This window comes from Pocillopora verrucosa, chromosome 4 (assembly GCF_036669915.1).
Source record: "Pocillopora verrucosa isolate sample1 chromosome 4, ASM3666991v2, whole genome shotgun sequence".
In the NCBI taxonomy this organism is placed as follows: domain Eukaryota; kingdom Metazoa; phylum Cnidaria; class Anthozoa; order Scleractinia; family Pocilloporidae; genus Pocillopora; species Pocillopora verrucosa.
Window position 1 is genome coordinate 3,793,421 of NC_089315.1, and position 72,089 is coordinate 3,865,509.

At 39.5% G+C, this 72,089-nt stretch overlaps 2 protein-coding genes across 2 annotated transcripts; one reads left to right on the forward strand and one right to left on the reverse strand.

Moving 5' to 3' along the window:
* Nucleotides 1-8,555: 8,555 nt before the first annotated feature.
* LOC131775909 (uncharacterized) lies at nucleotides 8,556-28,997 on the forward strand. Its single transcript, XM_066165471.1, is given in 17 exon segments — nucleotides 8,556-8,694; nucleotides 10,028-10,153; nucleotides 10,513-10,656; nucleotides 11,380-11,499; nucleotides 12,028-12,150; nucleotides 16,290-16,409; nucleotides 16,643-16,795; nucleotides 17,429-17,551; nucleotides 18,170-18,343; nucleotides 18,841-19,032; nucleotides 19,393-20,741; nucleotides 20,875-21,016; nucleotides 21,689-25,573; nucleotides 25,965-26,129; nucleotides 26,390-26,575; nucleotides 26,962-27,128; nucleotides 27,687-28,997. Coding segments are annotated over 16 exon segments (7,380 nt in total). The 5' UTR covers nucleotides 8,556-8,694; nucleotides 10,028-10,095; the 3' UTR covers nucleotides 27,966-28,997.
* Nucleotides 28,998-31,632: 2,635 nt separating this feature from the next.
* On the reverse strand, nucleotides 31,633-59,853 carry LOC131775924 (uncharacterized). The gene is made up of 21 exons (XM_059092043.2): nucleotides 59,744-59,853; nucleotides 51,351-51,476; nucleotides 50,842-50,945; nucleotides 49,780-49,875; nucleotides 49,459-49,587; nucleotides 47,684-47,827; nucleotides 47,290-47,409; nucleotides 47,034-47,156; nucleotides 46,228-46,347; nucleotides 45,569-45,721; nucleotides 45,287-45,409; nucleotides 44,672-44,845; nucleotides 43,570-43,761; nucleotides 41,259-42,607; nucleotides 40,890-41,031; nucleotides 37,978-39,527; nucleotides 35,538-37,890; nucleotides 35,079-35,243; nucleotides 33,819-34,004; nucleotides 33,256-33,422; nucleotides 31,633-32,698 (listed from the first exon to the last, which is right to left on the reverse strand). The coding sequence occupies exons 1-21, from the start codon at nucleotides 59,851-59,853 to the stop codon at nucleotides 32,429-32,431; spliced, it is 7,896 nt and encodes a 2,631-aa protein (XP_058948026.2). The 3' UTR covers nucleotides 31,633-32,428.
* Nucleotides 59,854-72,089: the final 12,236 nt, after the last annotated feature.

The following is a 72,089-nucleotide window of genomic DNA, read 5'->3' on the forward strand; positions in this document are numbered from 1 at the left end:
AAATACTGACTTGACCTAATTGCTTCCATTTACGGCCGTCATATTAATAACAGCTGAACTAGTGCCAGGGGACAGTCGAAATTTATCGATCCACATCGGAAGTGAATACACCGCTAGATAGACAACTATCATTTACTACCAAGTATAATCACCACAATTAATAACCACAACCTTTTCTATAATTGTTTCCTCAGGACAGTCATGCATAGAAAAAAAAGAGGACAAACACATCGCATTCATCAAAGGGACGCAGAGGGTTAATCGTAAAATTGCAAAACAGTTTGGCTCTAAGGCGTAAAAACTCGTACAAAAAATTAACCGTAAAAATTATACCATTAAATTATATCATTTTTGTCTTTTCTTGTGGCAAACGAGGCAAAACCGGAAAATTACTTAATATCAATCCAAAGGCGACTCGATCTGGAGAAATTCTTATTGTTTTACTCTTATAGTGAAAGGGTATCCAGTCGTTGCATACCCACGGTAGTTTCGTACCTAGTCGATTCGTATCCAAATTCAGCCGATTCGGTTCGTACCAGAGCCACTGGTCAATTCTTACCCGTTCAAAATATAAGTTCATTCAAAATACCTCACTCGCACTTGTCAGATGTCGTGTATGATAAATTCATAAATTCAAGCGAGTAAGATTCAAGGAAAAATTCCGTTGTGTATACTTGTCACCCTTTTAACACAAACACTAAATCATTGCCTATTTTCGTTTAATCTAAACAAGCGGGCGCCTAACTTTTTCCAAGCGATTGCAATTTTATGTATTATTTGTCAAAAAATTCTGTTAACCCTGACAGAAATAAATTGACTGTTAGCTCTAGAATGGTCAAAATTGTAACCATTGGTCGTAAAAGCCTTCACCCCGATAAGACCCTTACATTAAGTTGAAAATGGATAACATATCTCATTATGCGTTCGCCTTATAGTTTCCGTGAATCAAATTAACGATTTCGTGTTTTTTTCTTTAAATTACGTTGATTTTTGTGTTGCATTTTTTTGGTTAGATTTGATGTTTTTCTTTTATGTTGATTTGTTTATGTGTATGGTTTTTTTTTCAAATGATGCGTCGAGTTTTGGTTCCTCATGGCACTCACCACATTTGCACCCTCACTTAAACCCTGCATTGAGTCATCTGTTCCCGTTAATAGATAGAAGAGAGTGGAACTTGCCGTACTGAACCCATTCTTCCTTAGAGTAGAAAAAAATTGGTCCTTGGTATGATCTGCGTTCAGTTTTAGTGTAATAGATGAACTGCGAAGTGGCAGTTTTTCTTTTCCTCATAGACTTTGTAAAAGCCTGTCCGATCGTAATGCAGCTGAGCCTCTTTTATTCGATGTGCTATGAAGTTTAGGTAATTGTAACTACGGTCAGAAAGGTGATTTTATTTGTATCCAGCTAATTTCCTAACAAATGAACGTTTCGTTTTTTTTAAATTAAGCAAAATAGAAGAAAGCAATTTGGATAAAAGGAACGAAAAGATGACAGTTCCAAATTTATCCAATGTTGTTGAAAAGGATATATACATGTATTTTGAGAATTGATTAAAAACAGTTTTTAATTTTTCTTCTCAAGTTACTTTTTATGTTGTCAGGATAATTAGAAGTAATTACCAGCCAAGAATTATTTACTCTTCAAAGAAAGTTCAGGGCTAAAGGAAATTTTTTCTTCTAATCAGAAGAAACAAACTGCATATAGATATGGAAAGTCACCTGGTCATCGTGATAATTTAACTCAGCCTGGGGCATGAGTCTTTGATAATCCTTTGAAATGCACGCTTTTATGTAAAGTTAAAGCTCTTAAGCATCAAATTAGGTAATTTAATTTTTTTCCTAGAAGCCATTCCATTAAAGACTTTTAAATATGCTTGCTACGATCAAAAACTTAATTTACTATTTTAATTACAATTTTTTTTTCGTTTTGAGAATGGTAGGAATTTTGTCTTCGCGTTTTTCGTTTGTGCTGTAAGTCTCATTGGAAGTGGAGCTGAGGATGAAAACATTCACTTAACTTAAGCAAGCGTTTTGATCAACAGTAAAGCATAGAAGTTTCTTATTAATATTCATCCGAGTTCAATTATAGTACTAAGAAGTGCAGCGTCACTTGGTGATTTTAGAAGAGCACTACTTCCTTTCAGTTTTGATCTAAACATAATTTCACAACATTTTGCCTAAAAATGTTTAGAATGATTTTAATTACTGCAACTTACAGAAAGAGAACATTTTCAAACCCAGAAATACCCTATTATCTTATCAATGAGGAAAAATTATATCATTCGAAATTCATGGGACAATATCGGCTTAGAGAAGACACTTCTTAGAGAAGATTAAATGATCAACTTTAATCCCAAGCTTTTCACCAAGTCCAAAAGAGTTGTGATGAAATCTAGAAAGTTTAACGGTACAAGCCTGTCATTTCGATATTATGTTAAAATGTATGGTTTTAGAATTTACAATGAGATACATAGTGAATAATACATGGGCGCGCGTCGATATGTAATTCCTTTTCGAGTGTTAACTCGATAGCTCACGAGTGAGATGTCGAAGAAAAATTTCGTATCTTCAAGCAACCATGTATTATTTTGTGTATCGCATAAACACAAGAGCCTTTTACTGACAAGAAAAGTCAACTTTATTAAGGAATGGAAATAAAAGGATTGACCATCCCCAAATGAAAATCGTAGAATGCGTTGGCGCTAAGCTTTAAGATGAAAAAACTCGTTGAAACACTGCAAAAACAAATAATGGACGCAATTTTTAATACAAAAAATTCACAGTTATGGCTTTGTCCTTACCGACAGAAGGAATCTTTCAGGTATAAGGCCAAAATCGACCTGCTGCAAATCTACAGGTTGTCTATTTTTGTTCGGAGCCGCGAGAAATGCCATTACCAAAGCCACTGAATACGCAACTTTTGGTTTTTCTTTCCGTATTTTTCTTCCCCTTCTAGGAATTTGAACGTCACTGTCTGTAAGTGATATGGATTTTTCAGTGTTTTAGTGGCTATAATCCGGAAAAATTCCGGCAAACGACCTTGGATTGAGCATGGGGACTCATCAATTTTACCGAGTGGTGCGAAAAGCGAGTGACCTGTCGTCAGCTGAGTGGCGATATCAAACACACGTCAAAAAATATCGTATTTTTTCGAGTGTGTTGTTACGGCTTTTCTCAGGGCTAGAAATCCTTGTATGGCACCATAGTTTACATGATACATTACACTAATTTCATCGTTACACAAAGATCGGCACGGTTTCTAAAATATCTATGATAAACATGACATTTTTAGCTTGAACATTAACAGCAAAAGATGAAATTCAGCTGAAGTTGTTTCAGTGAGTAATAACGTAGATAATAGGACTGACTAGACAAGAATTCTGTCCTTCTAGGGTCTAACAGGTGTGTCTTACCACAGGGTCACTCTATGATATAAGACTACAAAGTCACTATATTATGTAAGTCTATGTAATAAAATTTGAATATAACGCGCGCTCTGATTGGTTGAAAGAGCGGGTTATCAGAGTGCAAATACGTTGCTAAAGTTATCACGCCATCTACCAATTTGTAAAATGTCCGACCATTTCTTGGACTCCGCTCTAATTTTTTAAAAAATTTTTAATTGACTAAAAACGTCTTGCATGACCTATAAAACGAATATGAAAACAAGCACTTGGCTTCAGTTGATACGGAACAACTTGTAGGTAACAGCACAAACTACACTGAGATAGAAAGTAAAATTTCAGAACAAGTTAAACGTGAAAATACGAATCGGCAAGTAGCAACAGGAGAACCAGTTAAAGGTTTTAAACATGTCAAGTGTCAAGATTGACAAAATTTTAACGCGAGCAGAAGAGAAAAGAGAAAACCGGAGAGAAACGAAACGGACTGTCCGAGTTTTTGAAAGTTTTTACCCCTTTAGATTATTATAAGCTTAGGTGTGTTTGCTAGTAAAACTAAAACACAGGTAACACTCGTATAGTGTAAATTAGATAGTTTCGTGTTCAAAAACAATGCAAAACAAAACAGGAATGATGAAAAATGTCATCAAATAGGCATAACTGTGAATAAAACATAAAACAAATCGTGACGTCAGTGTGACTGCGGTCATGCTGAGGTCCACTGCAGCTAGCTCATCATGGCGATCATCACTGTAAAGCAAACCTCGAAAAATTAATTCTTCCACCTGTGGTGTATTAGGACAGCTGTAGTTCGCAAATATATCCGGGAACTTAAAGTGTGTACGAAAGCGAGAAAGTGAGGAGTGATGAACTTCGTGTGCTCGGAATAAAGCGTATGTTTTAAGCCTTTGTGATGTGCCTTTGCAGCTTCACTACCCTACACCACCGTTCGAGGGAAAAAACTATGATGCTTTGAGTGGAAGGCGAAAGCAGTCATAGCAGACGAGTTTTACTGACGCTGTCACCTCGAGCAATCTTCGTGCACTTGTGAACTCGGTTTAGTGTCCCTTCGATCTGAAGCTAGTAACGAAAACGTCACCACCTAGTGTGACGTAGACTGTGTACGGAGCGTAGCTTCCCTATGGGTCAGTTCCGAGAACTCTGCGCTACAAAGCGTTGGAAACGCCATACTGACAATGGAAACTGATTTTCCAAGGGAACGAAAAAGTACTGGATAATTCGTGATTCTTGATATCTTGAGGTATTTTAGGCGGAAAATATTACTGAAACTCTTCAAACCCTAGGATTAGTCGTGCAACTTTCAAAATATAATCCCTTGATCATCAGCAAAGGTCAAGAGTATCTAGGAACTGATGACTTAAGACTAAATTGCGCTGATCTTTTCTGAATACATTCTCAGAATTTCTTTTATGACAATATTTGTTGACCATTTAGAAGTTATGTATTGACCACTGTGCTAAGGTAGGGAAATGTAAAAAGGGAACGAGGGCTCAGTTAGGAATGAAACGGAGACAAAATAGAGCGTTATTTGGAATTCAGTCCGCCCTAGATGACTAGAGCTTCCCGCTCGCTAGAATAAACTATTCGATTCCATTCAAGCCTTTGCCTATCTGTATTTGAAGCCACAATATTTTTGTTAGATTTGTCGTTTTAGCGTGAACTCAATGAGCTAATCCGAATGTTTAAAGTTTGCTGGTTCAGGATACATTTCATGACATACAGTGCATGATATCCTTCCAAAACAGTATTGTGTAACGGCTTCAAATCTTCCATTTACACCCGCCTTTTCTTTACCATAATATCCACTAAATACCCATCCGAATTACGGTCATTTTTTCTTATCTAGCTATAACTTGAACCTTCCCATAAGGGCTCGAGTGATCCAGCTTGCAGGCATCATCGGGAAAGTGAATAAATTTCGAATGATATTTGCCGTTATTAAAGAAATTTTCGAAAGAGTCTCATGAAACAAAAACCGTAGTAATATCAAAGGCCGACACTACTGTTTTTATTTTTTGCATCTGATTGGATGAGAAGGTGGTGCGAGCTTTAAGAACCAATGAATCACAGAGCGAAGAAAACCAAAACCAGTAAAATCCCGGATTACTTTCGTTACTCAACTGAAAATTGCCGCACTAGTTTCAATGGCACAGGCATACTTAGAGCATACATTTATATATACCGGGAGCCCGTACTCGTCACATAATCTTTCCTTGCTCTTATCACCACAAATGCCGACTGTACTACTGAGAATTACCACAGAGCCATGGGAGGAACGAGTCATTTTGGCTATGCCATTACATCCATCACATACTACCCAGCCTTACTACCTAATATCTTAAAGGATCACAGTAGTCCACATTGGGCAGTGATTGGCAACAGTGGTTGCCGCTGCAAGCCTTCGACCAATCTTACTTGTATTTTCTCGTAAATGTATCCTATTGCGGAGCCACGCTCAACTTCTGAATAAAAATGTTATTTAACACTCGTTTAACGCTTGAATCTTTAAGATGAAGTAAGAAAAGGCGTTATTTTCAAGTTTTGTTACTCTCATGGACTTATATCAGTAACTTGGGACAATCTCGTTACTGTTGTCGATTTCCCATTTTTCCACCACGACGTTCGCATGCTGTATAACGCTTCACATAAGACTCTTTGTTTGGGGCAAGGTCCTCAGGGGACAGAAGAATAACAGAAATACCAACAAATACATTAATAATAACACAATCGTGTTCTTACTTAGCTTTCTTGAAAAAATATTCAGTCGTTGCATTCTATTTGAACTATAAGTAACAAAAGTGATCGCACTGCCGTGAATTGTTGAGGACATACTTTCAAAACTGATAAACGCTGTTTCCACAAAGAGGTCAGGAGGCATTACCGTGAAGTTATATTGATGTTACCTGAAAAAAATTTACATCCTATTAAGAAAAAAAGGAGGAAAAAGTCACTGAATACAGTAAGAACAAAAACAAGGGATATGAAAAAGTGCATCTGTTGATTAGATGATGATATGCCAACTACTCTGCGAAAACGAAATACACTCTGATTTTCTCATTTGGAGATGGATTTTGAAACATTTCCTGCTATCAACAAGGATTCCTTAAATCTTGTTTTACGACACCTCGGTATTTGTAGCATATCAATGTTAAGTTCAGTAGTCCACGATCTTGAAGTAATCTTTGATGTGAAATACTCGAGCCTAAGCCCTTTACACGTTTGAACATATTAAGAGCGTATTAAATAGAAGTTTGGATATTGTTCAGATAAGTTTCGAGATCTGCTTTTTTCTCCCTTTCCAGCCTAGAACTCAAAAGCTCTTGAACGGATTATGAGTTCAGAAGTAAATTCCTCGTGCGCAGTTCTTAGCTTCCGTAATGTATTACCACATATAGGAACAAACATCTTGAAGGCGCCAGGATTACGTAAGTGTTTGCTTCACGCTTTTCGTTTTTTGCTTGGTTTAGTTTTCGCGCTCTTGTAGCTTTTGTTAATTAAGCATTTGTCCCTAATTTCTTTCATATGTTAGGTTTCCTTTTGCATTTTGTATATTTTGGTTCGGTTAATTATTTTTGGGAGTTCAGTTAAGTTTTCGTCTGTGTTAAGTCTAGTGTTGTTGCAAAGTATTACAGTCATCACAATCTTTTACCGCTTCACAACGTTTTTCGTTTTGCATAGAGGATACATGAAGTACTGACTTAACCTTTCCGAAGACGAACTTCATACCAGATGCAAAACAAGCATCAATTTTTGGCAATGTTACAGATCTCATTAAGCTAGATGGGCTTTGCTTAGGCTGACAATTCTGAAAACTCAATCGCATTTATATATAGAGCCGGATGTATATGCGATATCCTAGGTCATGTTTTGTAAATTTAGAGAATTGCAGATCATGCAAAATATTTCCGATAATTAAAATTAAATATACTTGAAACTTTCAGATAGATCTATCTGAAAATAAATAATTATTTCGAGTCGCCAAGAAAGTAATGGCGAAGAACCTCATCCGTGAGTGTAAAAGAAAAAAACCAAAAAAAAAAAAAAAACCGAATAACGACCTTTTCATATTAATGTGTTTTGGAGAGCTTTTGTGGTGACGCGAGGGAATTCCACTGTGAGAGGGGCGGGGAAGCTCGTTGGAAAATTAAATTAAACCCTCTACAAGGAGACAAATCTGGGTTGGCTCCAGGTTTTATTGACCCTAAAGGAGACGATTTTTTCGACATATAGCCTATAGCAAGTTGCAATTAGAATTTATCATCAAAGGAACTTAATTATCGAATAAGTTTTAAAATTAGGATTTAAGAGGCAAGTCATGTCTTTTGGTCATCACATTCACTCACTGTATCTCAGTTCGGTTGCGACCCTAAACGAGACATTGACGGCTAACAACAAAAATGTTGTAACATACACTTAAGCGAGATGAAAAACATCTGCTTCCTTCATCTTGGAGCCCCCCTTCCAACCCTCCTACCCCTCTCCCCCTTCCCTTCCTCGTCTGCCTCGGGCTGTGGAGGCGCAAAGTGTATGCAGAAAGCCAGGCAGTTAATTACAAAATTTTGGCGCCGACCCGGAGAAAATTACCAAATCCCTACGACAATTCTCTTCCTCTTTTTATCTGCTACTCCTCAACATCTCCTCCGCTTACTACCCACTAACTATGGACTTTCAGCAGTACTTCTTATCTTTATGGAGTTGGATAAGCCGAAATCTCAAAACCAGCAGCTCACTCTACACAATTAAAAGGCGGTTAAAAGGTGTTTCAAAGGTAAAGTTACACCGCTCTTGTATCCTAGATCCTACGGTTTTTCTACTCTTTGCACCAGTCGCTGAAAGATATTGTCAATGCTCTGAATTATCATTAACTTCTCCCATTCGAGTGGTGATGTATTCGATTACTGTGCCAAGTTGGCAGAGCCTCAAAACCTCCCAATTAACTACTTCTCGCGTTTTATCAACGTTTAGACAAACAAACATTTCAGACGTTTCAGACGTTTCAGCTGACGTTTCAGACGTAATATATGATAGCTCACCCAGGAAGTAAATAGGTCTTAGATAAACCCTCCAACAGTGAGCTACTCTTAGAGACCTTCTCGGTCCTCGTGGCGAGGAAGTGATTTGTTCTGCTGCTTTTCGGGTGTAACTCATGCTTGCTGCACGGACATGACGTACAGCGAGGTGAAAAAGACATGTCTAGGAGTGTTTCTTGTACTTGTGCTCTACCCCATTGTAGCATATGCAGCCCTTTATACTGATGGACTCTCAAGAGTTGGGTATGTCTCCTTTTTCACTTTTTATATTTTTCGGCCCGGATGATACTCACCCATTTACAGGAGTGTAACTAGTTAGCAATAAGATGGCCGTAAGCCTGCCCGTATAATTTACCAGTGTCTGTTTCTCCTAACCTGAAAAAGATGTTAATCCATTGGCAGAAATTCAAGATGAAATACTTTACAAAGAAAATAACGTGCAGACTAAATTGCCAACGAGATGGGGCTACTAAAACATGTAGCGCATGCAGGAAAGGGCATCGAAAAAAATTATTAAAGGTTAAAACACATATATTCAAACTAAAATGTTACATAAAACGTTCGACTGGTGAAAGAGAAAACGAGTAAAGGGAAAGACTTCGACAGAGTTAGCTTAAAAGCGCAAGTTAAATAACAAAAGAAATGAGTAAACTTAGAGTCAAATTTGAAGACAAGCTAGTGAGATAGAATTCCATTAGCTATATTGTTGCAGTCGCTGCGCGCTGGACAAAATCTGTGAAATTTACACTTTCGATCGCTGTCCACACGGGTGATCTAGCCAAAAATCTCTTTTAGCTTGTGGCGACGCACAAAAAAGAGAATTGGAGAACAACTAAACTATTTTTGAAACGTGTCCTAAACCCTTTTCATGAGCAAAAAATAAAAGAAAATTTTTTTCGACGGAAAGTCGAGAGGACCGCTCTTAGCAAGAGCAGCACTTTAATTTCGATTTCCAACTCTCAATTGTTAGTGCGTGTGTTTGCTTTTTTTGAAGTGCTCCAAACCGTGTGTGTTTGCTTTTTTGAATGCTCCAAACTAGGAGGAAAATGTAATTTTAATTCACTGAAATCGTTCTATTTTTCGCGTTCCATCAGTAAACTCTCAAAACAGATTTATATTTCATATTTCGATTAGTGCTTCCATTTTTGCTCCATTTTTTATGAGAAAGTTTTTTTCTTTAAAAAGAGTTTTTTTTGTTATTCTCATCCTCACTTGCCACCATGGAGTTGAATGTAATTGTGTACAAATATTTTTTTGGATAGTTCCTAACAATTAATGGCAAATGATCGACTTCAGTTTGCACAAAGCTCATCAATGGATTGAGATTGTAGAATAATTCTAGAAAACCACAGAGCCAGTTTGGTAATACAAAGAATAGTTTGCACATATTGGCCTAGTGCCAGACGACTTGGTGTCTAGAGCAATCAAACCTATCGACTTGTGGCTGCTTTTCATTTATAAATTGAAGTTAGAAATGAAGAAAATTAAAATTCGTAGCCGTAACCATTGCAATGACAAAAACGGTGAAAACTCATCAGTGATTCTTTCCTTCTGTGATTAACGTATCTTTTTGTAGCTCAAACGTTTGCGAGGAGCAGAAACGTAGGTCTGTTGCGTCATCCATCCGAGTGACGACTGTCAACTATGTGTACTACAAAACACGCTGTGGAGTGTTTGGTTGGAATCGTTGCACAAAGTCCAGGTAAGTTATCTTTAATGAAATATGAAGGGAAGCAAGAAAATTTGTTTGTTTCAGTCCTTTAAAACATCTTTGTTACTGTTTTTATTGTTGCTGTCATGAGTTTTTGTTGCTTTTGTTGTTGTTGCTGTTGCTGTTATTGTGGATATTGGATATTGCTGCTGCTACTGCTGTTGTTGTTTGCCAGTGCCAGTCTCCTCCCCCCCTGCCCCCCACCCCCTCCTCCCCCCATTGGACCTTGGCATATGATAGGATACAGGCAGACCGCCATGGGAACCTGAAAAAAGGTGCGTGTTTTCGTACCTAATATATTCGTTAAGGCTGTAATGTGACCTTAGCACTTGTTTTAATATGTCCGGCAGATGTCGACGAGTGCACATTCAGCTCTGCGTGCACCTGCGCTTCCGGATCAAATTCATGTGGAAAACGATGCATGAATACGGTTGGAAGTTTTAAATGTACTTGTGACAAGGGATACAGACTTCAGAGTGACACAGTATGTACAGGTATGAGTACAATCGGTTGATTTTAAGAATGCAGAATAAAAGTGGAAGAAAAAAATTCAGCAGAAGGGAAAGTTTTTTTTGTTCAATTTACAAGAGAAAAAGTTAACTGAGTTAGTTGATTCATCTTTGATAGAGGACAATGGTGCTGCACTTTGGATCACTAAGTAAGTCAATGTTATATAGCTTTACGGTTTAGGTCATTTAACTCGACCTGAATGTAGGAGAGCTTTAGCTTAATCAAACACCGTCATATTCAAAACAAATCACCAAAACTTACGGAATAGAAATATATATATAGGAATAAAAAAAATTGCATTTTATCAAAAATGGTTATCTCTTTAGAAATGTATTTACCTCCTTCGACTACCGTCCTTTTCCAAAATGCATAGAAACTAAAAATTACAGCCTCGTTGTAAACGGAATTTATCTGGCCGAAAAAACACTTGATTACAGAAGTATTCGAAAGATTATAGATTAAAGGCCGTATATTTTGGGTGCTGGCATAAATTCCTTGTGTGGTGAGATATTCATCGGTTCCCAAATCTTAATAGTCACCATTTTTAAGGCAGAGCCTTAAGAGTTATCAAACACCTCAAATTAACTCCGTTTTCTGCAATACATAATCGTATATAAAGATGTGTTGGTATTATTAAAAAAGAAATCTTATTCAGTGATGCTTTGTGTTTTGATCTGCGGTGAATTGTTCCATGCATATTGTTCCAGATATAGATGAGTGCGCCGTGAATAACGGAGGCTGCAGACGCCAGTGTGTGAACTATCCTGGATGGTACAAATGCAACTGTCCGCGAGGCTTCCGCCTTGTTTCCGGAAAAGCATGTAGAGGTATGTTTAAATCAGAAATATTTTGTAATAAAAGCCGCTTTACCATGTCGGAAAGATTAATTTACATCGTTGTGCCTCTCCATGTCCTTTGGCTGGTTAAATAGAACTCACGCTAACCTCTCGACGATACCTCGCCTCCCGACGGTTCTCCCCCCCTTTAAGGGTTTCCACTTCGTGTTTTCTAGGGCCACTTAGAGCATTTTTCTCGTTTTGATTGGTTATTGGGGATTTCTTGGGTCTAGGGTTTTCCCCATCCAAATCGAATGCATTGTTATCAAAAGACAAGGAAGCTTCAGGTAACCCGGACCACGATAATTATATTTACCGATGTTTCTAAAAAAAATGTATTTAACAATGCATTATGAACAGGCATTACATGCAACCAAGAACAATTTTTGATCAATGGAATAGGTGAAGTAGTCTAAGTATGTCATAACTATTAGACAAACGCAATACTCTATCTCTATTAAACGCTACAATAAATAACAATCTTTTTTTTTTACAATGAACTTTTCTGTTTTCTCATAGATATTAACGAGTGTGTCAGCAACAACGGAAACTGCCACCATACCTGTAGAAATCTGTTCGGCAGCCATCGCTGCAACTGCGATAAGGGATTTAATTTAAACAGCAATGGAAGGACCTGTTCAGGTAACATTAACCACATATAAATTGTAATGGCGAGGCACGCAGCGCGCGCAACAAAACATTGTAATGATATTGTAAATAATGGTGAAAATAGTAATAATAATAAAAAATATCAAAACAAGGAAATTTGCTTTGTCAGGTAACTATAAGTCCGAACGTGCAAGTTTCTCAACTGTATTCCGGAACATCTATCCATTACGTTAGTAGAAGGGTTCAGGAGAAAGTAATGCGCATGCACGATTACATGCTATTCTTGAAACCCGATTCCTATTGCATAGAAAATCAAGATAAAGTGCACAAACTGGAACACAAGCCCCTGGTACAGCGTAGCGCGGGCACATACCTGGGCATCAGACATGGGCTTCACGCGGATTGGTAGATGAAGAGCCGCACAATCAATAACTTTTCAGCCGCATTTTGGGCGAGAAACCATACTTGTTAATACTTCATACTACTATGGTTGTCAGAGCCTCATGCTGTCAGGGTTTCACATTGTCGTGCATTCAGGGTTTAAAAGTATCACAGCTGATAGGGTCTCGTTCTGGCACGGATAAGGGCTTCGTATTGTGATGGTTGTCAGGGCTTCACGCTTTCATGGTTAATAGGGCGTCATAATCTCATGGCTGACAGGGCTACATACTATCACGGCTTTCATGGTATCATAATGCCCCGGCTGTCTAGGCCTCATATTGTCATAGCTGTCAGGGCTTGAAGTTGTCACGGCTGATAGGGTTTCATACCGTCACGGCTATCAGGGCCTTATAATGTCATGGCTGTCAGGGCTTCATACTGTCACGGCTTTCAGGACTGCATACTATCACGGCTCTCGGGGCTTCTCACTGTCATGGCTCTCAGGGCTTCAAACTGTCATGGCTATCAGGGCTTCATACCGTCACGGCTCTCAGGGCTTTACACCATCATGGCTGTCAGGATTTCATGCTGTCACAGGTTTCAGGACTCCACGCTATCATGGCCATCGGCGCTTTATATTGTTATGGCTATCAGGGCTTCATACAGTCATGGCTGTAGGAACTTTATACTGTCATGGCTCTCAGGGCTTTATACTGTCATGGCTGTCACGGCTTTACACGGTCATGGCTATCCCGGCCTCATATTGTCATGGCTATCAAGGCTTCATATTGTCACGGCTGGTAGAGCTTAATGCTGTCATGGCTGTCAGGGCTTTATACTGTCATGGTTTTCAAGGCTTTATACTGTCACGGCTTTCAGGGTTTTATACTGTCACAGTTATAAAGGCGTCGTATTGTGTTGGCTGTCAGGGCTTTATACTGTCTTGGTTGTCAAGGCTTCATACTGTCACGGCTTTCAGGGCTTCATATTGTCACGGCTATAGGGACGTCGTATTGTGATGGCTGTCAGGGCTTTATACTGTCACAGCTAACAAGGCTTCATGCTGTCACGGCTACTAGGGCCTTTTACTGTCACGGCTATCGGGGCCTTTTTCTATCATGGCTGTCAGGACTTCAAACTGTTACGGCTGTCAGGGCTTTACACTGTCATCACTATTAGGGCTTTACATTGCCACTGGTGTCAGGGCTTCATACTGTCACGGCTGTATTGGCTTCATACTGTTATGGCTGTCTTGGCTTCTTACTGTCACCGCTGCCAGGGCTTTATACTGTCATGGCTATCAGGGTTTTATGCTGTGATGGCTGTCTGGGCCTCATACCGTCATGGTTGATAGAGCTTCATACTGTTATGATTGTCACGATTTCCTACTGCTACAGTTTTCAGGGCTTTATACTATCATAGCTATCGGAGCTTCATATCTTCATGGCTATTAGGGCTTCATACTGTCAAAGCTGTAAGAGCTGACTGTGCTTTATACTGTCGTGGCTGTCAGGGCTTCATACATTCACAGCTGACATAGCTTCATAATGTCATGGCCGTCAGGGCTTCACACTGTCATGGCTGTCAGGGCTGCACACTGTCACGGCTGACAGTGATTCATACTGTCACGGCTGACAATGATTCATACTGTCACAGCTGACAGTGCTTCATGCTGTCACGGCTGACAGTACTTTATACTGTCACGGCTGACAGGGCTTTATATTGTCAGGGCTTTATACCATCACAGTCATCGAAGCTTCAGATTGTTATGGCTATCAGGGCTTCACACCGTCATGGCTGAAAGGGCTTCATACTGTTATGGCCAACAGGGCTTTATACTGTCATGGCTGTCAGGATTTCCTACTATATTGTCATGGTCATAAAGGCTTCATACTGTTATGGATGTCAGGGCTTTATAATGTCATGGCTGTCAGGGCTTCATACTGACACGGTAGTCAGGGCTGTATACTGTCATGGCTGTAAGAAATTTATACTGTCATGGCTCTCAGGGCTTTATGCTGTCATGGTTGTTGGGGCTTTACACGGTCATAACTCTCCCAGCCTAATATTGTCACGGCTATCAGGGCTTCATATTGTCATGGCTAACAGGGCTGTATACTGTCATGGCTATTAGGGCTTCATACTGTCATGGCTGACAGGGCTTTATACTGTCACGGCCATCAGGGCTTTATGCTGTCATGGTTGACAGACTTCATACTGCTACGGCCATCACGTCTTCATACTATCACGGCTGACAGGTCCTGTCATGGCTATCAGGGCCATATACTGTCATGACCTCTCAGGGCTTCAAACTTTCACGGCTGTCAGGGCTTTATACTGTCATCCCTATCAGGGCTTTATACTGTCACTGCTGTCAGGGCTTCATACTGTCATGGCTGTCATGGCTTCTTACTGTTACGGCTGTCATGGCTTCATAATGTCATGGCTGACAGGGCTTTATACTGTCACGGCTGACAGAGCTTTATACTGTCACGACTGACAGTGCTTTATACCGTCATGGCTGTCATAGCTTCATACTGTCACGGCCGACAGGGCTTTACACTGTCATGGCTCTCAGGGCTTCAGACCGTTATGGTTGTCAGGATTTCCTACTGTTACAGCTTTCAGGGTGTTATACTATCATGGCTATCGGAGCTTTATATTGTCATGGTTATTAGGGCTTCATACTGTCATGGCTGTCAGAGCTTTATACTGTCACGTCCGGCAGGGCTTTGCACTGCCATGGCTATCTGTGCCTCATACTGTCACGGCTTACACGGCTGTCAGGGCCGTATACTGTCATGGCTGTCAGAAATTATACTTTCATGGCTCTCAGGGCTTTATGCTGTCATGGCTGTTGGGGCTTTACACGGTCATGGCTCTCCCAGCCTAATATTGTCATGGCTAACAGGGCTGTATACTGTCATGGCTCTTAGGGCTTCATACCGTCATGGCTGTCAGGGCTTCATATTGTCACGGCCATTAGGGCTTTATACTGTAATGGTTGACAGGGCTTCATACTGCCACGGCCATCACGTCTTCATGGCTTCATACTGTCATGGCTAACAGGGCTTTTTACTGTCATGGCGATTAGGGCCTCATATTGTTATGGCTGACAGAGCTTCATATTGTCACGGCCATCAGGGCTTTATACTGTAATGGTTGACAGGGATTCATACTGCCACGGCCATCACGTCTTCATACTGTCATGGTTGACAGGGCTTCATATTGTCATGGCCATTAGGGCTTTATACTGTAATGGTTAACAGGGCTTCATACTGCCACGGCCATCACGTCTTTATACTGTCATGGCTGACAGGGCTTCATACTGCCACGGCCCTCAGGTCTTTATACTGTCATGGCTATCAGGTATTTATGTTGTCATGGCTGTCAGTGCTTCATACTGTCCTGGCTGTCAGTGCTGTATACTGTCATGGCTGTCAGGGCTTTATGCTGTCACGGCTATCAGGGCTTCATACTGTTATGGCTATCAGGGCTTAATACTCTCATGGCTACTAGGGCTTTATACTGCTATGACTATCAGTGAATGAGTGAGTCTGGTGGTTGTTCATGTTACTCGACCACCATCTTGTTAAGTTGACCACTTTAATATAAAGGAAGTTGGTTTTGGAAAGTTAATGGTCTCATTACTTGTCAGAAAGTTTATAAGAACCACCGTTTTCAGGTTTGACGTCGTGTCTACTCACGTTTGAAAATACTTTCTGCATGTATGTAGCTAATTAGAATTAGGGTTGTGATGGTGATGTCGAACAGTAGCCTTTTTTTTTCAGACTTTGATGAATGCAAGTTAGGTCACGACTGTCAAGGCATTTGTAGTAATACTCTTGGTGGATACAAGTGCTCCTGTAACAAAGGATATCAACTAACGACTGATAACAGGACATGCACAGGTAATTTTTGGAACCAAACTCGAAAATTGGAACGCAGGATTTCATGTACGGTAAGTTCTGCGTTTTAGATTTGAACCATGATATTAAGCGCTTTTCAACAATAAATGGTACTTCTCAGAGGTCTGTTGCTTTCGAAGCGTTGCCACTGCGAGGATTTCTTAAAATGTGGATTTGTACCGTTCCTTTAAATGGAATTAACGTAGCATAAAAACTCATCAGATAGTTTTTCATAGATGTCGATGAGTGTGACCAAAAAACCATCGCTGGAAGTAAAGAGACAGCCACTCTTTCTGGTTGTCATCACATCTGCACGAACGTTGAGGGGAGCTTTCAGTGTTCTTGTAGGAAAGGATATGCGCTGATGTACGACAAGAGGCAGTGTAAAGGTTAGTGTGCTACCTTATTTTTCCGGATTGCATTGTTGAGCAAGCAAACGGATAAAAAATAAAGCCGCATAAAAATGGCAAATAATTTCTTTGTGAACTTCTGGGAAAAATCAACTTAAAGAAAAGGAAACTCGGAAAAAAAATCGATGTTCCAAAGATCAAAAAGCTTATTTCCCTAAAATTTTAAGGTAGTGTGGCCAAGTGGCTGCGCACTGAGGGGAAAGATAGTCTGAGGTTAAAAGCCTTCGCACACGGAAATTATTCATGAGCTGGATTTGTTTTTAATAGTTCTAAATTCATCTCTTAAGCTGCACTATGTAAAAAGCCAACTGGTCCTCCTCCTACTAGTTGGGATTTTTAGGCAATTGCTGTTTATTCGGACTCTGTTTCAAGACTAACCTAAAATGGCGCTTAAAAAACCACTAACGCACAACATGTACTTCATTTCCATGCAGCTTAACATCTTGTTTCTGAATTACGAGTTGTCTGGACACGTTCACTGATTGCGACTGCCTCATCTGTGCGTAGAAGCAATTGCACTTATTTAAAGCTTCTATTTTTCTTTGAATATCATTTCAACCGGTTTCCTCGAAATAAATCATATCCCTATACTCTCTTCTGTCTTGTCCTTAGATGTTGACGAATGCCACACTGGAAGCCATTCCTGTGAACATTACTGCCATAACACGGACGGTCACTACTTTTGCTCATGTAGACCAGGCTACACATTGTCATCAGACGGGAAAAAGTGCAAAGGTTCGTCTTCAAGAGCGATTTGTCTTTTTGTATTCGATGCTGACTCATTGATTTAACTTTTTCAGAATAATCAGAAAGGTTCTCGAGAAGCTCTTTTGTGCACATTGTCTATACGTCACTTCCTTACTCCTTCGAAGCATGAGAGTTAAAAGTTTCGAAATATCAGTTTGAAGTTAAAGTGGTTTAATTCACGAACCTTTAATTCATTCTTGTGCAAGGCGAATAAGTGTTCAAATAACAATCATCAATGCTAACTTTTAAGGTGGCAGGCAACCACAATAACATCAAAACTCAGATATAATCAAAGGAGTTTAGTGTTTCTACTAACGCCTTTTTGTTTGTTATCACTGGTGCGCTTCAGCTTTCTGCCCTTTCTTTTACCTTCCACAAATGAGGCAGTTCGAGGTCAAAACCTTGAACACAACCGCTGAACTAAGGATTGAGCTTAAAAACGAAATGAACGTTCGAGTTTGTTTACAACAGTCACAGGTATTCACCAGTTGCGGCCAAAATGGACTGAAAAAGAGTAAGGGAATTTAGGAGATGAGTAATAAATACGTCTGAATTGCCCTTGAATGAACGAGCTCATCGCTGAAAACTCTTGTAACAATCTTCTAGCTCAGCCTTGTGAGAAGATTTTTTCACCACCTCATGGCGGAATGAATTGTTCAGGACTTGTAACTGATGCCACTTGTTCATTTTCTTGCGAACCTGGATATGATTTGGTTGGATCACAGTCGAGAACATGTCTTGCTTCTTCAAGGTGGAGCGGAAAACTTCCTTTCTGTCAAGGTAACTGCCGTCCTTCTTTCTCAAGAGAGTAAAATTGCGGGCACAGCTCATTTCTTTCTCAAAGAGTCCCGATGTATTTACAAGAACGGATAATCCTTTTTATTACACGACAATCTGGTATACAGTATTGATATGTCGGGTCAAATCGCTGTCAGTAGTGCCTGTCTATAAGTCACATGCGTCTCTCTCTATCTAATAAACTCGATTACTGGATATTGAAGTACTTCTAGAGTTCAAATTTGCTCAGCCCCTGAATGGTGTATGAACGTTATCCCACGCCTAAGCCATACATGTTTGGTGGCTGAAATTCAGAAAGTGCTCAGATTTTTGAGGTGTTGGAGCTGTGAGTGATTCAATTAGCTACTTACGTCCGAATTTGGACTTAATTTTGGGTAATTGAACCGTGTACCGATGTATGTCATACTATGATAATCCCATCTAAAAGCAAACTAATCCTGCAGTTCCAAGAATTAACCCTTATTTTTCCTCTCCCTTAGCAAAACACTGCAAGACGCTGACCGCCCGTGGGAATAAAACTATTTCAATGCCTTGTTTTACCTCCCTTGGCTCAACTTGCCATTTTGGATGTCGTCGTGGATTTTTCTTGGTGGGAGACGGACAAGCCAATTGTAGCCTTAATTCCAAGGGTGACGACGTTTCTTGGAACTTTGGGAGGTTTTCTTGTAAAAGTAAGTTTCAAGGTAGAACAAAAAAAAAAAAAAAAAAATGAGAATCAGCTGTGGCATGTTAATGAGATGACTTGAACACCCACACGCTTTTAGAGAGCTGACATCGAATTCTTTTGATTTATGGCTCTCTTGGGGAAATGCATAAAGTTTTTGTTATGTACAGATTTATGTAAATTTCGTGCGTCATACAAATTCTGTATTCACTAAAAAACTGATTATCTAAAATATCTAAAGCAGAAAAAAAAGAAAAACAAATAGCTACAGACAGACAAACGTAACTTACAAAATTCAAAATCCGCAAAACTTGTCGAACCAATTCGAATGAATCATTCACTATTTATTATTGTTTTGTTGCCACAGGGATCAAAACTTGCCAGCCAAATCCATGCAGAAAAGGAGGAAAATGTTCAACGTTGAACGAAAAGGACTACACCTGCGATTGTGAAGGCACTGGATATAAAGGAAGTCATTGTGAAACTGGGCATGTCGTGACACCGATCTTTCCTAAACTACTTACCAAAAAGAAATCCAGGAGGCTTTTCCTTCTAGCACGACCATCGGGACGCCTCAGAGTAGTATTAACATCCGAGAAAGAAGTTACATTTCAGCCACAATCAGCGGTCTTTGACCCTTCAAATACAATGGACGGATTTACAGTATTAGCGGAAAAACCAGGAATCCGAAGGATCACATACGATCTTGAGGGTGAAAGTAAGAACGATTTTGAAGCTCCAACACCAGGCGTGTTATTCAGTGCCCCTAAAATGTCCCTTAATGACAGCCTCAGCACAAAAGTGTTCCTTCGCAAAGGTGAGCTACCCATTGGCTGCGAGGAACATCAGACAAAACTTTCATGTGAAGTACGCCTATTATCTACCACACCGTGGACTAGGAATCCTTTCTCTACCAGTGGCATTGTGCACATCACCGCTTCCAACAACCAAAATATTCCTCTCTCGTTAATCGGTTTAAATCCAAGGGATGGCGTCTCGCGGGATAAGATGATCGAGGCTGGTATTTCCATGACTTCGTCTTCCAAAAAATACGCACTTTTGCTTTCACGAAATGGAACATGCCAAGCGAGAGTTACAGACTCGAACAGTCTACTTGAACTCATACAGAATGACGCATTCCTGTCTTCGTTTATGGAGGCTCTTTCATTGATGGCACCAGAATGGCTTTCATTCTCTGTCGACGAGAACAACAACGCTTTTGACATTCAGAACATTGCTGCTAGTCTAACGTCTGGTTTGGAACACTGCTTAGGATTTCCCTTAAATCGAGCATCAAGTCTCGTCTATTACCGTCCTGTTGTGAGTTTTAAAATTCGAGTTGCACAAACTGATGTTTCTTTATTCGCAGATGGAACCACCTGCTTTGCAATTAACATTTGCAACCCTGGTTTGTTTGTTAGCCTTTCCGAGGGGCCTGACTATCTTTTAAAGAGTTCTCTGAATATTTTCCGAGACATGCAGGATAATGGGCTCAGTCTCCAGGTGGATTCTATTGGCCTTCATAGAGACAAGGAAACTATTCGTTTTGTAAATGGAATTATTTGGAATGGCAAGAAGTTACAAAAATTGTCCCCGCTCCCCTTCAATATGTGGCTAAAAGGAAACCTGAACTGGAAATTTGGGGTTCCGAAGCTCCTTCTCTTGTCGTTTAGGATGAGGGGGGAAGCCATCATCAGAACCGAACATATGGACAGTGTAAGTATATAAAAAATATATTTTTGTTTTGTTAATTTCATTACTGAAGTGAATTCTGACTTGATTTTTGGCTAAACCACTGTTATGTTAAGAGCTAAACAAACCTTTGATTTTTTTATACATAACTAAACAGCTATTTACCATTCTCATGTCACAACGGATGGACATGCAATTAAGAGGAGAAGCATCTCTGAATGTTTCTGGAAGAGCACTCAGGAAAGACTTTATCTTGAAACTTGGTTCAATCAAAGCAAGTGGAAAAGCTCTCCTGGGAGGTAGGAAATTTCATAGTCTGCAAAGATGATTTTAATTTTTTTAAAGAAACACGAGATAAAGCGAAGAACAGTAATGCAAAATGTAACTTATGTCTGAGCCATCAATTCAGCAAAATGTCGATCGATGCGATCGAGAGCTGTTATCTTTGAAAGAGTGAGCTTTTTCCTATTGCTTGATAAGGGGTTTCTATAGAAGCCGGTTAAGGGTGGTATAAGACTTCTTACTGCAGTTTGTCTTGCGTACCCCCAGCTTCCCTCAGGAGAGAAGCTGTCTATCGCATCATCAGCAGCTGCATATCGAAAAAGTTATTGAAACCCGTGCTTGTATTTGTCCAAATTTCTACGGGTATCAGAAAGAAACTACAGAACTCGTGAAATATCCGCACGCGTCACATTTAAATCATCGAAATCGGCGAATTTATTACCTTGCTAGGCAATTGCTGTTATTTTTCGAACATTCATTTCCTGTCATGCCACATATGCTATTGATAGCAGAAGGCATTTCTATTCAGCTGTGTATCCAACGAGGTCTTGATAGAACAAATGAAGCTAGATTATCTAACACATTTCTTTTGGGCACTCCAAACGTTCCGCGTGGTTCATATTTCGATGACTAAATGCTGATACATAAACCGATAATTAAGCATGAGTCTTTTTTTTCGGTTTTCTAAGGAAAAGGTGAATGCAGCAAGAATGTTCGAGGCATCTTCTTAGAACTAGAGAAATCTGCCAGCAACTTTTTGAATGAAAGCCCTTTTGCAACTCACATTCGGCCAATAGAGAATCAACCTGTTCGTTTGGCAATGCTCATGTCAGTGAGCGGAGGAATGCAAAACACAATTGTCAACATGGGTGAAGTTAAAAGCTTTCTTTCCAGCATTATTTCCCTAATACCTGATCTGGAAGATGTTGTCATGAAAGCCAAAGAAGTTATGCCACATGGTGAAATTGCTCTGCAAAAATCTTTAGATATTGTTTCGGAAACGAACGTTTCCGTAAACGAACTGGAAAAGATGATAACTGGAGACACAATGGAAGTTACACGAGGTCTGACTCTCCTTAACCGCATAGAAAATAATTTAAAATACTTGATAAGCATCACAGATGTCATCATTGACCATATTCCCTCCTCAAGCAACAAAGGAAAATATGCAGAGCTTTCCACCAGAATTGATGGGATTCAGGCAAGATTTCCTCAACAATTACGTCCCAATCTTGACGGAGAACCAATTGAACAAACCTTTAACGGAATAAGCTTCTATTTCAGAGGTAATATTTGCATGAAACATCTGTGTCTTAAGGATTTAGGCACAACAGTTGACTACCTTACAGAGAGAAACTGCGTATCTAACACACCACATACATCAGTGTTCAGAGGCAGAGGGGAAGCCTTAATGCAGATGGCTCTAAGTAAAGACAACATATTGATACTCCCTATGGGAAACTTCATTGATTTCATCTTTCCGAGAGACTCTGAGACTGTGTCAGCTCATTTCGTAGGAAGAAGTAGTGTTTTGGCCGTTATTCAGCACGTTGAAGTTTCATTAAATGAGAATCAGCTGTCGTTTGAAATGCAAGGGAAGATATTTGATAGATATATGGCGAATATGGATGTGGTGGCAAAGATTGGTCATGCTACAGATTGGAGCTCCTTAATCTTTGCAGTTAACGGACGGATGTCAAATTCTTCACAACTTTCAAATCTTCTCCAAAGTCAAGTGACGACCTTCGCCAGTTTCTTAGCAGAAAGAGCTGCCAAACGAATTGAAAGGTGTGAGAGATCGATTTTGAGTGCTGAAGAAAGGCTGAAGAATGCAAAGGAGTTGGTGAAGAAGAAAAAGGCAATTTTCGATGAAGCGTTATTAGAAAAGCAACGAAGGCTTTCCAGATTCCAAAGATTAAGCGCGGCATATGGGAAAGCATCAATAGAGCTTGAGTCTTCCTTGGATCAGTTTTTGAAAGTAAAGAACAGAAAAACATGTCAATTTTTGTCCTGTGACTTTATCGATGCCAACACTTATATACCAGCGGTTTGTCAAAAGCCAGTGTTTGTGAATTACACCGTCCCCGTTTGCCGTAAAGTAAAGGAAACGCTGAAAGAAGAAGTCATTGTTTCAAAAGTGGTGAAGGAAATCGAAATGGTCCAAACTTCTATAGTCACAGAAGGTGGTAACTGTGGGAAATCTGGGAATATTTTTGCACTGGTAAAAAAGTTTTTATTTGGCTGAGATAGTTATCAAATGAAAGTACCTGGCCCTAAAATTCCATTCGTACATCATGTAACAAAGAACTTCCGCGAATACAAAACGAAGGAAATCGAAAGGTTTATTTGCGATGCAGTAAAGACGGAAACTGTAGTTTCTGGTTATCTCATGTATGAGTGTCCTAAAAATGGAAGTATAAAAGTTCTAGATCCAGCGTGCGTCTCGCACAACACAAATTGCTCATTTGAACTGGACAACCTCGCCGCTGAAATTGAGTTTGAAAATGATACCATGTTCGTGGATTTTCAAGATATGCTCACGAAAGGAAAACAGTCCACCCTTGCTCAGTTGGATCTGAATAAGGCAGAAATAAAGTTTGACAGTGCTGTATGGCAGTTAGAGCTGGCTCGTGCGCGGCTTCAGCAGCGTGAGTTTACTCGAAAAGCCATTAATCTCAACACGGTGAAACAGAGGGAAAAACTGGGACTAAAACTTGGTAAAAACATGAAAAAGCGTAAAGGAAAACCATTGATCTACGTAGAGAGTCTTGCATTCCTTGTGGCCCTGAGCTCGTCATCAACGAAAACGCGATTTCCCCTCACAGCTTACGTCAGAACATTCGAAGGCTCACAAAAAGAAATTCAGTTTCCTATGGACTTTAGAAACGAACAAGGTTCTCTGGCCTTAGCATCAAAACGTATTATTGAGACGCTCTTTGGAACATCAAACGGAAGAAGACGTAGGTCAGTAAGAGAGGAACCCATCGTCTCCAAAACAAATGACACCAACTTCTCTGTTGAAGGACACGAATGTCATCTTTCTAAAGAGGCCAACATTATATTCTCTGATATCGTTGAGTCCATGGATTTTTCAATCAAAAGTAAAAGGGAAATTGATCAAGCTGTTTTTGCAGGCAACAGACGAATAGAAGAGCTCGATTATTACAACAACAACGATGGGAACACCTCTTACAGCGATATGAGACAGTTTCTCAAGGATGCTCAGCTTAACACCTCAGGAGCAACGTCTTGGAGTGACATATTAAATGATGCACGTGGATTTCTCGATTTCTTGACGCAGAAGAAGAACTTTACACAATGCTCAGGGATTCTTGATTGTGTGAACTTCTTCTTTGACAGCCTAGAAGAAATGTATGAAATGGAAAATCACCCCAGAGCCATTAAAATAAAAGAAGCGCTTCGGTCTTTAAACAAGATAATTAGCAGTATTTTGAGGGAGAATATTACTGTGTCATTGTTGGAAAGGAAGCTATCGCAAGCGAGGTTTTTCATTAGTGGAAGTAATGATGAGATCATACTTTGTGGTCAGAAACCCAAAATCAAGAAGAATTCTCCTGCGAAAGTTGTCACGCTTCTTGGCGGAGATATTGATTTTGTGTGTGAGGTTGAAAGCACTCTGGAAGTTGAATACATGTGGACGAAGAACGGAGAGCTTCTAGAAGGAGAAAATGGGACCATACTTGAGCTAAGAAGTGTCACTGAACATAGTGAAGGAGCCTACAAGTGTCACGCTTCCAATACAAGAGGGAGTACAGTATCTAATGTCACCATCCTGGTTGTGCATCAAAAACCACATATTACCGAACACCCATTTGATAATCAGAAGCTCGTTGGCGATGAAAATGTGTGGATGGTCTGCAACAGCACTGGTGTTCCAAGGCCATCAACAGAGTGGTTTTTTACTCCAATGAAAGGGATGGGCCAGTATGCTGTTCGGCTCAACGTGACGGGTCCAGTTCTAGAAATAGGAAATCCGACGACAGAAAATGCTGGCTTTTATTACTGCAACGTGTCTAATTTACATGGTGCTGTTCAAAGTAGAATTGCACGACTGGACATTTTAAGATTCATCCCGGGCGTACCTAGAATTGCTCTCAGTGTGAAACTAAAGCAGTGCATTTCCACGCCCTCTGTTGTAAAGAGCAGCTTAGATAACTACAAAGGAAATAAAATAGACAAATTCCAACAGATAGATACTATGGGCTACCGACATATTACTCAAAAAATGTTGGAGCAAATGAGTTGGCCAGTGAAAAAAACACATGATGAGTATTACACACCATTTCCAGCTGCTGTGATCTCGTTCGTTCTTCAAGGCGAAGATCCTATCACACCAGAGGGAAAGAAACTCGAAGCACTCAATGAATTCTCACTTTCTAGAATACGCATAGGAAACAGTATAGAGAGGCTTTATGCTTCTCTAAAGGACGAGAAGGTGAAGACGCGTTGGGGAAACTTGACAATAACTGGTGACGAGGATGGCCTTGTTGTCGAATTTCCTTCGCAAAAATGTCCAAGTGGCACGAGAACTCATGAAGATGGGTATTTATGCGGTAAGATTGAAAATTCAAAAAATCGAAAATCGAAAAATTATCAAAATGACTCTTGCAATTTTTTATTTTTTTTAAAAATTTGACTGATCATCATTTTCCTTCTTTTATTGAAAACGGTATTTAAGTGGGACATTAAGCTCCTCTATTTTATAGGCCTTTGTTTTATTTATTGCTTTGGTTTTGGAATTATGATTTTCAACTTCTTCGTGGCACACTCTCTGTCTATTAAAAATGGCAGGTTCCTCCACTAAAATTGTGGAGATCGTCCAGTGCCACGTCAAGCAATGTTTATTGAATATATTGGGAGATATAAACAGATTAATTGGACAGTTTACTCAGTTAGTAACTGCTAACTTATGAATAGTACTCACCTTAATACTTACCATTTCAGTGTATTGTCCACCTGGTTACTATGAAATCGGAAATAGAACTTGTGAACCATGCCCTGTTGGCACATATCAGCCTGATGACGGGAGCACAAAATGTGTCAAGTGCCCTCATCGAGTTTCATATACAGAGCCTGGAGCGGTACGAGAATCTCTCTGCATCGATATATGTGAGCACAAGAGATAAATTTCTAATAGTAGTTAAACCTTCCTTAGGCTCAAGGTATCTGCATCTTGTCGCCCAGGTATTATTGCTTAGAGTTTGTTTTAAGGAAAATTTATCAAAGAGCACCAAACTATCAACACCCAAACTCGAAATTTGACACAAGTTTACCTTGAAGCAACACGCAGTTGTCTGCGTAAAATTCACACCTCTTAGTCATCTTCTCACTTTTTTATACAGTACTGTGTTATCTGTTCTTTTATTCAGCCAAACCATGCACCAAGCCTCCTATAATAGACGTCGTCCATGCTCAACTGCCAAATAGCACAAAAACTCTCTATCGTAGCGGTCAAACCTTTGAATTTGAGTGTCAGCGTGGGTACAAAGTCCAAGGAAATGCAACAACAGAGTGTAAAGAAGGAAACTGGACCAAGTCTGACTTTCACTGTGAAGGTGAGTTCATTCAAATTAAGTTTATCAAATATCGTCTGTATTGGTGCATTCACCTTCTTATACATTTTGTCAAAACCTAACCCCTCTTGTGGTTGACGGCGGGAGAATGGATGGCAAGATAATAGCTTAAGTTGGACCTAAGGTAACATCACGGGGAATATTTGAACCCGAGCCTAACAAAACCTTTAGAACTCTCACCCATAATTTCGGTAGGGAAAAAAGGACGACTTAATATTTCATAAGGAATGGGAAATGCATGATATCCTTTTGTAACTGTGAATCTCTTAAGACAACTATTTTTGGTTTTTTTTTGAGAACTTAATTTACTCCCTCTTGCATGAGGAATGATTGTTAATGCAAGACTCTCGATTTCCTTTTTAATGCAGAGACTTGCTATCCACCCTGGACTGAGCTAAAGAAGCATTGCTACTTGGTGGTAGAGGCACAGGGCCACCGTTGGATGGACGCGCTGAGCCAATGTCTAAGCCTCAATTCACAGATGGTCATCATATCCTCAGAGGAGGAAAACGAATTTGTCAAACAGCTTTCTAAGGTATTGGTTTTTTTCTAGTGTATTGGCATGCGCAATGGCATAGTAACGTGTATGTGCATGACAAATTCAAGGATGTTCCTTTCAGTATTCTTTTCCGCGAAATCAATGTAAGCTTAAGCACCTATGAAGAGAGGGCTTTGCCATATCACTGATCCTTTCCCGCGCTTTTTCAATTGAAATGAATAGGATAATTCATTAAAACTACATGAACTGACACATGGTGTTATAAACAAACTATTTATTCAGCAAATAGAAAAGTTTGACCCGAGATACTTACCCTTGTTGAACCAAAGAAGTAAAATAACTCAATTAAAGTAAATAACGAGTGAAAACTAAATCCATAGGCAATGAGTTCCAAAGTTACAGAGAAATATTTTGACTTATTTAATTTCATTTGTCAAGTTTTGCGAAAATATACGACTTCTATAAAAGATTCTAAAAGATTATAACCTTGAACTCGGTCGTCGAAGTAAGAAATGTATGGTTCGAACGTTTGATTAAGGCAGTAGTGATTAAACTCTGCGGCTTACTTTTCACTGACATGAGGCCAAATTTCAGGTTTATCTTAGAGAGAAGAAATGGACCCAAGCTCACATGTGGCTCGGGCTAAGGAAGATGCACGCCATTGGTAATTTTCTATGGGTTGATGGGAGTCCTTTAAAGGGATACACTAACTGGATCCCTGGAGAACCAAACAACGCAAGAGGTCAAGAACTGTGTACCGAGATTTTGGTCTCTGGTAAATACCGGTTGGGCAAGTGGAACGATGTGAATTGTAACATAGTCCATTACAAACCTCTCATGGTCTGTGAGAAACCCCTCCGACAGGGAGAATAAAAGTACTGATTTAGTTGCTTTCCGCAATTTTTAAGATACATTTTGCTGATTAGTTCTGTAGCTGTGCGGGAAGATAAAAAGCAAAGGAGGGGTGTGTATTTAGCATACTTGTCATGAAAAATACAATTTTATTGATGTGATTGCTTTAAAAAATTCCTATTTTACGCTAATTCAGAAATAGACAAGTTGACCTTCCCTTTACATTTTACTTTTCAGATCAGTTAATATATTCTATCACCATCAGAAATGTATAAGTGTAAAATCAGTGCAGTTTAGCACTTTTTTTCGTGGTGGCTGCACGAGTAAGCAATTAAGATATATATATATATATTTTTTTTTTAAACTTATCCCGGATGAAATTTGTGATATGCAATCTCGTTTTAAGAGCACTTAGCTTCTCGATTTATAAAAGAGGACGACACTTAATTTGTGTTCGTCTCCTTTTGCCAAAATTTTTGGTTAAGTTTATAATTCATTTAAAATCTTCAGCCATCACCTCTCTTCAGAATTCAGTTTTAATCCGGCATATATGTTTCTTTCAGTTCTAATATCTTTAAGTTTACTTTATTTTAGCCATATCTTAACTCAAACTGTCCAAAAATCAGTGGAAGCCACTTTGTGGAGAGAAAAATTTTACGAAGGGTAAAGGACTTTTTTGTTACAAGGTCTTCTCAATTGAAATTAGATGGGTGTTAACTAGCGAATGAAAGAATTAATTTGACAGCTTGGCTACTGTCATCTCCTTGGCATGGGCGGGAACACTTGTTCCAGAGAAGATTGAGTTTGTGATTTAAGTTGGCAGTTGTAATTAAGTTAAGAATCTGTTTAATAAAGTTAGATCACTATAAAAGAATGTCGAATAAGAAACACTTTTTAGCAATATTTTGAAGCTTTGAAAAAGTTACTCGTAACCTTGTCGCGAATAGAATTGGCTGCGTTTCAATGTAGACCAAGGCTCTTCGGCCAACGAAAACAGCAAAACATCCAGATTAAACAAACAAAAAGGGTTAACATACAATGTGCATAAAGATAAAAACGGTAAACTCAAATACAAAGCGAAAATTGCGAGCACTTTGATAAAGACCCGCTAACGTCATGGCCTACCGCCTGTGGTCTTGTAATTAGGGTAAACATGATACGCTCAATACAAGACTTTAAACCTTTTATTCAGGCTTACAGTAATTTTTAGATTAATCGCCCACGTTCCAATTAGCGCTTCCTCTCTCATAAGCGCCCTCCTTGAATTTGATTTTATTAGTAAGCTCTCTTATTTCTATAAGCGCCCATATTAAATAGACAGTCCCACTCCAATCAGCGCCCTTACTCTGTTTCACTCATTGCACTGTTTGCATACATGGACATTTGGATCAACCATTGTTCATTTTTCTTTTACTTCTCTCTTGAAGATTAAAAAAAATGTTCATCTAGTTTGACCATTTTAATAAAATAATCAGCAGCCTGTCTCGAATAAGCGCCCTCCCGTAAGGTCACGAAAGTAAATAAGCGTTGGGCGCTGACTCGAATCCTTATGGTCGGTGAGTTTTGACTTCAGCTATAAAGGATTTTTCAGTTTCTTTAAATGAATTCATGTAAACAAGGGGGTTTGGGATAATCCGCGAAAATTATACAAGCCTCAGACGCAGCGGGGTTTACATAGCTTTCTCGGAAACCATGGAAGACTCCTAGATAGAAATGAAGGGTTGACTGGGTAAGAGTGGTATCATATTTGATGATACGTAAGCCAAAGAAAACAGCAAATCTTAAATCGACTGGATAAGCATATTGTTTGATGCCGGAATTGATAAAAAATGCGGCTTTTTCAGAATAGATCTATCGTTTGGGACTACAGCTAAATCAATTCCTTGTTTTGACTTGTTCGATCTGGTAAAACGATTTGGTAAAATTGTACTAATAGGCAGTTTCTCACAATCACAAATTTATTCGAGTGAGGGCAGAAGTTCTAGTTATATAGGGTCGGCTTAATTTCAGATAACGAATTTTTTTTTTATTCCTAATAGAGTACGCTTCCCCTCTCATATCTCCCTACTCAAGCACAGTGATCGACACATCAATCCATCGCAAAGGTTTACGTACATTTTCGCATGAGAAATCCCGAGAATTTGTAAAAATCAGTGCAGTTCCTCTTTGGTGATCAGTTTCTTAATTCTCGTGACCTTTGCAAATATGATTAAGTATTAATATTTTGATGTTATGATTAATCCTTGGAGTCAAATGGCTAGAATAATATTTTCCGCTTAAAGTTACCTCAAGATATCATCAGTTGTTGAGCGCTTTAGTGTTTTCTTTAAACAAGTTAGTATACGTTCTGAGTGAGGTGTCTCTTTTTTGTTTAAAAACATATGGACATCGTTATATATTTGGCAACGCTGTATCACGCAAAGCTCTCGGAACTGCTTCACAAGGAAGCGGACAGTCTATGCCACTTTAATGAGTTTATTTTCGGAACTTGCTCCAGATCGTCAGGATAGCCAAAGTATTATCAAATGTGATCCCTCTCTTACCCAATGGTACTATGATTAACCCTTCGTCTTCATCTGAAAGCCCCCGCAGATTTTAACAGGCTTCGTAATAAATAAGGTCGCGTTTGACAAGCTATCAGTCAGTCATTTGGCGATTTTCTATGCAGATTTGTAGTAAGGGGATTGTGAGAGAAGGCTTCCCTAATAAGTAAAGCCATTATTGAATCAAACCGAGGGTTTTTGGTAAAGGATTGAAAAGGGAAAAGATTGGTGATCAATAGAGTTATTGAGATACCTCATCCACGATTTCCTTAATTTCATAATTTATGGAATCGTTATATATCTTTGATTATCAGCTGCATTTTTTTTTCTTCATCATCACCATACCAAGATGGCTGCTGGGATTATTTGTATCAGACGTTGTGTGAGACGGCTACAACAAATTGCTAAGAGAATGGATTCACGAAACTCAGGAATGTACAGTAAGCTCAATATGTAAGATGTAAGGGAAATATTTTACAATCCTGTGGTAATTAGCGTTATTCAAAAGATCCTTTGGGTTCATAATGTTAAAAGTTGATCATGACCAGGAGCACTATTGTTCTTTTTGGCAGAGTTACATTATCATCTACGGTTTTTCTGTAGATTCAAAAAGGATTCCTAGCCGAATGTGACTTTCGCAAATGTGTTGTCATCTGAATTTTTTAATCAAACGCTTAAAAAAACTTCTTCTTTTTTTGAAGCTTCCATTCACAAGGCTGAACATAATCAAAATTGTTTTTTTGTTCTTTCCATTATAAACACATGCAAAACTAAAAGAGTGATATGCAGTTATCAAAACATATCTAAACCTGAATCAAACACAAAAAATCATTGCATAGAGCCTATCGTGTTTACCCTCTTCCAAGGGTAAACAAGGCCTGACGGTCTGTAGGCGATGGTGCTCACCAATAGACTCACTAATTTCATGATTTATCTGAGATGATTCTTTATGTACAATGTATGATAACTCTTTTCGTTTGCTTCGTCAGAATTTTCCGTTACTTTAATCGGCCAAAGAGCCTTAGTCGACATTGAAACGCAGCCAATTCTATTCACGTCAAGGCAACTAGTAACTTTTTCAAAGCTTCAAAATATGCTTAAAAGTGTTTCTTATTCGACATTCTTTTAAGGTGATCTTTCTTTATTAAACGGACTCTTAACTTACTTACAACTGCTAACTTCAATCACAATTTCAATCTTCTCTGGAACCAGTGTTCCCGCCCATGCCAATGTCAAATTACTTCCTTCATTCGCTATGTAACTCCCACCTAATCTCAATTGAGAAGACCTTGCATCAAAAAAAAAGTCATTTACCCTTCGCAAACCTTTACTCTCTACAAAGTGACCTTCTTCTCTGGTTTTCGAACAATCTGGGTTAAGATCTGGCAGAAGTAACATAAACTTAGAGATGTTAGAACAAAAGAAACTTTAAAACTGAACTCTAAAGGAAAGTGATGGTGAAGATGTTTAAATGAATTAAGAATTAACCAAAACTTAAGGTTGGAGAAGGAGGGACAAATGCTAAGCCGAATACTTAATAAAAGGAAATAAACGCAAAGTAATGGAAAGGAAAGCCGGAAAACAATATTCCATGCCGAATTCACTAGGAAGGTAAAGTATGTTACTTCTTATTGTAAGTTTTTAACTAAGGTAACAAAGCTATTTTCTCATGGTGAGAGAGGATATCAATTCCTATAAGAATTAATATAAGGCCGTGAGGAGAGTTAGAGAAGATCAACTATTTGTTTTCAATACACTTTGTAATTTAGTTTTCCTGACAAAACCAAGATAAATGAGTTATTGATATGTAATACGCACACAGTTCCACAGCTATCAATCTTCCCGTTTAACGACAATTACTTGTTATAAGCACAGCACAACTAGAGGAATAATCAGCCAAGCATATCTAAAGGATTTCGGGAAATAACTGATTTGTTACTTTTATTCTCCCTCTTTCTCACAAACTGTGATAGGTTTGTGACGGGCTACGTGGCATTTCATACCACTCCACTTGCCCAACCGGTATTTACCAGAGACCAAAATCTCGGTACACAGTTCTTGACCTCTTGCGTTATTTGGTTCTCCAGGGATCCAGTTAGTGTATCCCTTTAACGGGCTCCCATCAGCCCATAGGAAATTACCAGTAGCGTGTGTCTTCCTCAGCCCAAGCCACATCTGAGCTCGGGTCCATCTCTTCTCTTTAAGGTAAGCCTGAAATTGATATTTATGTCATTTGGCGTCGTGTTAGTGGATACTTCAGCTCAGGAAGAGACATGGAGTTTGGACGCTAATGCATGAATCCAGCAGACGATTTTGCTTAGTTAGAACCATAACTTTCTTTATTCGATGGCCTAGCTCAAAACGTACTATCCTTTTTTTAGCATGAAGAGGCCGTATTTAAATTTTTTCCCAATACAATAAAAATGCATTAAGTTAGTTTTCTGTTACTGTTTGCATTTATTCCTCATTGGTATCTTAATTTGGTCGAGATAGTCAAGTTCTTTGGTTCAACAAAGGTCGTTGTCCTGGGTAAGTACTATTTCTTAATCGAATAAATAGGTGAGCACAACAACAGGTTTCGGCCCGTGTGGTTGTGATGAATTGTCCTATCTATTTTACTTGGAGCGGGAAAAAGGCCTCTTTTTTAATTTACTTTAGTTACGTTGATTTTACAAAAAAGAGCACTAAAAAGAACCGCGTGGATTTGTCATGCACGCACAGAATATTCTGTTCTTTGTTCACCTCTCAACTCTCAGCAAAGCCAATACCTGAGCAAGCTGTTTGACAAATTGATTTTCCTCCTCTGAGGATATCATCACCATCTCGGTCTTGAGCTTCAGACACTTGCCCAGCGCGTTTACCCATCGGTGGCCCTGTGCCTCTACCACCAAGTAGCAACGCCTCTTCAGCTCGGTCCAGGGTGAATAGCAAGTCTCTACATCAAAACAGAAATCAACGGTTTTGCATCAAAAATAACTTACTAGGAGGGAGGAAAATAAATCCTCGAAAAATAACCAAAAACGGTTGTCTAAAGAGGTCCATAGTTCCAAAATGATGTTGTGCGTTTCCTATTCCAAAATGTGTACTTTATGTGACATACAATTGCCTTTTTTTTTTCTCTACCAGTTTTGGGTACAAGTTTTAAGTAAGGTCTTTGGGGTTCGGGGTTCAAGTTTCCACAGAGATGCCACCTGTGGTTCAACTTAAGAATTAACGCTCTTTCCACCCCTTTCCGCAATCAATCACAAGCAGGGCTAGGTGTTAACATGGATAGGATGATGTATCCACCAGCACAGAGAGTATTTGTAAAACGTCATTTATAAAAACACACTTTTACAATAAAAGTCAGTCTTGCTCCAGTTTCCTTCGTTACACTCAGCAGTTGCATTTCTTGTGACTTTATACCCAGGTTGACATTCAAAGTCAAAGGTTTCACCGCTACGATAAAGAGCCTTTGTCTTCTTTGGCAACTGAGCTCGTGCAACGTCGGTTTGAGGCAGTTTAGTACAGGGTATGGCTAGAAAATAAAACAGAAAGTAGATTAGCATTTAAGTGATAAAGAAAGTAGGGAGGAAATGCTTATCTCAAGTAAGCAACTACGAATTTTCTGAAGGTCAAGCTAGGACATAATTTGTGTTTAGGTGTTCCAACAGGGCGCTCTTCAACCAAGTTTCCCTGAACAAAACTGTGAATAATCGCAATGGCTAGTCAGAGCATGGGAAAGTTAAGGAGTGTCTCCTTAAGGTAAACATAAGTGATAGGCCTAAAACGCGGGAAAAGGATGAATGACAAATTAAAGTTATGAAAAGTTCATTTTCCTTTTCCTTTCATCTCAGGGCTTGACTCAAAACAAATGCATTCATGACTTTTCTAGAACTTTCATTGAGAATTATGAAGCGCCTGGAGCATTATTTACGAATCTTCTTTAAAAAAGTGCTTGCCACTTGTAATTGCTTTGTCAACACCGACAAGGCACGGTAAGCCTGTGAGTGGTCTTATTGTGACCTAACTTGGCATAGTTCAGTATAAACCGGTGTAACCCGGTAATCTGCCTACAAGGCCTTCCTACCAACAAGAATCGGTTCTCTAAAACGTGTATAACTAATTTTCTATACTTTTTTAGCCTTCTCTTTTATCTTTTGATAATATCTTGGTGTGCAAAAGTCTAAACGAGTTTCTTCAGCAGCCAAGGAAAAGAAAGGGAATTTCCTGCTATTGACATTGAGTTAGTAACCGCTCAGACAAGCTTTAATTGTCACCTCAGGGAAAGGCTATGATTATCACCAAAGATGAGCAAGGCAACTGTGCTTTATCCTAAAAGGTACAAGTTTCAACAGAACTAAAAAGTAGCATGTAGACTCTCTGAATCACTGTTTTTAGACGGCTCAGGATAATCTGCAAATAAGCAGTTGTGTCATAAATATTTCTCACCTCTGATGCGGGGCCTAAGCGTTCTTCAAAATAAAAAAAGTCACACATCACACGACCTACATGCAGCGTTAATTCAGGGAGACCAGATATCTTGAGTCTAAAGGTGTAACTAAATTTGGATTAACAAGGTCAAAATAAGAAGTTTATCTGTTGTACTCACATATATCGATGCACTGAGATTCTCGAACCGCTCCAGGCTCTGTCGATGAAACTCGGTAAGGACACTTGACACATTCTGTACTCCCGTCATCAGGCTGATATGTGCCAACAGGGCACGGTTCGCAAGTTCTGTTTCCTACTTCATAATGACCAGGTGGACAGTGCACTGAAACGGTTAGCCTTTAGCTGAGAAGGGTCTTAGACTTACCATTCATCAAATTTTCCCTCAAGGTTTAACAAAAATAACCAATATATACGCTATAAACAAAAGAGAAAGCCTACTGTTTCGCTGAAGCACCGTCTTTCAATAGAAGACGATAAACCGAGGATCAATCAAATTCCCTCTTAAATGGGATATCAGAACTAAGCGGAAAACATTCATTCCTCTCTTCTATTTAACGATTTTGATTTAAATTGAGAGATAATGTTACTACTCACTGACATGGAAGATGAACCTTACCGCATAGATAACCATTTTGATGGAGTCTTGTACCGTTTGGACATTTTTGAGAAGGAAATCCCATTACAAGGCTATCTTTGTCGCCAATTATTGTCAAGTTACCCCAACGAATCTTCACTTTTTCATCAACTAGGGAAGAATAAAGCTTCTTTAAACTGTTTCCTATGCGTTGCCTAGAGAGCGAGAATTCATTTAGCGCCTCGAATTTCTTTCCTTCTCGCGTGATGGGGTCGTCACCATGAAGGACGAAAGAGATCACAGCATTTGGAAAAGGTTTGTAATACTCATCATGTATTTTTTCCGGCGGCCAGTCCACGTGCTTCAAGATCTTTTGAAAAATGTGTTGGTGAGCCATAGTATCATTCTGCAGAGATTTCTCTATTTCACTGCCAGTGCAAAAATGTGAACTACTGTCTCCTGAAGAAGGTGTTGACGGACACTGCTTCAGCTTGAAAATGACAGCAATCCTAGGCACGCCAGGAATGAATCTTGAAACGTCCAGTCTTGCAATTCTACTTTGAACAGCACCATGCAAATTCGACACGTTACAGAAGTAAAAGCCATCATTTTCTGTGGTCAAGTTTCCCATTTTCAGTACTGGGCCAGTCACGTTGATTCGAACAGCATCCTGGCTCATCCCTCTCATCGGAATGGAGAACCACTCTGTTGTTGGTCGGGGAACACCAGTGCTGTTGCAGACCATCCACACTTCTTCATCGCCAACGAGCTTGTGATTATCAAGTGGGTGTTCGACAATATGTGGTTTTTGATGCACAACCAGGATGGTGACATTAGATATTGTACTTCCTCTTGTATTGGAAGCATGACACTTGTAGGCTCCTTCACTCTGTTCGGTGACATTTCTTAGCTCAAGTATGGTACCATTTTGCCCTTCAAGCGGCTGCCCATTTTTCATCCACATGTATTCAACTCCCAGAGTACTTTCAGCCTCACACAGTAAATCAATGTCTCCACCGAGGAGCGTGACAACTTTCACTGGAGAACTCTTTTTAATTGTGGGTCTCTGACCGCAAAGTATTATATCATCGCCGCTTCTGTTAATGAAAAACCTCGCTTGTGAGAGTTTTCCTTCCAACAGAGACATCGTAATGTTCTCTCTCAGGATACTGCCGATGATTTTGTTCAATGTCTGAAGCGCTTCCTTGATTTCGATTGCTCTGGGGTGATTTTCCATTTCATACATTCCCTTTAGGCTGTCGAAAAAGAAGTCAGCACAATCAAGAATCCCTGAACATTGTGAAAAGTTTTTCCTCTGGGTCAAGATATCTAGAAATCCACGTGTATCATGTAATATGTCACTCCAAGATGATGCTTCAGAGCCGTTCAGCTGTGCATCCCCATAAGAGAGAATTATATCATTGTAAGAGGAATTCCCATCATTTTTATTTGCACCAGAGAGCTCCTCCATGCCTCTAATGCCCGAAAATAAGGCTTTTTCGACCTCCCTCTTACTTTTAATGGAAAAATCCATGGATTCAACGATATCAGAGAAAAAAATATTGGCTTCTTTGGAAAGAAGACATTCGTGTCTTTCAACTGGGAGGTCGATTCCATTTCTCTTAGAGTTGATGGATTCCTCTTTTAGTGACCTACGTCTTTTTGAATTGGATGTTCCAAAGAGCGCCTCAACAATAAGTTTCGATGCCAAGGCCAGTGAATCCTCTTCGTTATTGAAGTCCATAGAAAACTGAATTGCTTTATTCGAGCCTTCAAATCTCCTGACGTAAACTGTGAGGGGAAATCGCGTCTTCGACGATGACGAGGTCATGGCCACAGAAAAAGCCAAACTTTGTACGTAGATCAATGGTTTTTTTGAAAGCTTCTCCATGTTTTTGCCAAGTTTTAGCCCGAGTTTTTCTCTCTCTTTCACTTTGTTGAGGTTAATGGCTTTTCGTGCAAATTCGCGCTGGTGAAGTCGTGCACGAGCCAGCTCTAACTGTCTTACAGCACTGTCAAACTTTATTTCTGCCTTGTTTGATTCCAGTTGAGCACGGGTGGCACGTTTTCCTTTTGCTACCATGTTTTGGAAATCTCTGAACATGGTCTCATTCTCAAACTCGATTTCAGCGGCTAGGTTTGCCATGTCAAGGGAACAATTTGTGTTGTGAGAGACGCACTTTGGGTCTAAAACTTTTATACTTCCAGTTTTAGGACATTCGTAGGGAAGATAACCAGAAATCTCAGTTTCTGTCTTTTGCGCATCGCAAACGAACCTTTCGATTTCTTTTTTTCTGTAGTCACGGAAGTTCTTTGTTACGTAAAATTCAACTGGAACTTTCGGGCCAGGTACCTTCACTTGGTAATCATCGCAGCCAGTGACGTGGTCAATTACCTTTCCAATCACATTTACAACGAAACCAGCAGCCATAAGGATACCTCCGAGCTTGGGTGAGAGATATTGAGCTATTCCTCCAGCGACCATCATCCCATCCCCGATTCCTGTTAGAAATTTACCTGTTTTTCCGCAATCACCTCGGTATTCGACCACGTAAGTTTGAACCATTTTCGTTTCCAAAACCACCTTTGAAACAACAACTTCCTCTTGCAACGATTCCTTTATTTTGCGGCAAACTGGGACTGTGTAATTTACCAAGACTGGCTTTTGACAAACCGCTGGTATGTAAATGTTCGATTCGATGAGGTTGCATGCTAAAAATCGGCAAATTTTTCTGTTCTTTACTTTCAATAGCTGGTCCAAGGAAGATTCAAGCTCCACTGATGCTTTCCCGTATGCATCGCTTATTCTTTGGAATTTTGAGAGCTTCCGTCGCTTTTCTAATAACGCTTTATCGAGAATGGACTTTTTCTTCTCAACTAATTCTTTTGCGGTATGTAGCCTTTCTTCTGCAATCAGTATTGATTTCTTAGACCTTTCAACTTGTTTGAAAGCTCTTTCTGCTAAGAAATTGGCGAAGGTCGTCACCTGACTTTGGAGAAGTTTCGAAAGTTGGGAAGAATTCGTCATTTGTCCGTTAACTGTGAAGACTAAGGAGCTCCAATCTGTAGTATGGCTAATCATGGCCATCACACTCATTTTCGCCACATATTTATCAAATATCTTCCCTCGCATTTCAAACGACAGCTGATTGTTATTTAATGAAACTTTAACGAGCTGGCTAACGGCCAAAAGATTACTTCTTCCCACGAAATGAGCTGAGATCACCTTAGAGTTTCTCGGAAAGATAAATTCAATTACATGACCCATAGGAAGCATTAATATGTTGTCTTTACTTAATGCAACCTGCCTTAAGGCTTTCCCTTTGCCACGGAACATTGACGCTTGTGGTGTATTAGAAACACAGCTGTTCTCTGAAAGGTAGTCAACTGTTGTGCTGAAATCTTCGAAGCACAGCTTTCCCACGCACAGATTGCCTCTAAAATAGAAACTTATTCCATGTAAAGTTTTGGAAATTGGTTTTCCGCTGAGATTGGGGCGTAATTCTTTGGGAAATTTGGCATGAATCCTATCAATTATGTGCAAGAGCTCTGCATAAGTTCCTTTGTCGTTTGATAAGGTGTACTGGTCTTTTAAAACATCTGTGATGCTTTTGCAGTATTTAAGCATATATTCTATATGGTCGAGAAGATTCAGGACCCCTGCAATGTTCACCATGTCTTTTGCTAGCATCTCTTTCAGTTCTCTTATAGTGGTGTTTAGTTTAAGAATCATGTCGAGGGATTTCTTTAGAGTGGTTTTACCCTCTGGAGTAATCGCTTTGGCTTTGACGAAGACATTTTGCAGATCCGGCAATAGTGAAATAATGCCGTAAAGAAATTGTCTAACTTCATCGATGTTATCGATGTTGTTGAGCTTTCCTCCTTCTAATGACATAAGTATCGCCAAACGAACTGGTTCAGTCCCTCTCGGCCGAATGTAAGTTCCAAGAGGGCTTTTATTCAAAAAGCTGCTGGCGGATTTCTCCAACGTTAAAGAAATCCCTCGGATGTTCTTGCTACAGTTGGCCTTTCCTAACAAAAAATAGAGAAAAATTTATTTAACATTGGCTCAGGCGTAAACTGGGAATTAATGAAAATATGAAATATGCTTTTTCGGTGCTACCCAAACCTCTCATGTGCTTCATTTATCAAAAATGCAGATGCACGAGCGAATTGCTCTTTAAAATCTTGGTGTGTGTTTCAGATGAATAGAATAACTCGTGTAATTGAATTGAATTACACGATCTTAATTCCAATGTCATAACCCACATTGTGCAACAAGCCACTATTCGTTTGAAGAACAAACCTTAGTGTTTTGATATGGTTGAATAGATTTAAAGTGAAGAATTTAGATATATGAAAATTCACATATTTGCACTGCGGTGGAGAGATGAAATTAGAAGATCCTCGCAGCTAAGAACACTACTGAAACTAGTAGTTGTAAATAGGACCTGAAAAAAATTCAGGCCCGTACGGGATTTGAACCCATGACCTCTGCGATACCGGTGCAGCGCTCTACCAATTGAGCTAACAAGCCAACTGGGAGCTGGTCAATGAATATGTGAATATGTGAATTTTCATATATCTAAATTCTTCATTCACTTGGATGTTTATTTGTACCCAATTCATTGACCAGCTCCCAGTTGGCTTGTTAGCTCAATTGGTAGAGCGCTGCACCGGTATCGCAGAGGTCATGGGTTCAAATCCCGTACGGGCCTGAATTTTTTTCAGGTCCTATTTACAACTACTAGTTTCAGTAGTGTTCTTAGCTGCGAGGATCTTCTAATTTCATCTCTCCACCGCAGTGCAAATATGTGAATTTTCATATATCTAAATTCTTCATTCACTTGGATGTTTATTTGTACCCAATTCATTGACCAGCTCCCAGTTGGCTTGTTAGCTCAATTGGTAGAGCGCTGCACCGGTATCGCAGAGGTCATGGGTTCAAATCCCGTACGGGCCTGAATTTTTTTCAGGTCCTATTTACAACTACTAGTTTCAGTAGTGTTCTTAGCTGCGAGGATCTTCTAATTTCAGATTTAAAGTGGTTTTTCGCTCTTGTAATACTGTCAATAAACCGATAAATATAATCAGAGATGGTTGTTACCCCTACTTATGGACAATATATTTGCGCAAGATGTAAAATCATTCGCCAGTAGTGGGGCGTACAGACTCATGAGTCGAGTTTACGAAGGTTTTCCTCCACATGTAGTATCACAACTTCCTAAGGCCGCGCTGAGAAATAAAGGCTTATTGCTACATTATATCACTCCTTTCTGCAGCTGCCTGTTTGATCAGAGAGCATTTTTTGCTCCTAAACTTTGATGGATATAACAAGGTCTTGGCCAGGAGACGCCAGAAATCGGCTAAAACATCGCTAATTATATTCCCTACCTCCTAAGAGAGCTTTTCCAATGGCTTTCGTTGAACTAATTTTCAAAGTAAAGTTGTTTTTGAGTGCTGTTCCAGTAACGTTTAAAACCACGTCTCCTCTTAACTGGATGTCCATCCGTTCAGACAAAAAAGAGGTAAATAGCTGTTAAGAAATAAACCAAATGTCAGATGACTGTTACAGATCAGTTCTTCAATTAGTCTGTCCGGGAACAATTTACATTAATTAGCTGAAGAAATGTTTCTCAAAGCGAAAAAGGCACCGCTTGTCTCCCGACAGTTTTTTTTAAGTTTCAAAGTAAGGTAAAAACGCCATGATTCACTTAGTCTCCATGACATTTACAAAACAATCCTACCTTTCTTCTTACTTACATTCTCAATATTTTCGGATCTGATGATAGCATCCCCATTCATCCTAAATGACAGGAGTAGCGTCTTACGAATCTCCATTTTCCAGTCAATACTTCCTTTTAGCCACATTTGATAATGGAGAGGGGATAATTCTTGCAGCTCTTTGCCATTCCAAATGATTCCCTTCACAAAATGAGCAGTTTCTTTGTTTTTATGGAGGCCAATCGAATCAATCTGAAGACTGAGCCCACTGTTTTGCATATCTCGGAAGAAATTAAGAGAACTCATTATGAGATCAGCCTGCCTTTTGGGAAAGTTGACAAAAAAACTAGGTTTACAGATGTTTATTGCAAAACATGTTGATCCATCAGCTAACAAAGCAACATCGTCTTGTGCCACACGCATTTTGTAATTCACAGTAGGACGGTAGTAGGCAAGACTTGATGCTTGATCTAAGGGAAATCCTGTGCAGTGTTTCAGATCAGATGCCAGATTAGCAGCAACGTTTTGAATGTCGAAAACATTGTTATTCTCTGTGACAGAGAATGAAAGCCATTCTGGCGCCACGGATGAAAGAGCCTCCATGAACGAGGACACGAATGCATCATTCTGTATGAGTTCAAGCACACTGTTTGTGTCTGTTAGTCTTGCCTGGCATGTGCCATTTCGCGCGAGCAAAACTGTAAATTTTTTGAACGAGGAGGTCCTAGCTACACCGGCTTCAATCATCTTATCTCGCGAGACACGATCTCCTAGATTCAAACCGATTAGAGAAAGAGGAATGTTCTGATTTTTGGGAGAGTTGATGTGGACAATGCCATTGGTAGAGGAAAAAATCTTGGTCCAAGCTGCGGTAGATGATAGACGTACTTCACATGAAAGTTTTGTGATATAATCTTCGCAGCCAATGGGTAGCTCGCCCTTAGAAAGAAATAGCTGTCTCCTTAAGCTAATATTAGAGAAAGTTTCTGGTGCCGTAAAAAGCACGCTTGGTTCAGGAGTTTCAAAATCGTTCTTACTTTCGCCTTCCAGACCATAGGTGATCGCTCGGATTCCGGGCTTTTCCGCCACTACTGTGAATTGCTCCATTACTCTAGAAGAATCGAAAACCATGGATGGGGGCTCAAATGTCACTCCTTTTTCTGAGGACACTTCTACCGTCAAGCGTCTCAGTGGTCTAGCAATAAGGAAAAGCCTCCCAGATTTGGTTTTTGAGCGAAGCTTTGGAAAGATTGGTGTTATAGTATACCCAGTTTCACAATGATCACCCTTGTAACCAGTGTTATCGCAGTTGCAGGTATAGTCCCTCTCGTTCAGAGCGTAACACTTTCCTCCATGTCTACATGGATTTGGCTGGCATGTCTTGATCTCTGCGATAATGTACCAAGAAATAGGTTGAGCCATCGATAAGGATCTAAGTACGAGTTAATGACTCATCGTATTTTCTTTTTTAGTGGTTTGGTTTTATTTTCTGGATTGTCTTTTTTTTTCAGCATTTTAGTATACACAGTTATCACCCTCTTACTTAGTGTTTGATCTTTTTTGATCACATAATTTTATACAACCATGATTTTTCCCTTTGGGGTTCTGAAGTGATAGACGTCGCTATTTACTTTTCACATTTGCCGGAGTGTTATCTCTTATTTTAATTTAGAGCTGACCTAAGTTTCTTTTGGTATGAAGCGTCGCTGCTTTACGTCGCAGACATGTGCAAATGAGGAAAAAATGCATACGACAATTAGACCAAAATTCTTTACAGTGCTTGACTGTTTTACAGTTGAAGATGCTATAACTGGCAGCGACGATATCTCAAAGAATATGGACGGTAAGTTTATAAAAGTATTGTGGTGCTCCGTGGATGGGGGGATCACAAGATAATTTGTTTTTATCTACTGAGTTGATTTGTAAATTAGCCCCCGTAAAGTGTTTCTAAAGTCGATGTTTCAAACTTTAGCCCCTCGTCGGAGAAAATCGAACACGAACAAAAGGACTCAGATGCTATCAAAGCTTCGATAGATGTCACCTTAGAAAGAACCTCTCCGATAGACACAGACTTTTCTGAACATCATTTGCGTAACTCATCATCTCAACAAGGTTAAAAGTCGAGTCCTATGGTGGAAATTTAGCCCCCTCTATCTGAAGCAAGTTTGTTATAATCCCCTTTATTTTATACCTGCTCACTTTATTTCTTGAGGAAAAGACAAATGTAGAGTCTTTGCGTTACTTGACGGACATGCTTAAAAGGGGGAGCGAATACATATGGCGAGTAAAGCAGTTCGTTTAGAGCACGTATCTACCAATGGCTACCAATGTCGTCTATTGAAAAATTTACCTTTACAAGTGAAACTCCCAAATTTCCAGGAGACACCGTCACCCTTGGAATTCAAGCTGCAATTTGCTTGTCCGTCTCCATCCATGAAAAATCCTCGGCGACATCCAAAATAGCAAGTTGAACCGAAGGAGGTGAAACAGGGAACTAAAATAGTTTGACTCTTAAGGGTTGTCAACTTTTCACAATGTTTCACTAAAAGAGGAAAAAAAAGCAGCAGTAAGTAATATTTTTGGAGCGGATATGTCCAGACTTTTCTGCACCATGCGTTATACTTGAAATTTCATTGTATTCGTTAATATTTTCCCGGAGTTCTCTCTAGCTTCTTTTCGTTAACTGGGTGTGAAATTTCGGAACTAGCAAGCTGGCAAGTAGCAACAGAAGAACTAAAAAAAAGGTTTTTAAACATGCCAAACGCCGTAAATTTACGTTATTATAACTCGATCAGAGACGAAAATCCTTACACAGAAAACGAAAGGGACAGTCCGAGTTATTCAGGTTTTCACGCTCAGTTAGATTGCAAACTTACGTACGGTAATAAAAATCGAACACAGCTAACACTCGTCTAGTATATAAAGTTTCTTGGTTACAAACAAAACAGAAATGATGAAAAATATAGCCAAATTGGCATAACTGTTAAAATTCATACTCATGACGATGTCAGATGGTAGAAAGCGGGAAGAAGACGGTGTCAGATGATAGGAAGCGGGAAGAAGAAGTGGGGAGAAACACGAGACGTAGTGTAGCCGCTTCCTGCGTGCTTTATAACAGAACAGAGCACACTCAATGCTTCCCTATATGGTTAATAGAGCATGCTGTCGACACTGTTCTTCTCTTTGGAAATAAAGTTTTTTTGAAAATTAAAAAAAATGTGTGGGGAATATAACGGATTATTCATTACAAAACAAATAGAGAAGTCTGTGCTCAAGAAGTGAGGAGAAAAACTCGACTACGTCTCGTTACACTTCTTTCGTGCTCTAGCCGCTTCCTGCGTGCTTTACAACAGAAGAGAGGACAGTCAAGGCCCCTCTTTTTGTAAATCGAGAGTAGCTAAGGTATCCAATTTATCTCATTTCAAAAGAGATGAAAAGATGATAGCATTTACCTTTGCAGAAAGTGAAATTTCCACTCCATCTTGAAGAAGGAAGGCAAGTTCTAAACTGTGATCCAACCAAATCATACCCGGGATCGCAAGAAAATGAACAAGAGGCATCAGTGACAAGTCCTGAACAATTCATTGTACCATTGAGTGGTGTATCAATCTTTTCACAGGGCTGAGCTGCAAAATTATTAAGAGAACGTTTAGGATGAGTTTTTTTATTCGAAAATAATTTTTTTCTCCCGTCATTCGTTCATAAATTTCGTTGAATGCAGCATGTAAACATGAAATGATAAACTGTGAAACCAAAGACATAAATTGGATGAACTCGAAGGTTCACTTGATATTAAACTCAACGGTTTTGTTCTTAATCTTGAGCCCTTTGACACCGATGAGCTTCACAAATGGAAGGGTCAGGAAATCACTCAAAGATGAGGCGTTAAAGATCAAGTATGCTTCACATAGCAACGATGTCTTCAACGGTCGGAAGGTTTCTGTCATGATTGCGTTTCAGCTGTAGCAACGAACTGTTATCAAGATTTTCTATTCGTTCTATAGGTGAGGTATTAAATCAGTGCGTCAGCATGGATGAAAACAGTTACATCGTTCTTGAATACGAACCTTCACACTTTTTCCCGTCTGATGACAATTTGTAGCCAGGTCTACATGAACAAAAGTAGCTCCCCTCCGAGTTGAGGCAGTTATGGTCACAGGAATGGTTTCCAGTCTGGCATTCGTCAATATCTTAATGCAGATCAAACAAAATTGAAGCATTTTTTATTGGCCCTAAAGGATAAAATTTAGTTGGTGGGAAACCTATGGACATTTTTTTTTATAAGCAAAAAAACCCTTTCAATCCCTTTCAACTCCTCATTGTGTAGTTACATTTTTTGTATCACTAACCTTTACACTGTCTCTTGTCGTACATCAGTACATATCCATTCGTACAGGAACAATGGAAACTTCCCTCGACGTTCGTACAAAAGTGATGACAACCAGAAAGAGTGGCTGTTTCGTTACTTCCAGTGATGTTACTAGAGGCGCACTCGTTGATATCTAAGAGAAATTGTTAAAGAAGATTTTTTTCCAATACGTAACGACCGCTTCAAACCATCGCATAACATATATATATTTCCAAAGTGATACAACCCAGATTTTTAATTTCAAAAACCATGTGATTTAAGTCTCCATATGAGATGTTCTTCATTTTTGGAGAGCAGCTTCTTTTGTTACTGAAGAAGAGAAATCCTTTTAAAAATCGCACTGAATTTAGACGGTAAACTGTTTCTAAGCCGTTTTCTTCTGCGCTGCTGAAAACTTTTTGAAGGAAAATAACCACGACATTTAGCCTCCTTCTGGCTTGAAAACACTCTAGAAGCTATCAACCATTCGTCGAAGCTCATTTTTACGAGGGATTTGCTCAAGGAATACTTTATCTTCTTACAAAAGATGAGTTATGTCCATAAAATATATGTGATCAAATTTACACGTCAAATGGATGATACCGTTTTCAGTTACAAGGTTCTTTTTATCTCAGAGGGGATGTTGATTTGGAAACATACCTGTGCATGTTCTGTTATCAGCCGTTAATTGATACCCCTCATTACAAGAGCACTTGTATCCACCGAGAGTATTAATGCAAATCTCTTGACAGTCATGGCCTGTGTTGCATTCGTCAATGTCTTAATAGCATAAAAAGAATGAATAACACAATAAACAATTAAAAATGAGGGCAGAATGTTTTGAAAAGTACATTGCTCCTGTTTTGTACCCACGATCCTCTTCCTCTCAAACTGTTATGAAATATGTCTACTGGATATTCCACCATAGTTTTTTTATAGCGGTCACATTAGTACTTACAGGTAATATAGATCTTAACTTCCAGATTTTCTCTAAATATATATAATCCCATCAAGTATCGTTCTCCGAATCACTATCCTTCACGAGTACATAAGCTCTTCGACGCAAAACTTATAGAATGCACCCATTTACTGAGTTACGGTCTTGATTTCTCAATGAAATCGGGCATGTACGCAAATCCGACAAAACATTCGTTTTAAAACACCCTAAAGGAATTAAGTGTAGTGAAATCTTCTTCTTTCCGGAAGACTGTGGTTTTTACGCGCTTACGACTATTGCATGTGCGCAAAATTACAAAAGTAGGCAACGCCGCCAACTGTATAAGAGCAAAACGTGCACTACGATATAATACAGTGGATATGGAATCCACGGAGGGTTTATGTAGAAAAAACAGGATAATACATTGTTAAATCTTGATGCCTTACTTTAAAATCATATCGCTCACTGACTCACAATACGGTGTTTAAAGCCAGGTGTTCTTAAAATGGTCATCTATGGTTAGTAGTACCTGAGCAGGTTCTTCCATTGCTATCTAAATTAAATCCCTCATCGCAGTTACAGCGGTGGCTGCCGAACAGATTTCTACAGTTGTGTTGGCAGTTTCCGTTGTTGCTAGCACACTCATTTATATCTATGAAGGAAAAAAATTGACAAGATAGCTGAAGTTTCCCTCAGATGAATTGCAATTAAAGCATATAAGGAAAATTAAATTTCAACGAGCCTTAAATTCAATATTATATTCCATAATTTACTTGCTTAAGTACCTCTACAAGATTTACTGTTCACGAGGCGAAAACCCCTTCGACAGTTACATTTGTGGTAGCCACGAAAGTTCACACATTGGTGACTGCAGCCTCCATTACTTACGCGACATTCGTTGATATCTGCAATGTGTAGAAAGAAATTTAATTACAGTTTTAGCACATAGAATTAATCAGGAATTCGTTTATTTCATGTAAAATTTGTAATAAGACCGGCAAAAACATCTTTTATTCGCTACTTTTGCAAATATCGATCACCTCTAGAATTTTTGTTAAAAAGAAATAAGTCCATTCTTTCCATCAAGACTGCTTTTTAATTAACATTTCTGCAATTGATAACGACGTCTAATTTTACAGTTACTCTAATTCGTATGGATTAAAATCATTTTTATCATACCTGTGCACACTGTGCGACCCTGCAGTCTAAAACCCTTTCTACACGTACAATAGTAACTTCCAAGAGTATTCCTGCATGATGGTTCACATGAATAAGACCCAGTAGCGCAGGTGCAGGCGTATGAACTACGACATTCATTTATATCTGTCGGACACAGCAGGACAAGTGGTTAGGTCAAGCCACAGTGGAGTGTAATTAATAATCGTACTTGAATTGAGTGGAGTGCAATTTGGTCTGAAATCAAATGAGCGCGCAGCGCGAGTTTGATTTGAAATCACACGATATCAGGCCAAAATTGCACGACAGGTAGTTTAATTACCACTTTATTGCATTTGTTTTGAAAACGCAACATTAATTCGCTCAAATACAAGTTTTTTTGGTATGTGAAAGTATTTCATCAATTCAGTCTACTGAGCTGGTTTTGTAAAAAGTTGTCTCTCATTTCCTTCAATTTGATTGATTTGTATAAACTAGCCTTGAAATTTGGTTGGTTGTTGTGTTTTAGCAAAGCTGTCTCATTGGCTTGGAAAAAGATGCGTTTTAGAGCATAAAATGGTGCGATTTGTGAATAAATACTACGGTGAGAACCAATCAGATTGCAAGGATCATACGTGATTTGAAAACGGATGAAATAAAGGGAGTAGTTGGGCGAGTAATTTGAAATTGCGAGCATAATTCCCCCTGAATTGTTTGAAGAAAGAAGTTCCATCACCAATTAATTGTTTCAATAACAATGCGTGAAACTCACGAATGTAAGAGGACGTTTGCCTCTGATTGATACATATTTAGCTGACGTTCAACTTTCCAGTCACAATATTGTTCAAAATATGCAACGCTCACTTTTAAGAAGTGTATCTTTTATTGGCTGGCATAGGGCCACAAGGCTCTGTAATATTCTTATTAACAAAAACCATGTATTCCCCCTAACTCCTCAATAATAGGATTTTGAGAGCCGCTCATTAAGGAAATAGAGAATAATACATAGGGGCGCGTAGATATGAAATTCCTCTTCGAGTGTTTAACTCGATATCTCACGAGCGGGACCGCGTCCAACACGAGAAGAGAAATTTCATATAGCCCTTTACTGACTAGAAAAGTCAACTTTATCAATAAATGAAAATAAAAGATCGACAATCCCCGAATAAAACTCTTAAAGTGCGTTGACACACTTAAAATGAAAACATGCATTGAATCACTAAAAAAACAAACAATGGGCCTAACTTTCAATATAAAAAATTCTCAGTTATTGAATTGGTCCTTACCGAAAGAAGTCTTTCAGGTACACGGCCAAAATCGGCCTGTGGCAAATCTTACAATTGTCGATTTTCGTTCTCAGCCGCGAGAAATGCCATTACCAAAGCCACTGATTACGTAACGTTCGGTTTTTCCTTTCGTGTTTTGGTTTCCTTCCCCTTCTAGGAAAGTTTGAACGTCACTGTCTGTAAGCGATACAGATTTTTCATCATTTTTGGCAGCCACAATCCCAAAAAACATTCCGACAAACGACCTTGGATTGAGAATGGTGAATGCTTTGCCGTTCATTCAATAACCTGACCGAGAGGCGCGAAAGGCGAGTGACTTGTCAGCAGCTGATTGGCGATATCAAACTCACGTGAAAAAAAAACGTATTTCATCACGTGTGTTGTTACGGTCTTTCTCAGGGCTGGAAATCCTTGTATAACACCGTAGTTTATATGATAATATTTTGTTATTGGCACAATTAGGTGGGAAATCAGACCACCAAATTTAAGAAATGACGGAAACCTGACTCTTACCAACGCACTTCTTGCTATCGTATGGACTTCTTCTATACCCTCTGTAACAAGAGCAAGTTCTTGATTCCCCTTTCCTGTTGTTACATTTCTGCTGACAACCTCCTTTGTTTGAAGAGCATTCGTTTACATCTGTCGAAAGTAGACGGAGAGAATAGTTTGCCACTGACTAACAAGTTTCAGCTCGATCAGGGAGATAAATTATTATTTCATTATTTAGAAATAATATTTACATATCGCTAACTTGTTACACGCAAAAAATTAAGTGACTGCGTTTGTGATTTATTGTTCTTACGTTTCTCTGTCTGTTTGAATTTTCTTTACCTGCACTACAAGTAGATCCTGTCCAATAGGATGTACACCTGCAACTGTTCGGGTAATAACAAGTTCCCCCGTTGTTGCAGCCGGAATTGCAGATCGCTAGTGAAACACAAAAAGAAGAAACTGTTCATTCCCATTTCTGCAGCTACGTTACCAATTAGCTTCCTACCTCTACATCCCTATACCTACATTCTACATTCCTGCTTACTAGAACGTACCTCACAAATAAACAGCAAAAAAGAAAATAAAAAAAGGCATCTCTATATCTCGCAACTGTAGGTATCGAGCGCCGGGGAATCAAGTTATGTTGACTATTTATGTGAAAATTTTTCTTGAAAGTTGGTTAGATTTATTATTGTTGGCATTCGCCATACTGGACTCTTTAAGCGCAAAAGTCTTCACCATCACCACTACGTATTAATGTCATGTAACAAAATTAAAAGCAAACAAGATCCAAGAACATTCCCTGTGGCAACCGCCTTGTGATTGGAATGAACAAAGTAATCTGTCCATCTAATGCAACCCTTGTGATCTGTCGTTGAGAAAATCTATATTACTTGTTCATGACGTATGGATTAAGTGTGCTCCTGGACTCAGTTGTTCGAAAGGCAGTCAGCGATAATCCAGTATTAAAACTTGAAAGTGTTCTTGATTTCTCTTGCAAGAAAGCGTATATCTTAAGGCTTACGTTTCGTGTAATTATACCTTAACCTAAGACGAAACTTAAGGAAAAAAATACATACACTGAAAACTGCCTGCAAAGCAACAAAACTATAAAAAATTTTCGGCTAACCTTCGGTTAGCTTAATCATACTTTGAACGACCCAGCCATAGAGTATAGTATATCAAAAGCGTTTAACGCTGGAAACGTTAGCGTTTAAAACTCTTTACGGTGGCCATTTTACTTTCTCAGTTGATAACACCAAATTTTGTTATATGTAACATTTTCTCGTGACTCAGATTCATCTCACAAAATTGGGTAATTTTGATTTCTCCCCGTTCTTTTGAAATCACCGGTGATTTGATATCAGATTCTTCTTAACTTGAACCTCTCTTTAATCTAACCTCTTGGGCAACTACTTCCACTTCTTGCCCATCCACTGCAGCACCTCAGGTATGTGTCAGTTGTCCAACGGTAGATTGTCTTCCATCTGTAGCCGGTTACAGTTCTGAAAGATACAAAGCACCCATATACAATAAGGGTTTTTACTTGTGAACGGATTTCTTGTTCTACACTAAATGAGATTCCCGTTCATCGTAGGTTACCCCTGGCATTTTCTCGGTTTCTTTTTGCTTGTACGGTTTCATTTTGCTTGTACTAATTTGAATTTCTGAGTGGAGAGAGACACCGTGCCGGGAAGGTGTTGAACTTAAGTTCGAAGGCGCCGGAAGACTGCTCCCAGAAAGTTTAAGCGGGGTGCAGATCTTAATTAGACAAAAAATGACCAGTAAAGGAAGGCAAAAAAGGAAGTCACAAATAGAGTTTCCAAAAAAAAAAGTAAAAGAATGGTTCTGAAAGACCCTATGTTGAAAATTTATTTGTTTCCTTGGGTGCTTCAGTGAAGATAATTAACCTAGATCTCCTGCAACGTGCCCAACCAAATAATCCACAGCTTGTGGTGTAAGATTGATAACTGACAGTCGACACCAGGGTGGATGTTGCAACGGAACTATCTCTCCTCTCTTGGCAAACATTCGAACTGCAAAAGAAAACATATACTAACTACTGGATGAATGAGTCAGTTGTCAGTGGCCCATGGCGTTTAATACATTGGCAAAAGGCAAATAAAACTTTGAGTTTGCCCATAGTAACTTTAATTTTTGAAAGGAATCCACATCCGTCATTCGCTGTCGAGCAGGTTGAACAGTTGCCGTTGAAGGGTAACTAAAGGCAAAGTTTTGCCCTTTTCCGGTTGTCCCAGCATATTTCTCTTGGGTCAAAGAATCCTAAATGAGCAAAAAAACGATAATTTGTGCAAAACAAATTTTATACAATTGTTTTTTGACGCTTAAGGAGGCTCCATAAAGTTTTTGCTCAATGTTGGCGCACGTGCCAGCGTATCGTTTTCCTGAGAAATTTTTATGTTTTCGCTCTTCTAGGTCATTAAAAGCTAACAAAAGGGCGATGAGCAAGACTCAGACGATCGTTTGTTAAACAATATTAAAATGATTTTCGTTATTAAGCTAAGCCTCCACGAAGGAAAGCGCTCGCCGGTGGTAATTTGTCTTTGATTTTCTTTGGTGAAATCCCTCAAAATTATCACAATTAGTGAAATTTGTCCTGTCGATCAATTAAAATCCAAAAGAAAGAAACAGGGATTACAAAGGCAGTTTCCCCGCTATTTGCAATTTTGTGTTTTCTTCCTCTATCTCAAATTTGGTCGTATGAATTTTTTATTTATCAACAGGTACTAGGAAGGGCACAAATGTTCAACAGTCCAGCAAATCTTAGGAAATTCCGACGAAGGAAACGCGATAAATCTTTCTCGAAAGATCCCTACTTTCATTGTCGAAAAACATTACGTAATGGAAGAGAACTTTGCCAAGATCTATATCTGAGTATGCGTAAACTTTCGAATCTGTCGCCTTTTCTTTCCCATGGTATTTCCTTTTCGGTTGACATCTTTTCTGGCGTAGAAGGCCTATGAATATTACGGGTGCAGTTGATGGAAACCCTAGATTCCATTACATAAAAACTGCATAGTGTTAGACTGTTTTTAGCACACCTTTTCAGATAACAATAGTGCGATCGCATCGAGCCGCCATGTTTGTTTTGTATGTTGATTCATGTTGACACTTTTAAAGCTCGCGCTATGTTCGCACCCAGATCTCGCGCGGTCAGAAAAACGCTATGGAGCCTCCATACTAGTTGCGTTCGTCGCGTAAGAATCCAGATAGTTGTGGCTTTGTGTGATGTCGTGTGGAAGGGTGACTTGTCCAGTATTCAGTCGGTATGTCTCGGTTTCTTGTAAACTGTTGTCCGTAGTGAGTTGTCGTCACGGCTTACCAGGCAGTTTAGAAAAGGCGGTTTACCATTTTCTTCGACCTCTCTGGTAAACTGTATGTCAGTGTTTGTCTGTTAAGGGTGTGTTGGAATGCGTCGATTTCGTCGTGTCGTACGGCGGTGAATGTGTCGTCAACGTAGCGTAACCAAAGCAGTATCATTTGTCGGCAAGTCGAAAGGGCGTTACAACAACAGAAACTGGAGACCCCATAGCTGTGCCGTGTAACTGTTTGTAGTGTTTACCGTTGTACTGAAAGTAAGTTGACGCAAGGCAAAGGTTTAGTAAGTCCATAATGTCCTCTGTCGACAGCGGTAGAGGGTCGGTAGATTTTCAGATCGCAATCTCAGTACATTGTAGTTCCAGTTGAAGTGGAATACTTGTAAAAGTGATTTCACATAAAATGACACTAGTTTGTAGTTGTCAGGTATCTTTACAGTCTTAGTGGCGCTAATGAAGTCCTCAGTGGATTGTAATTTACGCCTGGATTTGTCGGTGAGCGGTTGTAGTATTGTCGTCAGGCACTTGGACAGTTGGCATGTGGGAGAACCACAGAAAAAAGCAATAGGTAGGAACACTAGGTTTGTGTGGTTTCGGCAGACCGTAAAGTTTCGGCGACTGTGCTACTGAGCACCTTCGCCGGTAGTAGCTTTGGGTGTCAATGGCATTTGTCTTCTTAATTGTCAGTAATGTACTGTTAAGTTTGCGTTGAAGCGCAGGAGTCGGGTCACGTTTGAGTTCTTCGTAAGTTTGTTTGTCGTTAACTAGTGCGTCCATTTTGTACCGCTAGTCAGTCTTGACCATAACAACAGCAACTCGTCCTTTGTCGGCTGGTAGAATAACTATGTCCTCGTCGTTTTACAGTCATTTAAGGGCATGTTGTTCGTCTTAAGTAAAGTTGTTGCCATGTCGTGACGCTGATTGTATAGTGGAAGCAATTCTACTTCTGATGTTATCCTTAGTCGGCGAAGATAACTCTCGTTGCTGAGACAGAGCCGCCTCAACACTAGATACAATAGCTTCGGTCAGTATCCGTTTCGGTATAGCTGAGTGTTTCAGTCCGTATGACAGTGTGCGAGTTTCAGTCTGGTCTAACGGAAGGGAAGAGATGTTCCTTACCCAGTTGTCGTCCGGTTTACTTCGTCTCTGTTCTTTGTTACGTAGAAGTCGTGTCAGTTTCTGTTGATGCCCAGTGCGGGCACGTTCAGTCGCTTTGTTAGCTCGTGTCGGCAATATTCGTAACAGTGTCAAGTAATTCAGTAGGTATCAGTTGTTTCAGTCTCGTGTAGTTGTTGCGTTTTGTTTTTTATGTAGCGTTTTTGTAGTGTTAGAGTCTTCAACACAACAGACAGCCTACCCGACGAGAACAAGTACCTTGACCGTGTTTTTTTAAAGAACAACTACAACGAAGACTTCATCCGACGAAACACTCACCGACCTACTTCTACTAACGAGGCTAACGACAATGTAACTCCTACGACTACAGCAACCGCACATAAAGGACATATCTGAGAACATCTCGCGCATCCGAAAACCATTCAATATCCGCGTCGCTCACATACCCATCACCACACTACGTCAGTTACTGACGTTAAAGACAAACCGAGGAACAGACAGGGAGCAGGTTATAAGATCAATTGCTCCGACTGCCACGCCTCCTACATCCGTGAGACTGGCAGAAAACTTACAACTAGACCGACTGACCACAAACTAGCGACGAGGAAAGGCGATGTCGACAATCACATTGCTGAACATCACCGACTTACGAACCACACTACTGACTGAGACTCTCCGCAATGCCTAACCTACAGCACCAGCTACTTGCAACGACTGACTCTGGGAAGCTAGTTTACTAACTTGGAACAGACTCCCCTCACTAGGTGTCAAACACTACCGACATCATACAAACGACCCATTCCCGACATTAACGTTGCAAACGAACAGAGCAGAACGACCTAATTCTACTAACGGATCGAGAACTTCACGACTGACTTTCGCCAACAGCCACCAAAATCACGGCGAAACTGACCAATCAGTTTATACAAACCGGACTAAGAACATCCGAGTGACAACAACTATTCACTTAACTCTCATGATGACTTCCGCTCAGGTTGTCGAAACGTCAGTCACCACTACCGACAACAGCCCTTCTCAGGACTGCACTCACCCAGACGATCAAACTAATTTACAAATCATTTACCGCATACAGTTCTTAGAATGTTAGTTCAGCTAATTTAGTACTGAATCAATTAATTATCCCCAAATTAATATTTTTCTTTATTCTCGTCACTTCTTTGGTTAATATTGTATTGATATTGTGAGGAGAAATTCTATCTTGGTCACTCATGGGTGTTAAAGGGTTAACTTGAGATTTCGTCCGGTGTATATCAGTGTGAACTCAAGCTCATCGGTTCTCGAGCGAGCGTGACATAAGTGCAAAGTGTTGTCGCGTATTATGGGAAGTCTGCATCTAGCCTCGTGGATGAAACTCTATCTTCTTCCACGTTCGAAAATTTTAAAAGATTTATCCCTCATAATATTTTTTAACGGAGACTAGTGAGCAGCATTAAGGAAGACTTCTCTCTTTTGTAACTTTTTGTTTATTTTTCCGACGCGTTTCTTCTCTATCTCAGACTTCTTCAGGGATGATTACAACTAACATTGAACAGCATCTGACCAGTTAAGCCTCTCAGATCGAAGATAAACCGGAAAAAAATTCCGACAGACCTGTTTGTGTTTTTGACGAAAACCAAAAACCAAATGCCAAAACGCGTAAAATCCGCAAACCGAAATTAACAGCAAGACCGAAAAACCGATCTAAAAATAGCCAAAACTGCAACACCGAAAATCCCAATGCCACTTCGAGATTGAAGTATTCCTCGCTTGCCTTCGCCCACGACAGCACCCTTCGACACAGCCGTGAAAGTGACTACATGGAGTTTTGAGGCACAAAAAACTTTCAAATGGGCCTGCGCTCCGTTATGTCACGCAACTCTATTTTGGCTTGTCATGCAAAATTTCTAATTCTACTCAGCATGATCCGTGATTCGATCCGGTCCGATCCAGATCTTGTGGACGCCACATTTGCGACCGAAAAACATTACGAAATCAATCATATCCGCAAGGTTACTCGTTTCAAAAATGTACCACTGTCAGCTGAGTGAACAGTAAATTACTCGCGCTTGTTTATTGCAAATGAAACAAGCGGTAGCCTGAGAGAAGGACAGGTCATGAGACTGACCAGCATGTACAGTATAACACGCAGTGTCTTGGTTAAAAAAACGAACCGAGTCAGAGACACAATCGTGCTACGGAAATAAAGAGCACGTACTGTTTCTCAAATTACGACCTGAACTTTGACACAGGTAAATATTTTCACGCTCAAGTTACCCAAACTGTACCACTCTTAGCCGCATTGACTGTAGTGTCGTCATTCAGACACAAAGAGATTCCCTCTCTTTCATTGCCAAAGGTTAACTGAACTTTATTAACAAACACGTTACACATATAGAAGTAGAAGAGTTTACTGACTTCAAGTAATTTTACAGCATGCAGGTATTTCCAGTACAGTAGGATTACTGCGAGTAGTACATTTACTGAATTAAGTACAAAGTGCTCACCTTAGAACCCATACTAAGCTCGTTGTCAATAATTACAAGATAGGTGCATGTGTAATCAATACAATACATTAACATTTACATTATGAACGTAAAACAACAGGATTTCAAGCGAACGAAACGGAAACACGGTAAGCGCTGTGTAGTGATGTAAGATAACAAAACAAATGCAAACGGAGTCAGCCCTAACCAGTTTCCAGCTCATGAAAGTGTGCGGCAGCAGTGGAGTACATTTGTTCGAACAAGAAGAGAACCTAATGGTTGGACACCAGGTTCGGGTCACATTTTCAGCGATCATTTCTCAGCTGACAACTGCGAAGGATTCTATGCAAAAATAGCAGAATTTAAGCTCTAAGTAGTATGAAAGCAGTTCGCAGTTCCTTCTATTCAAGCGTCTTCTATTCCTGGATGGTGCATAATGCATCTGGGTACAAACGTGTTGAAACGAATATAATATAATATACTGATTTCAAAAATGAATCTGTCCAATTTACCTTCATAAGCATGTATGTTTATATTTTCACAGTATGTGAAACCAAAGCTTCGGAAGGTACGTGCTTTTTGCACAAAAACACTTCGCTTCCTTGGAATTAAAGAGAATGCACATTTGCTTTTCGGCTTAACTTGATCGCTCCTATATTAAATGAGCGACTGATTTTCAGATGCTTTATTTACAAGCGTAATGCACCCACCATTCGTCGCATCGTCGCTTTCTTGATTGAGGCGGCCGCGGAGGCACGAATTTTTCATCCTCTTCAGACTCTCGCGCTCTATTTTTGGTTCGTCCTGGCGGTTCAAACAACCGGGGCCTGATTCACCCAAAAAGCTCATAACCCTTTCACTATTTTCACCATCCATCGAGGCCTCAAAATCCGAATAATCAGACTCAGAAATCAAACTGCTCTTGTTCGAACTGCTAAGCGCCATATTTACTTTGCTCAGTATACATACTTTAGACGGTGTCAGGTCACACAATCAAAGTCGAAGCATTTATGGCGGATAACTCACGAAGCTGCAGTTATGACATTCTTTTGAGCGACAAAAGATACAAAGAGGCGTTCGAAGTAACTTGTGTCTGTTTCAATGTGTTTCCTGAGGCATTTAGATAGTGGTCCGAAAAAGTGACTCCGTGGCCATCAGTTACCCTTAAGCATAGGACGTTTCTCACTGGCGCTACGATTGGCGAGTCATTTTGACATTTTTATTCTTAGACATTTCTGTTGTTCTCCAGGGTTTTCTGCGATCTAAATAATAAACTCGTTCAAACCCCGCGTGGTCATTTGCTTTTCTACGCACTATCCAACATAATGTCGTGTTGGGTATACAGAGTAACGCAAAATATATTGTGTAAAAAATTTTAAAAATGTCAGCTAAGAAAAGAGATATCTGATGTGGATAGCTGAAACATGCGTACTAGTTTTATTAGAATTTTTACATGAAAATTTTCCCGTAGAGATAATATTTTATAATCTCGCATTGGACAGAATTTTTGAGACATTTCCACACGACGATCAACCTCTGGGTAGAAAAATGCTGCTAGCAACCAGAAAATTTGTGCGTCACATAGTTTTTTTCGAAAAGCTGATGAGCAGTTCACAGAATATATTTTCGGTGAATTAAAGGTTTTAATAATGCATTAATATATCAAGTGCCGAAAACTGTATTTCCACTTGGAATAGATCCAGCTCCTTAGACAAAAGCGATTTGGTGTAAGCGTTGCATAACGTGACCAAACAACGGTTGAAGGGGACTGAAACAACAGCTTATCAGACTCAGTGGAGATTGCAAAATCTAACAAGTTCTGAACGGCAACAATATTCCCCAAGAAATTCAATTCCCTTAAGAAAATTCACAAACAGAGTCTAAAACAGTTCTTAAATATGCGTTTCCGAAATAATGTGAAATTTACTCTGTTCACGAGTTTCTACGCCCCTAAGTGTTTGCACTGCTGACCGGTCTTATTATAAAAACCCGTACCATTCCAAAATTCTTGAAGCAAAAATCTTGAATAACAATCAGACACAACATCATTATTAATTCTTGGCAAAAAGCAAATCAGTGTTTATACAGTCTGAGAGAGGGTAACGTTGTCCGGCGCTCGTCAGTGGTTTGAAGCTGTCTCTTTCACAGCCTTGATAAATTCTCCTGTCATTTGATAGCACTAATGAAGGCGTGCGTTCATACCTTACTTCCACTGCGATGGAAATGGAAAATTTTCAAATCTGATATCAAGCTTTACCCTTCAATTTTCATTTTCTCTGTCGATATCTTTTACTGTTAGGCCTGTTCTAAACGTCGTGCTACTGCCGTGCCGAACTCAAATGAAATAGTAATTTCGATTTAAGCACGGCAGTAGCACGCCGTTTGAAACCATTAAGCGCGGCACGGCTGAATTAGGTTCGGCACGACTACTTAGCGCGGCAGGCCTTGCCGTGCCGCACGGCAGTAGCACGACTTGGTTTCAAACGTTGTGCTACTGTCGCGCCGAACTCAATTCATAAATTAATTTAACGGATTTTGCATTATTTGCATACTATTACGCATGCGCACTAATAAAAAAAGACAAATCTACCCCTTTTGCCCGAAAGCTTGAGAGAAGAGGAATCCGACGGTGACAATAAATTGCTTAGGGTTAGGGTTAGGGTTAGGGTTTGGAAACGCCGGCACGATCGTAATACAGTAACTTGCTGGCTCTAGTCAAGGGAAACCAGAAGAAGAATAAATGAAAAAACTTTCAAAAGTAATCCTCTCCTTGCAATAACAGTATTCAATATGGACTGTTGCATTCGCCTGCGTTGCCTTCTGGCATTTAAAATTGTCTTAAACAAAACAAACTTCTCGCGCTCTTCGTTAAGGTTTCCCTCCGCCATTTTGGATGGGGCGATACCGCTGGATGGATGGTTTGTTTTGTCTTTTGAATTTGGCGCGACTGCATTAGGTTCGACGTTTGAAACCGCTGCCGTGCTATCGTCGTGCCACTGCCGAGCCAAATTCATTTGAGTTCGGCACGGCAGTAGCACGACGTTTGGAACAGGCCTTACCCGTTTTCTTACATTTCAACCATTCGAGTGTTTTGCGTGATATACTTATGAGTCGCTATCTTGTTTTGTGACCCGTTTCAGCTGTGTTACTCTGTTTTGTTATCCTTGTATCCCTGGCAATTTTGGTCTCAAAGTTCTCCTTTTGGATATCAGAGTCAGCGATTAAGTCAGGTTAACACGCAGCCAACCATCTCATTAGCAAGTATTTACGCTCGGACGAAAATAAGAAGTATGACAAGGAATAAATGAATGAGGAAAAAGTAAAAAAAAAAAAAAAAAAAAAAGGGAAAAAAGGGGAGAGACATACCCATATCTTGAGAGCCCGTTACTGTAAAGGGTTCCGTTTACCACGATAGGGCAGAGAAAAAGTACTAGAAACACTCTAAGGCTCGTCTTTCTCACTTTGTTGTGCGCCATCTCGGTGCACTAACACTGAGCTACATCTGATGAGCAGCAGCAAGACAACACACTTCCTCACTACGAGGACTAAGATCGGTCTTTGAGAGCGAATCGCTGTTGAACAGTTTATTTAAGACCCACTTTCTTCGTTGCTGGGAAACCATGTATGACGTGTCGTTTGAAACAGAGCTTCATCGAAAAGGGAAGCAGTTCATAGGGAAGTTTAAAAACTGTGTTGACTTGAAATTGAGAAGTTAAAAGAGAGCGGCCACTCTTTAAAAGCTGACAGTCAGATTGAGGCCAACCAGTCAAAATAGAATCCCAACAGGGTTTCAAGAAAACTGATCTAGCACGCGGCAACTAATCAGAGGAAGTTGATATTCGAGACTATTTCTCTATAATAATATTAATTAAAGAAAATTCACTGCAAATCGTAGTTATAAATTCCCAGTGTTATCAAACCTCGTAAATAACAATGGTTATTGTAACAGATCTCTTCATTTAAGTAATAGAGAAGCCTTGTCTGTTAATAGAGAAGCCTTGTCTGTGCTCTGTTCTGTTGTAAAGCACGCAAGAAGCGGCTAGAGCACGAAAGAAGTGTAGGGAGAAACACGAGACGTAGTCGAGTGTTTCTTCCCACTTCTTGAGTGCTCTAGCCGCTTCTTAAGCGCTTTATAACAGAACAGAGCACAGTCAAGGCTTCTCTATTTGTTTTATAATAAAGAATCTGTTAAATTACCCAAGCATGACTTTCACTTTTCAAAACAAACTTTATTTCCAAAGCGAACAACAGTGTCGTCAGCATGCTCCCACTTCTTGAGTGCTCCAGCCGCTTCCTATATGCTTTACTTAACAAATAGAGAAGCCTTGACTGTGCTCTATTCTGTTATAAAGCACGCAGGAAGCGGCTAGAGCACAAAAGAAGTATAGGGAGAAACATGAGACGTAGTCGAGTGTTTCTTTCCACTTCTTGACAATTTGGCAGATGGCGTGACAGCTTTAGCTCAGCTCTATGCTCTACACTCTCATAGAGCACGCTCTTTCAACCAGTGACAGCACGCGTTATATCCGAACTTTATTATAAACTCTCATTAAGCACGCTACAATAAGCCAATCATGATCCCTGTTAGAATGGTTCAAATAATCTGATTGGCTGTACAAGACTAAAACTGTCAAAAGTGTCAAACCATCAAAGTTCAAAAACTATCAAAGTTCACATTCTACGATAGTTTACAAACTGAAATAGTTCGGCGAGTCGAATTTAACATTTTTGCTTGAAGTTTTTAAGTCTCTGATACAGAATCTTGAAGTGAAATGTTCAGTGAACTTCAGCCGAATTATGGCTCATAAAAACACGCGAGTTTTTTCACATGACAGGGTAGAAAACAAACTATTCAAGGCGAGTGTTTTTTGAATGAACGACAGCTGAATTCACCGGAACATGAAGATCGCTCGTGATGACAGCGCCGCAAAACTCGGCTGCAGTGACTAATGTGACTTTCCACTCAACGTATCGGAAAGGATATCAGAGCAAGCTCTTTTTTTTTCACTCGAAGGGCGGTCGATTTATTTTCTAAGGCTTGCTTTACTGTGATGACCGGAGATCGCCATGATAAGCGAGCCGCGATGGACTTCAGCATGATTATATTCGCTCAGACACCGTCATGATTAGTATGAATTTTAACAATTATGCCAGTTTGGTTATATTTTTCATCATTTCTGTTTTGTTCTGTTTTGCTTTTAACACTGAACTTTATATACTATACGAGTGTTAGCTGTGTTTGATTTTTATTATCGTACGTAAGCTTGCAATTTAACTGAGCGTGGAAATCTTTAAAACTTGGAATGTTTATTTTGTATTTCCTTTGAGGATTTTCGTATCTGCTCACGTTTTAATAATGTAAATTACGGCGCCTGGTATGTTTACAAGCCTTTGTTTGATTCTTCTGTTGCTACTTGCCGGCTCGCTTCAGTTCCTAAATTTCACTTTCAATTATCGGAAAAAAGCTAAAAAGAGGTCCCGGTAAAGGTCGAACATAGTACAATTGGCAGATAGCGTGACAGCTTTAGCTCAGCTCTATGCTCTACACTCTCATAGAGAACGCTCTTTCAACCAATGATAGAGTGCGTTATATCCGAACTTTATTATAATTAACAAATAGAGAAGCCTTGACTATGCTCTGTTCTGTTATAAAGCACGCAGGAAGCGGCTAGAGCACGAAACGTAAAAAAAATCGAATGGCGCCTTTGGTGTACTTGATATATTCACTTAACAGCTATGTAAGAATAAATTGTACGTTTATTGGGTTTACACGCCCTTTCAGGCCTTTTTTATTGTTACTTTAATTCATTCCTTTCTTTTACAAAAAAATATGGGTTCCGCAGGCTTCGGAGGTTCCGTGGTATGTTCATCCAAAGTTTAGTAACACCCTTACACGGCTCAATATTAAATAAATAATTCTTTAAAGCTGTTGCTTTTTCCTTTACGGATATACAGTATTTATGTCCACAGCGAGCAACGTGAAGACTTTGCAACTTCAATCAGAAAAAGAAAAGTGAGGTTATTCTAAATTTCTTAAAGTCAGTGGGCTGTAAGCGCAGCAAATTATTCAATTATTCAAAACAATGTGATCAAAATAAACTTGCCAGCCGTTTTCGCCGTTTAATGAACTTTTTGCCAAGCTCCCGCTGTATTTCGCCGGGCATTGAGTTATGGTTCACGTTCATGGACTGCAGCGTAGGAACATTATCTTTGAAGCCAAGTATTTTCAGCGGCAAAAGAGGTCGTCGTTCGTTTCAAAGATTGCTAATAATGAACTTAGGTACAGCAAATATTTCAAATAGCGATGAAATATGCAATCTAACCGGTAAATGGTTTACTGACGATTCGATCCTGATTCAAACGCCTTATTTTAGGTTTTTAACTTTCGGATTCAAAACCTCTGGACATCGACCACAGAGACAAAGTTTTATTTCGTATTTGTCCACTTGTGTGTAAACGGCAAAACGTATACCGGATTCGTTACGAATCCAGAACAATTTCGGCCGAAGATATAGTCTTAACAGATCATAAATCAGGTCATCGATTTATGCGAGAATTGCGTTCACGTTTCCACTTTTTTCCAGTGTTGTGCAAAATGCAAGCATTCGAATGATAAAATTACTTCCACTCGCTAATATCATGCAACCAATTTGAAGCTTAAAACTCGTTAGGGATGGCGTCTTGAGGGAGTTTGCTAAATTGAATCATTACTGTAGGTATTTAGTAACAACACACATTTCAATACGGGACCCGTGAAAGTTTCAATATAAAACCCGCTTCTTCATGATCTATCTAGAGAGCATGTATATTTTTCAAGACCATATAATTCTGTCATGAGAGCATTGTCGACCCGAAATAGTTTTATCATATGTACGGACGATAGCATGACTGTGATATAGTAGATGCCCGTGGAGCTCAACTTTCAAATGCTGAAACAACACCTAGCTAAATGAAAACGTTGATGCTTATCTTCAGTCGCCATGGTTGAGGTTAGAGGGTTGAGGTTTATGTAGCATGACACCCTCTTCACGTGAAATAACTCCTTAACTAAAAATAACAATAATTAAATATAACCTGCTCATGGTTTCCAGCGTCCGTATGGTATCAAGGAAGTTCTTGCTGATTTAGGATCCATTAGAGCGTAATCAAAGCCAGAAAGGAAAGAAAAAAAAAACAAACATGTTTTGAACGCAAACCATGAAATACTCAGACATCTATTTTTTGAATACGAGACTCATGCTCACTTGCTCTGACGAAGGACTAGCGTTAGAACGTCATCTTTTAAACTATTAGCGGTGGCCGTTTTACGTTATCAACTCGGTTCTAAATTACTCTTTTATACTCTCTCACTAACGCAGCACCACAGTTTCTTTAGAAACTTACCCCCTTTATTCATTTATCAAGGGTTTAGCGTTGGAATATTCTTCATCTAAGTTAACCTTTTAAAATGAGCTTAATCTCAGTCACATTAAGTATAGTAAACTTTCATGTCCTAATGCATAATCAAGATGATCTTGGTCATGCTCTTCAAAAATGCCTACATAGTTTATTTTTATTTTATTCTTATAGACAAAATAGTTGGTTCATTAGTCTAATCGAGGAAAACATTTTCTTTCTTACGGTCTTTCGTGAATGGTAATCTTAATTTTCAGCAAACAACGGAGTCTGGGTTTTGCCGTGTGGCCTCTATGTCCCAACAACATTTATCAGTTTTTTAAAGACTGTCCTAAACAATCAGTAGTTGCCCGATAATATGCGGAGATTGCATTTTTATATCTTCGAAGATAGCTGCAGAGTAATATAGATATGTCACCAGCAATGCAACAATTGGTATTTGTGTTGTTCCTTTGTTCCCTGACGACTAAGCCGTAAACTATAACTTTTCCGCGAGGCTTTTAACCTGCTTGCAACAACCCAGAAAGGTGGGAAAACCGACAGCGTGACAGAGTTTCCCGATAACTGGTTACTGATATCAGTCTGCAAGAGGAAGGAAGAGTTCAAGGTAACTCATATTATACTTGACTTTAATCTTAAGCGTTAAATGAATGATGAATTAATCTATTTTTTCCCATGACGCCAAAAGCCTGAACATCACTGAGCAAAGTATCGTTTGTTTAGAATCGTCACGCTGATCATGAGGTAATGGCTGGGAAGGAATCAAGGGAATCAAATTTCTGCGGGTGAGCGGGACGTTCGAGGGTCGACTATTTTAATTCTTTCTTTTTACTGGGATACCTGTGGTAGCCCAGTCATAAAATGCCTTTGTTTTTTTGTCGTCTTTTTTTTTTTTTTTTTCCTCCGCCACAAAATGGAAAAATTGCGCAATAATACCCAGTGGTCATTGGGCCCTCAACACCATGACAACTAACTGTGATCCAATGAGGGTGAAGGTGTTCACATGCTGATCACGTGTTATCTTGATGATGATTGACGTTGTCATGCACGGACAGGTCCGGGTCACATGACGAGCACGAGATTTTTGCCAAGAAAACTCTTTTGTCGATCGTTTTGTATTTCGACGTGTTGGATTACGATCACCTGAAGCATTATAGCGCAAACGCTCGAAATACTTATAGACGCATACACAAGTCGTATTGTTCGCGGCCAATCCACACTAAAAGATGTTATTGAGCGGTAATTTTGGACCGGATTGAGTCGCGAACTGTGTATCCGTTGTAGCTTCTGGTGATTTCTGCCGTTTTAAGCTTGCTTTACCATCACTGTTATTCACCTCATCTACTTTTATTACGTTGGTAAAATCTGTACAGACATCACACAAACCAACTCGCGCACAAAGTAAGAAGAGTATATTGAAGGCTTGAAATTATGTTACGATCGATTTTCATCAAGAAATGGGCCAGGAATTTTCCACAATAGTGCAAATAATCGTGAAGGCTGATCGAGGAAAAGCGATTGCGTGACGCTCGGTAAGCTGTAAGATGACATGTTATTATTTACCAGACGTAAAAACTCTTCAGATTCTCAGTCTGCATTTTGTGCCCACTCTGCAGTCTCCAGTCTATATTTTGTATCCGGTCTGCAGTCTGCTGTCTGCATTTTGTACTAACAGGTATCTGTGGCACCAATACAGTTTATTTTTGGTTACATTTATTCGCATAACACATAATCTACCACAAAATACCTGTGTGTGAGGTAATTCGATATTTTCGTTCTTTTCCACGTTAATACTCTTCTCTCCTTTCGTAAGAATGTAGACCACAAGTAATCCACCCACCCTACAAAAACAACTCTTGCATGCATAGCATGCCTATGTTTTGAAATAGGTGTATGCCCTTAGCCAGACTTGAGCTCACTATTTCAGTATACAAATCCGACACCCGTAGTATCACTACACTTGATTCCAAGGATCCAGTACCATCCAGGTATCCCAGTTACCCTACTCACAGGGTCTAGTTTTTTTTTTTTGTTTTTTCCTCCGCCACAAAATGGAAAAATTGCGCAATAGTACCCAGAGGTCATTGGGCCCTCAACACCATGACAACTAACTGTGATCCAATGAGGTGTTCACATGCTGATCACGCGTGCTATCTTGATGATGACTGATGTTGTCATGCACGGACAGGGCCGGATCACATGACGAACACGAGATTTTTGCCCATAAAACTACTTTGTCAGTCGTTTTGTATTTCAACGTAATTGGATTACGATCATCTGGAGCATTATGGGGCAAACGCTCAAAATAATTATAGACGCATACACAAGTCGTATTGTTCGCGGCCAATCCACACAAAAAGATGTTATTGAGCGGTAATTTTGGATCGGACAGAATCGCGAACGCTTGAAAGCCATGAAAGCATTGAATGCCTTGTATGTCTTGTATGCCAAGTATGCCAATGTCTTAGTTGAAAACGTAAACTCGTTGTAAAAAGCAAAATCTGAAATCTGAAACCAAACTGCATATACTCTATGCAATCTATTGAACAACACTACTACCGTGAGACTGAAGAACAAAATTCAAATGGATGCAAACTGCTAGTGAAGAAACATGTCATGTTGGATTCACTTGATGCCAGGGAACGTAGCTACGATAACAGTGCGAATGGTATTAATTTCACGATCAGAAAAGTGAATCTTATGTTTGTTTTCATTGTAGTTGTATGGATATTCTTTTTTAATAAATACATGATCCAAATCCCGTGTTTTTTGTGTATAATGTTATTATGTTAAGTATTGTTTACGCAATTGTCTTGTCAGGCAACCCAAGGTCACGTCTCGAGAAAGAGCCAACGATTAATTCACGAACGCGTCACGCGTTGTGTGACTCAGAGTAAGTTATGCTAGGAACCGTTGAAAATTTGAACACGTTATAAGGAATAGTATAGGGAACGAAATATGGTCGATTTACAACGATAAATATTTCGAAATATGAAGATTTTTCTCGTAAAATCAATAAAACTTACTCATACCCTGTGTATCCGTTGTAGTTTCTGGCGATTGTTGTCGTTTTAAGCTTGCTTTACCATCACTATTATTCACGTCATCTACTTTTATTACATTGGTAAAATCTGTACAGACATCACACCAACCAACTATGTTGAAGGCTTGAAATTATATTACGATCGATTTTCATCAAGAAATGGGTCAGGAATTTTCCACAATAGTGCAAATAATCGTGAAGGCTGATCGCGGAAAAGCGATTGCGTGACGCTCGGTAAGCTGGAAGATGACATGTTATTATATACCAGACGTAAAAACTCTTCAGATTCTCAGTCTGCATTTTGTACCCACTCTACAGTCTATATTTTGTATCCGGTCTGCAGTCTGCTGTCTACATTTTGTGCTAACAGGTATCCTTGGCACCAATACAGTTTATTTTTGGTTACATTTATTCGCACAACACACATAATCTACCACAAAATACCTATGTGTGAGGTAATTCGACATTTTCATTCTTTCTCGCGTTAATAATCTTCTTTCCTTTTGTAAGAATGTAGACCACTTACAATGTTTCAAGTAATCCACCCACCCTACAAAAAATAACTAGCATGCCTATGTTTTGAGACAGATGTATGCCCTTGGCCAGACTTGAGCTCACTATTTCAGTATACTAGTCCGACACGCGTAGTATCACTACACTTGATTCCACGGATCCAGTACCATCCAGGTATCCCAGTTACCCTGCTCACAGGGTCTAGTTTTTTTTTTTCCTCCGCCACAAAATGGAAAAATTGCGCAATAGTACCCAGAGGTCATTGGGCCCTCAACACCATGACAACTAACTGTGATCTAATGAGGTGTTCACATGCTGATCACGCGTGTCATCCCTCAACACCATGACAACTAACTGTGATCCAATGAAGGTGTTCACATGCTGATCACGCGTGTTATCCCTCAACACTATGACAACTAACTGTGATCCAATGAAGGTGTTCACATGCTGATCACGCGTGTTATCTTGATGATGATTGACGTTGTCATGCAAGGACAGGGCCGGGTCACATGACGAATCACGAGATTTTGCGTATAAAACTCTGGTCGGTTATTTTGTATTTTAATGTATTTGGATTGCGGTCTCCTGGAGCATTATGGCGCAAACGCGCAAAATACTTACAGACGCATATACAAGTCGTATTAATCGCGGCTAATCCACACTGAAAGATGTTATTGAGCGGTAATTTTGGAACGGATTGAGTCGTGAACGCTTGAAAGCCATGAAAGCCTTGAATGCCTTGTATGCTAAGTATGCCAATGTCTTGGTTGAAAAACGTTCACTTGTTGTAAAAAGCAAAATCTGAAATCTGAAACCAAACTGCATATACTCTATGCAATCTATTGAACAACACTACTACCGTGAGACTGAAGAACATAACTATAATGGATGCAAACTGCTTGTGAAGAAAGACGACATGTTGGATTCACTTGATGGCAAGGAACGTAGCTTCGATAACAGTACGAATGGTATTATTTTCACGATCAGAAAGGTGAATCTTATGTTTGTTTTCATTGTAGTTGTATGGATATTCTTTTTTAATAAATATGTGATCCAAAACCCTGTGTTTTTTTGCGTATAATGTTATTATGTTAAATATTGTTTACGCAATTGTCTTGTCACAGGCGGCCCAAGCTCACGTCTCGAGAAAAAGCCAACGATTAATTCATGAACGCGTCACGCGTTGTGTGACTCGGTGTTAGGTTACGAGAGGAACTGCACGTTATAAGGAATAGTATAGGGAACGAAGTATGGTCGATTTACAACGATACATATTTCGAAATATGAACATTTTTCTCGTAAAATCAATAAAACTTACTCATACCCTGTGTATCCGTTGTATTTTCTGGCAATTTCTGCCGTTTTAAGCTTCCTTAACCATCACTGTTATTCACGTCATCTACTTTTATTACGTTGGTAAAATCTGTACAGACATCACACCAACCAACTCGCGCGCAAAGTAAGAAGACTATATTGAATGCTTGAAATAATATTGCGATCGATTTTCATCAAGAAATGGGCCAGGAATATTTCACAATAGTGCAAATAATCGTGAAGGCGGATCGCAGAAAAGCGATTGCATGACGCTCGGTAAGCTGTAAGATGACATGTTATTATATACCAGTGTAAAAACTATTCAGATTCTTAGTCTGCATTTTGTACCCACTCTGCAGTTTGCAGACTATATTTTGTATCCGGTCTGCAGTCTGCTGTCTGCATTTTGTGCTAACAGGTATCCGTGGCACCAATACAGTTTATTTTTGGTTACATTTATTTGCAAAACACACATAATCTACCACAAAATACCTGTGAGTGAGGTAATTCGACATTTTCGTTCTTTCCCACATCAATATTCTTCTCTCCTTTTGTAAGAATGTAGACATCACTCACAATGTTTCAAGTTATCCACCCACCCTACAAAAAAGTAACTCTTGCATGCATAGCATGCCTATGTTTTAAAATAGGTGTATGCCCTTGGCCAGACTTGAGCGCACTATTTCAGTATACTAGTCCGACACGCGTAGTATCACTACACTTGATTCCAAGGAGCCAGTACCATCCAGGTATCCCAGTTACCCTGCTCACAGGGTCTAGTTACTAGGATACCTGTGGTAGCCCAGTCATAAAATGCCTTTGTTTTTTTGTCGTCTTTTTTTTTTTTTTTTTTTTTTTTTTTTCCTCCGCCACAAAATGGAAAAATTGCGCAATAGTACCCAGAGGTCATTGGGCCCTCAACACCATGACAACTAACTGTGATCCAATGAGGTGTTCACATGCTGATCACGCGTGCTATCTTGATGATGATTGACGTTGTCATGCACGGACAGGGCCGGGTCACATGACGAACACGAGATTTTTGCCCACAAAACTATTTTGTCAGTCGTTTTGTATTTCAACGTAATTGGATTACGATCATCTGGAGCATTATGGGGCAAACGCTCAAAATACTTGTAGACGCATACACAATTCGTATTGTTCGCGGCCAATCCACACAAAAAGATGTTATTGAGCGGTAATTTTGGATCGGACAGAATCGCGAACGCTTGAAAGCCATGAAAGCATTGAATTCCTTGTATGTCTTGTATGCCAAGTATGCCAATGTCTTAGTTGAAAACGTAAACTCGTTGTAAAAAGCAAAATCTGAAACCAAACTGCATATACTCTATGCAATCTATTGAACAACGCTACTACCGTGAGACTGAAGAACAAAATTCAAATGGATGCAAACTGCTAGTGAAGAAACATGTCATTTTAGATTCACTTGATGCCAGGGAACGTAGCTACGATAACAGTGCGAATGGTATTAATTTCACGATCAGAAAGGTGAATCTTATGTTTGTTTTCATTGTAGTTGTATGGATATTCTTTTTTAATAAATACATGATCCAAAATCCCGTGTTTTTTGTGTATAATGTTATTATGTCAAGTATTGTTTACGCAATTGTCTTGTCACAGGCGACCCAAGGTCACGTTTCGAGAAAGAGCCAACGATTAATTCACGAACGCGTCACGCGTTGTGTGACTCAGAGTAAGTTATTTTAGGAACCGTTGAAAATTTGAACACGTTATAAGGAATAGTATAGGGAACGAAATATGGTCGATTTACAACGACAAATATTTCGAAATATGAAGATTTTTCTCGAAAAATCAATAAAACTTACTCATACCCTGTGTATCCGTTGTAGTTTCTGGCGATTGTTGCCGTTTTAAGCTTGCTTTACCATCACTATTATTCACGTCATCTACTTTTATTACATTGGTAAAATCTGTACAGACATCACACCAACCAACTCGCGCGCAAAGTAAGGAGACTATGTTGACGGCTTGAAATTATATTACGATCGATTTTCATCAAGAAATGGGCCAGGAATTTTCCACAATAGTGCAAATAATCGTGAAGGCTGATCGCGGAAAAGCGATTGCGTGACGCTCGGTACGCTGTAAGATGACATGTTATTATATACCAGACGTAAAAACTCTTCAGATTCTCAGTCTGCACTTTGTACTCACTCTGCAGTCTATATTTTGTATCCGGTCTGCAGTCTTCTGTCTACATTTTGTACTAACAGGTATCCGTGGCACAAATACAGTTTATTTTTGGTTACATTTATTCGCACAACACACATAATCTACCACAAAATACCTGTGTGTGAGGTAATTCGACATTTTCATTCTTTCCCGCGTTAATAATCTTCTTTCCTTTTGTAAGAATGTAGAACACTTACAATGTTTCAAGTAATCCACCCACCCTACAAAAAATAACTCTTGCATGCATAGCATGGCTATGTTTTGAGACAGGTGTATGCCCTTGGCCAGACTTGAGCTCACTATTTCAGTATACTAGTCCGACACGCGTAGTATCACTACACTTGATTCCACGGATCCAGTACCATCCAGGTATCCCAGTTACCCTGCTCACAGGGTCTAGTTTTTGTCTTTTTTGTTTTGTTTTTTTCCTCCGCCACAAAATGGAAAAATTGCGCAATAGTACCCAGAGGTCATTGGGCCCTCAACACCATGACAACTAACTGTGATCCAATGAGGTGTTCACATACTGATCACGCGTGTTATCCCTCGACACCATGACAACTAACTGTGATCCAATGAGGTGTTCACATGCTGATCATGCATGTTATCTTGATGATGATTGACGTTGTCATGCACAGACAGGGCCGGGTCACATGACGAACACGAGATTTTGTTCATGAAACTCTTTGGTCAGTTGTTTTGCATTTTAACGTGTTTGGATTGCGATCTCCTGGAGCATTATAGCGCAAACGCGCAAAATACTTACAGACGCATATACAAGTCGTATTAATCGCGGCTAATCCACACTGAAAGATGTTATTGAGCGGTAATTTTGGAACGGATTGAGTCGCGAACGCTTGAAGGCCATGAAAGCCTTGAATGCCTTGTATGCTAAGTATGCCAATGTCTTAGTTGAAAAACGTTCGCTTGTTGTAAAAAGCAAAATCTGAAATCTGAAACCAAACTGCATATACTCTATGCAATCTATTGAACAACGCTACTACCGTGAGACTGAAGAACATAACTATATGGGATACAAACTGCTTGTGAAGAAAGACGACATGTTGGATTCGTTTGATGGCAAGGAACGTAGCTACGATAACAGTACGAATGGTATTAATTTCACGATCAGAAAGGTTAATCTTATGTTTGTTTTCATTGTAGTTGTATGGATATTCTTTTTTAATAAATACATGATCCAAAACCTTGTGTTTTCTTGTATATAATGTTGTT

Excerpts from the sequence above, each read along its gene's own strand:
- LOC131775924 (XM_059092043.2), bottom strand. The coding sequence starts at position 59,853 with ATGGCGCACAACAAAGTGAGAAAGACGAGCCTTAGAGTGTTTCTAGTA. Across the intron at positions 47,157-47,289 it reads GAACAGTAAATCTTGTAGAG|ATATAAATGAGTGTGCTAGC; the intron begins GTACTTAAGCAA and ends TTTCCTTCATAG. Across the intron at positions 32,699-33,255 it reads TTGTCAAACAGCTTGCTCAG|GCTTACCTTAAAGAGAAGAG; the intron begins GTATTGGCTTTG and ends TATCAATTTCAG.